The 72,089-nt window shown below is 39.9% G+C and overlaps 1 protein-coding gene across 1 annotated transcript; it reads right to left on the minus strand.

Annotated features, from left to right (window-relative positions):
• Positions 1–656: 656 nt before the first annotated feature.
• On the minus strand, positions 657–15,257 carry LOC127433002 (drebrin-like protein B). The gene is made up of 20 exons (XM_051684580.1): positions 14,921–15,257; positions 14,504–14,559; positions 14,169–14,281; positions 13,862–13,936; positions 13,599–13,745; positions 10,799–10,876; positions 9,493–9,644; positions 9,017–9,071; positions 8,827–8,901; positions 7,379–7,525; positions 6,581–6,658; positions 5,400–5,551; positions 4,616–4,670; positions 4,426–4,500; positions 3,967–4,075; positions 3,685–3,849; positions 2,478–2,540; positions 2,279–2,391; positions 1,247–1,331; positions 657–959 (listed from the first exon to the last, which is right to left on the minus strand). The coding sequence occupies exons 1-20, from the start codon at positions 15,001–15,003 to the stop codon at positions 823–825; spliced, it is 2,013 nt and encodes a 670-aa protein (XP_051540540.1). The 5' UTR covers positions 15,004–15,257; the 3' UTR covers positions 657–822.
• Between the last annotated feature and the right edge of the window lie 56,832 nt (positions 15,258–72,089).

Genomic DNA, 72,089 nt, shown 5'->3' on the forward strand with positions numbered 1-72,089 from the left:
TTTGGAGCTTCAACAGAGCTGAGATTTTTTTTCAAAAATCTTTGTGTTCTGTAGAAGAAAGTAAATCATACATATCTGTGATGGCATGAGTGTGAGTAAATGATGAAAGAATTTTCATTTTTGGGTGAACTTTATAACCACCTTTAATACCACCTCCACCTTTAATACTGAGGTGGAGAACGTCCGGCCTCAGAGCCGTATAGGCCTGCAAGACCATTTTACCCGGCCTGTGAGGTCATTTGAGAAATAACTTGAAAAGCAAAAAATGGCCTTGATTCCATTAACTTAAAAAAAAATAAAAATAATAATAATAAACTATTTTAAATAATAACAATGCAAAATATTGTATAATAGAAAGACCTTTTTAACATATTTTTCTTGGTGCGTGAGCACGTAACAGAATGCATGTTAATTTCAACACACGAGAAATGGCAAGCAATTGTATGGCCTACAAATAATTTTAGTAAATACTCGAATAGCCCTTAATAGAATAAAAGGTTCCCAACCCCTGCTTTAATAGCAAGAGGAACATTTTTTTTTTTTTTTGTAGTCTGGTCAGTCATTTTGAGGTGACAGTGTTTCTTCAGGAATCTGAGTATGAGAATATTTCAAATCATATTCATATTTATACAAAATCAAAAGGGTATTTTCTCTGCTTTGTTTAGTGGTTTATTTGAGACAAGATTAAAAAAACATCAGCAAGGTCACACAACTTTATTGGACGTTACAAAAGATTCTCAAAACGCCTGGTGACTCCAAGCTGAAACGTCATGTTATGACCAGCCTGTCACTTGGTATAGCGTCTGATTTGTTAGTGCAGGTTTAAAGGAGCTCAACATAGTTAGCAGGAAACATTCCGTAGTGACCGTCAGGACTGTAACCCCTCCACCAGCCCTCATCTATCATCTCTATGCCTGTGATGATATCATCTGGGTCAAACGTGATCTCTGTGTCATCCGCTGTAGAGAAGACAAAAAGGAAATAAAAATCACATATTGATATGTTTTCAAAAGCATATCTCTATTCATTAAAATGAACAGAACATACTTAAGTTTATTTATTTTTTCCTACATTAACAAACATTTTCAAACACTGCAGTTTGGAAAACTTGTAATTTGTACTAATTTGGGCTAGCTTTCCTCTCAATTTGAATCAGAATTTCCTTTCTGAAGCATTATCATAGATATTACAGTGTACAATATATTGCATTAAGATTTTGGTAATACTGTAAAATTAGACCACTCACATGCTTGGTAGTCATACAGTGCTCTTGCGCAGATGTCCTGGTTATCGCCTGTTTCCTCACCTTCAGCAGTGGGGGTTTCAAAATCCTTCAAATTGAGAGGAAAAACATAAATCAGCATGAGTTAGCCTGATACTTGCCATGATCATTTGAAGCAGCCTATTCTGTATGGCAATTATGTGATGCACAAATAGTATATTATATAAGGTACAGTGTAGAGTCAGCTGGTAATTATCATTAAAATAAACAGTACCCCATTGCAAAGCGGAATGATCATGTTTCTGCCTAAAGGGGTATATTTTGCAATAATGACCTACTGACTGTACATTATTCCACTTTTTACAAAAAAAATTTTGCTGCTTTGCAAAAAAAAAAAAAAAAATAGGCTTGAAATGTTGATTTGAGATATTTATGTGAATAAAAAATAAAATGGTTACACTTTACAATAATGTTCCGTTTGTTAACATTAGTTAACAACATTCGTTAACATGAACTAACAATGAACAATACTTATTAAGCATTTATTAATCTTAGTTAATGTTAATTTGAACATATACAAATACGTTTTTTAAAACAAAAGTTGTATTTGTGAACATTAGTTAATACACTATGAACTAACAAACTAACAATGAACTATTTTTTTATTAAATAACATTATTAATTAATGCTGTAAAAATATATTAAGTGCTTGTTCATGATACTTAATGCATTAACTAATGTTAACAAATGGAACCTTATTGTAAAGTGTTACCAAAAAAAATAAAAAAAATACTATGACGTGATACAAGAGACATGAACTAGAACAACTGTATGAAATCAGATGGCTGGGACAACAGTCAATTATACTGTTTAACTGTCATTAAATAAAAATATATTATCGCAGAATTCTGCAACTGGCCAATCAGAATCAAGTATTCCAGACAGCTATTTAAAATGTTTTACTTAAGTATTATAGTATTAAACAGTAAATCATTAAAAAGTACCACTAATACGTAATAGAAGCTTGGTTTGGGGGTCACTTGACAAGGTACCAACCTGATGAATGTGATAATGACTTTGTGAAGGGAGATTTGCATAAATGAGGTTTTCATCTTCACTCTGATTAGTTTGGTACACAGTAGCCGGGGATGATCCCTCCTCATCTGAATCTACACCAGGATGCACAGTAATTCAGATTTCAGACACAAATACGACACTGTCTGACATTAGTAATAGTAACAGAGAGAACAAATACCTTCCCATTCGTCTTCTGATCCCTCAGCCTGCTCAGATACAAATGGATCATCACAGGAGGGGTCTGAAAGACAGAAATAACAACTGTTCAACATTCAAGTAATCCTTAAAGAAATAGTTCACCCAAATCTGAAAATTATTTTCCATACAATGAAAGTGAATGGTGACCATGAATGTCAAGCAAGATTTTCAGTGAATAATGACTTGAAAGAATAGTTCACTCAAAGATGAAAATTCTCTCATCATTTACTCTCCCTCAGGCCATCCCAGATGTGCATGACTTTCTTTCTTCTGCTGAACACAAAGATTTTTAGAAAAATTTCTCAGCTCTGTAGGTCCAAACAATGCAAGTGAATGGTGGCCAGAACTTTAAAGGTCTAAAAAAGGCAGCATAAAATAATGCATACGACCCCAGTGGTTTAATCCATGTCTACTGAAGCGATATGAGAGCTGTGGGTGAGAAACTTCAATATTTAAGTCCTTTTTACAACATATGTCACATTCTTCTTCTTTTGTTTTTTTGCGATTTGCATTCTTCGTGCATATCACCATCTACTGGGCAGGGAGGAGAATTTCTAGTAAAAAAGAATATAAATACTGATCCGTTTCTCATCCACACCTATTATATCACTTCTGAAGATTAGGTTTAACCACTGGAGTTGTATGGATTACTTTTATGCTGCCTTTATGTACTTTCTGGAGCTTCAAAGTTCTGGCCACCATTCACTTGCATTAAATGGACCAACAGAGCTGAAATATTCTTCTAAAAATCTTCATTTGTGTTCTGCTGAAGAAGAAAGTCATACACATCTGGGATAGCATTAAGTAAATGTTTAGAGAATTTAAATTTTTAGGTGACCTACAGTATTCCTTTAAATTTCTGTATATTTCTCATCTAAAGAACAAATCATATGGCTTCAGAAGATTTTGAAAATAGCGCACAAGTCCTATGGACTACTATTATGGTGCTTTTTTGTCCTTTTTGGAGCTTGAGAGCCCCTGGTCCCCATCCACTTTCAGTGTATGAAAGAAAGGAGCTCATACATCCTGCTAAACTTTTCTTTTGGTGTTCCACAGAAGAAAGTACGTCATATGAGTTTGGAACGATACGAGGGTGAGTAAATGATGACAGAATTTTCATTTTTGTGTTAACTATCCCTTTAAATTCCATAACCAAAGAAACAAGAGGGATTGTTGTCTTTATTCACCTGGATTTTTCACTGAGAAGCCAGGAGCTTCATGCTCAGAGGAGATCGGTGCTGGAACATGTGACACTGAGGCGGACGCCATAGGGTGTATTGGAGATAAGGGCTCACTGGGAGGGTTTCCCACATTTGCTGCTTGCTGGGATAAAAATGGGCTTCTTAGCTGACCTGAGGGAACAGACATGAGTAATCCGAATTTTGGGATAAAAGGCTTTAGACTGCACATGTTTTTACATGAGGTTTTGTCAGAAGTTCTGATGGATTTTGGACAAGAGTTCTCTATACCTGGTCGGGTTGCAGAGGATGGCTTTCCACTGTTGACCAAGGTCCTCTCCCTCTCCTTGAACAGCTCCCTGGGATTTATGGAACACTGAGAGATGATTGATGCAGCTTCCTGAAAAAACTAAGTATGTAAGTATGCAGGGTACAGTATGCTTTCTTACTTTCTCTTTATTACAGGAACAGTTAAAGTAAAAATGAAAATTCTGTCACTAATTACTCACCCTCATGTTGTTCCAAACCCATATGACTTTCTTTCTACGTTAGAACACAAAAGGAGATTCTCTTTCATTGAATCTTTTTCCACACAATGAAAGTGAATGGTGACTGAGGCTGACATTCTGTCTAGCATTGTGTTCCATGGAAGTAAGAACGTCATGAGGGTAAGTAAATAATTAAAAAACTATAATTTTTGGGTAAACTATCCCTTTAACACCTGTTTAGACTCAGAAAAAGTGAACTCACATTGGCCTTTTGCACAGATTCAGATCGCAATGTCCCTGTTCTTACAGGAGTCTGGCGTTCGTTCTCCTCTTCCTCCTTAATCAACACAAATAAGGCAATCATGAGTGACTAAAATGACACATTTCAATATGATTTTATATTGTTCGGATTCATTCCAGGATATGAGAAGGATAGAAAGCCTTCATTTCACCCATTTTCGTTGTTCCTGTTTTTTATTCCCGGCTTCTTGCTTCTTTTCAAAAACCCTATGAGACAAGTAAATAATCATTTTAGCTGACGCTTTTATCCAATGTGATCGATGATACAATTATTACAGGAACAATCACTCTGGAGCAAAATGGCACATATTGTGGACACAAAGGGGGCTATGGTAAGCACTTATGAGTAAGAATTTAGTACTCTCAGTTCTGTTTAACACATCTGATCGTGTTTGAAACCAATTCTTACAGATCCCTCCCCCCAAATCAGCACAGAAAATGCAAAAAATTCAGCAGATTCTGTCTGGGCATAGTTTTGACTTATAAATTAACATTGTTGTTATAATAGCATATAACATGATCATATTAAAGTATTAAGCTGCAGTGTGAAATTTCTGCGCCACTAGCCTCACCTAACAGAACTGCAAAAATAATCTCTGTTTTCAAACAGATTCCAGAAAATGCCATGCCACTGATCGAGCTAATATTGCTGTGTGGGGCTGGTTGGGTTTCTCAGTCAATCAGAGGAATGTTTTGATAGTTCCACGGATTCACAGAGTTACATTATTACTATTAGGTGAGATCAGTATGCAAATAGCTTACCTATAGTTGATATTTATCCATATAATATCTCTGAGATGCCTTGATATCTCTGCATATCAAGCTGAGATATGAGAAATCATTTTAACACATCAGCTTTAATATCTAAACACACAACAAGCATGTTCAGCTGGTCATTTCTGATGATGTGAATAGGACTGACACATAATCACTCGCCTCTGTTGGTCGATCTGTTTCCCTCTCTCTCTCCGTCGTTGTTCTCGTTCATTTGCCTCTCTCTCATCCTGTTCCCTCCTTTCTTTCTCCAGGCGCTGTCTCTCCTCGTTCGCCCTCCTGCGCTCCTCTTGTCGCCTGTTCTTCTCATCTTTCTGATAAAGAAAATGGGAAAAATCTTATCAAGAAAAGAAAGAGCAGGTACACATAAAAAATAACTCTTTGGCTAAACTTGTTTCAATCATGGACAGTGGTTCCACATGTTTTAAATGAGTTTTCTTAACTTAAAATTACCATGTAATTTCAATTTAAATACTTCAAGTAGAGGGAACTAAACTGAATCAAGTAATTTCGGTACGAAAACAGAAGCAAGCATGGGAAATAAAAATCCCCTGTCTCAGTTTATCATAAAAAAAATTATTAAAGTTGTCCCAACGCATATGGATTAAGTAAAGCTTTTAGTTGAATCAACTGAGTCATTTTATGTTCCCTTGGTTACATTAGTTTTTTGAATAATATGAACATGGGAGGATTGAGTAAAAATGACGATAGTGAAAGTAAATTTTTTTAGCAACCTAGTCTCATAGAATAAACGTAACCATAACTACATTTTTGCTAACTGACTTTCACGTGCTTAATTCTACATTTCGTCGCAGTTTCCCGGTGAAATAAACACTAGAGGCACTATAACAACTGTGCATTTATTTACTTCACATAACCACCACTGCAGCAGCTGATTATGACTTTATAAACACTTATTTAACACTTATGTTTGCTTCAGAAAATCTGCTTTTTTATTTCTCATTCAGTTTTTGGACACTATCAGTTAGGTTTATGCATTGGTTCAGGGTAAGGATGTCTGTTTTGTGTCAACCTCTCATTTGATTTTAGATCACTATTGGTTAGGTTTACAGTAGGTTAATGTTTTAGGATAGGGATGTTTGTTTTACTTATTAAAACCTCCATCTAATTTTCACCTTAAAAACGTTGTTTGATTTCAACACCATTGCACTCGCTTTTGGCGCCCTCCGCTGGAAATTTCACTGGAAAAGGCACGTCATTTGTTTTGCAAAAATTTTGCCATGGTCAAGTAATGTTCATGAGACCAGGCTGTTTTTTTTTAGTTTTTTTTTTTTTAGCACAAAACAGTAAATACATGATGTTTTACCATGCCATTTCCTCACCTCAGCCTGAGCCCAAAAGTTGTCTTTGTTCATACCTTGGATTTCATCAATGGCACTGACTTTCTTATAGACAGAACCCTGTGGGGTAAAAAGACACAAGAGTAATGTACTTACACTTAAACTGTATAAAAAGTATTAAAAATTATGCACATAATTCAAAAGTTTGGAACCAGATTAAAATTATTAACTATTTTGTGCATATTACAAGATGATTTATATTTACTGTAACACTAAGCCAGCATTTCACAACTGTTTTTATTTCAGGACCCAGATTTTACATTGGACATTAAGTGGCAAGCCAACATAACACCAAAATAGTCTATTTATTCTGCTATCCTAATTATGCACAATTATATATTTAGTTGCATTTTATTATTTGCATTTAGCACTGTTTTATCCCCCTGTTGTCCATGACCCCATCAGAACAGACCTGCAACCACTGCACTAAGTGAAACCATTGTTTACTGTAGAAGTAATTATATCTGATATGATATCTGTAAAAATATAAGGGCATTCAGGGGCGGACTGGGAAGAGAAATCGGCCCCATCGGATTTTAAATAAAAACCTGCCCAAAAGTTGTTGAGCGGGGAGGTGGGGTAGTTGTCCAAAAGTTGTTGTTGAGCGGAGGGGATGGTAGGTGCATGTCGCGGCCCCCTTTGGCATATCGCGCCGCCGTTATACGGCCCGTTCGGCCCTGTTCAGCACTGTTACATGGCCGGCCCTCCGGGAAAAGTCCCAGTTGTCCCTATGGCCAGTCTGCCCCTGGCCGCATTCGTTACCGTTACATACCAACTCACCACACGTCCAGGATATTCAGAATTACTGTTCTGCTTTGACTCTTTGTGGATGTTGTAGTTGACACCAGCACCCTTGGCCACCTTCTCCATGATTTCATCAGGTTCAACATCATCATCTGATCGGGCATTGATGGTCATAGGAGCACCCTTTAAGCCAAACACACAGTTCAAAGGGAGAATAATAATAAAAAAAAATATGAACATTTCTAAAAGAACATTAATATTAGTATAGTCCTACATTTTCACACTTTACACTCACCCTCAGAAAATTGCCCATTGAATGAACATGATTGGCACAAACTCCTGTCACATTTATGTGTTTTGGTGCATGTTTTTCATGTCTTTTATTTTCAAGTTTAATTCCTGTTCATGTCATGTGATTTCCTGTTCCCTCATGTGATCTTGTTATGTGTTTCCCCTATTCATGTGTCTTGTTTTCATTGGTTCTTTGTTTGATTACTTTGGTATTAGTCTTGTCTTTTCATTGGTTAAAGTTCATTTAGTATTGTTATCTTGTTTATAGTTTAGTCTTGTGATTGGCTGTCTTGTTTACTTGTTACCCATGTCCTTGTATTTAAGCCCTCATGTTTGCCATTGTCTGGTGTGAGGTATTGTGTATGTAACTCTGCTCTGCTCTGCTCTGATGTCAAATCTAGTTCACGTTTATAGTTAGGGTTTTTTGGGATTCCACATTTGTAAATAAAACTGCACTTGGGTTCATCACATCATCATCTCTTCGTCTGCCTGTTGACAACATTGTTACACTCCCTTCCTTTTTATCTTTTTTTTTTCTCCCCTTTTTCTCCCCAGTTTGGAATGCCCAATGTGCGCTAAGTCCTCGTGGTGGCATAGTGACTTGCCTCAATCCGGGTGACGGAGGACGTATCTCAGTTGCCTCCGCATCTGAGACCGTCAACTCACGCAACTTTTCACGTGGCATCTTATCACGTGGCTTGTTGAGTTGTGTGTGGATGCAGCGGAGGATAGCGTGAAGCCTCCACATGTGCTATGTCTCCGCGGCATCCACACACAACTCACCATGCGCCCCACCAAGAGCGAACCACATTATAGCGACCACGAGGAGGTTACCCCATGTGACTCTACCCTCCTTAGCAACCGAGCCAATTTGGTTGCTTAGGAGACCTGGATGGTCAGCATCTTTACTTGCTGAGCTACCCAGGCCCCACAAACTCCCTTTCTAACATCCTTAACCCCTTCACCAGTCTGAAACATAGACAAAAATGCACAGAAAAAACAACAACAACAGTTTTTTATTGCATCTTTTTCCACACAATGAAAGTGAATGGTGACTGAGGCTGACATTCTGTCTAGCATTGTGTTCCATGGAAGTAAGAACGTCATGAGGGTAAGTAAATAATTAAAGAACAAAAATTTTTGGGTGAACTATCCTTTTAACACCTGTTGAGACTCAGAAGAAGTGAACTCACATTGGCCTTTTGCACAGATTCAGATCGCAATGTCCCTGTTCTTACAGGAGTCTGGCGTTCGTTCTCCTCTTCCTCCTTAATCAACACAAATAAGGCAATCATGAGTGACTAAAATGACACATTTCAATATGATTTTATATTGTTCGGATTCATTCCAGGATATGAGAAGGATAGAAAGCCTTCATTTCACCCATTTTCGTTGTTCCTGTTTTTTATTCCCGGCTTCTTGCTTCTTTTCAAAAACCCTATGAGACAAGTAAATAAACATTTTAGCTGACGCTTTTATCCAATGTGATCGATGATACAATTATTACAGGAACAATCACTCTGGAGCAAAATGGCACATATAGTGGACACAAAAGGGGCTATGGTAAGCACTTATGAGTAAGAATTTAGTACTCTCAGTTCTGTTTAACACATCTGATCGTGTTTGAAACCAATTTTTACAGATCCCCCCCCCCCCCAGGTGAGATCAGCATGCAAATAGCTTACCTATAGTTGATATTTATCCATATAATATCTCTGAGATGCCTTGATATCTCTGCATATCAAGCTGAGATATGAGAAATCATTTTAACACATCAGCTTTAATATCTAAACACACAACAAGCATGTTCAGCTGGTCATTTCTGATGATGTGAATAGGACTGACACATAATCACTCGCCTCTGTTGGTCGATCTGTTTCCCTCTCTCTCTCTGTCGTTGTTCTCGTTCATTTGCCTCTCTCTCATCCTGTTCCCTCCTTTCTTTCTCCAGGCGCTGTCTCTCCTCATTCGCCCTCCTGCGCTCCTCTTGTCGCCTGTTCTTCTCATCTTTCTGATAAAGAAAATGGGAAAAATCTTATCAAGAAAAGAAAGAGCAGGTACACATAAAAAATAACTCTTTGGCTAAACTTGTTTCAATCATGGACAGTGGTTCCACATGTTTTAAATGAGTTTTCTTAACTTAAAATTACCATGTAATTTCAACTTAAATACTTCAAGTAGAGGGAACTAAACTGAATCAAGTAATTTCGGTACAAAAAACAGAAATTCTTCTAAATCTCAAAATAACGAAACATTAAACATTAATAAGTCTCCCCTTTATATTCATCTTGCACAAAGACACAAAATAATACTTAATTTTAACATTTACTCTCCCTGTCTAGTCCCAAGGAGAGCAAGCAGGGGAAATAAAAATCCTCTGTTTCAGTTTATCATAAACAAAAATTATTAAAGTTGTCCCAACGCATATGGATTAAGTAAAGCTTTTAGTTGAATCAACTGAGTCATTTTATGTTCCCTTGGTTACATTCGTTTTTTGAGTAATATGAACATGGGAGGATTGAGTAAAACTGACGATAGTGAAAGTGAATTTTTTAGCAACCTAGTCTCATAGAATAAACGTAACCATAACTACATTTTTGCTAACTGACTTTCACGTGCTAAATTCTACATTTCGTCACAATTTCCTGGTGAAATAAACACTAGAGGCACTATAACAACTGTGCATTTATTTACTTCACATAACCACCACTGCAGCAGCTGATTATGACTTTATAAACACTTATTTAACACTTATGTTTGCTTCAGAAAATCTGCTTTTTTATTTCTCATTCAGTTTTTGGACACTATCAGTTAGGTTTATGCATTGGTTCAGGGTAAGGATGTCTGTTTTGTGTCAACCTCTCATTTGATTTTAGATCACTATTGGTTAGGTTTACAGTAGGTTAATGTTTTAGGATAGGGATGTTTGTTTTACTTATTAAAACCTCCATCTAATTTTCACCTTAAAAACGTTGTTTGATTTCAACACCATTTCATTCGCTTTCGGCGCCCTCCGCTGGAAATTTCACTGGAAAAGGCACGTCATTTGTTTTGCAAAAATGTTGCCACGGTCAAGTAATGTTCATGAGACCAGGCTGTTTTTTTTTGTTGTTTTTTTAGCACAAAATGATAAATACATGATGTTTTACCATGCCATTTCCTCACCTCAGCCTGAGCCCAAAAGTTGTCTTTGTTCGTACCTTGGATTTCATCAATGGCACTGACTTTCTTATAGACAGAACCCTGTGGGGTAAAAAGACACAAGAGTAATGTACTTACACTTAAACTGTATAAAAAGTATTAAAAATTATGCACATAATTCAAAAGTTTGGAAACAGATTAAAATTATTAACTATTTTGTGCATATTACAAGATGATTTATTTTTACTGTAACACTAAGCCAGCATTTCACAACTGTTTTTTTCTTCAGGACCCAGATTTTACATTGGACATTAAGTGGCAAGCCAACATAATACCAAAATTGTTTAATGCATACGTAAAAAATAAATAAATAAATAAAAAATTCCTTAAAACTAACATTGAAATATATTATTATTACCAACAACATACAAAATATTTAAATAGTCTATTTATTCTGCTATCCTAACTATGCACAATTATATATTTGCATTTTATTATTTGCATTCAGCACTGTTTTTCCCCCCTGTTGTCCATGACCCCATCAGAACAGACCTGCAACCACTGCACTAAGTGAAACCATTGTTTACTGTAGAAGTAATTATATCTGATATGATACCTGTAAAAAAACATAAGGGCACGAGAGGGCGCATTCAGGGGCGGACTGGGAAGAGAAATCAGCCCTGTATTTTAAATAAAAACCTGCCCAAAAGTTGATGAGAAGGGAGGGGGGTAGTTGCCCAAAAGTTGTTGAGCGATTGGTGTGTTGGGGGATGGGGGGGGTAGGTGCATGTCGCGGCGCTGTTCTGCGGCCCGTTCGGCACCGTTAAGGCCTTTTCACACGTGACGCGGCAAGCGGTGGAATCGCCGCTTTCTCTAGTAGAGGAAGTGTTTTGTGCAGTCAAGTCAGTGCTAGTGGCTGTGTCTCGTTTGGAAGGCTGTGTCCTCTGGAGGTCGCATTTGTCAGCCGCATATGTCATTGAGGCTGTCTCATTTCAGAAAAGCGAGTAGGACACTTTGAATGTAGCCTTCGAATGCGACCTTCTTTCACGGGAATTCAGAGGATGCATGAGGTGTATCCTTCATGGGCACTCACAACCCACAATTCTTTGCTTCAACGGAAATGTCTAAAAAAAAATAACGTTAATTTGCCCGTAAATATGATGTTCAAACGCAAGTAATGTTAATTCCCAAGTTAAAGTACCTAAGTAGATGGGTGCAGAGTATATAATATGTATAATTATATTAATATATAATTAAAATAATGTATTAGACTAAAAGTACAACTGTAAAATCTATTTTCTTTTCGCTCTACATCATTATAACTCTCCTAAAATGTCCCTCATGCATTCCCTTCCAAAGAGACTTTGTTCCCTTCTCACTCAAAGCGCTCGCACTTGTTAAAGAGTGGCGTGCTGTCATAGCAACCATGTTACGTTCCATTTCCATTCTTCCTACGAAGGCCGTCTCGTTTAAACAAAACTTGTTTAAAGGAGGACACTCAGTATACTGCAGCCTTCAAAGGACGCGACCTCCGGAGGACGCATCCTTCCAAACGAGACACAGCCAGTGTCGTGATTTCAGGGGCAGCTGTTGCCATATTTACAATCAACAAGAACTCGTGAAGTCACCTACACACACACCAACAGCAGCAGCAGACTTGCAATGTATTTGAGAGAAATATTCTGCACCTATTTTATCTCACCTGATTGAAAAGTGTCCTGGCAACACTCAATTGTAAAATTTAGATGTAGTTGGACAAAACAGATTTTAAACTGGGCTCACATTGTTTTTTTAACTGTGTATATAGTTCATATAGTTGTTATATCAAATCATTAGTTGTTCAGTTAAAATTTTGTATGATTGGCTGTGAATAAAGCATTCACTTAGGGTGTGTTCACACTTGGCAGGTTTGGTTTGATTAAAATGAACTCTGGTGCGATTGCTCTGTTAGTGCAGTTCATTTGAACAAGTGTGAACGCTGCCATCTGAACCTTGGCGCGCACCAAACAAGCAGACTTAGACCGCCTGAGTAGTGGGTCTCGGTCTGCTTCCAAACGAACTCTGGTGCAGTTCAAAAACAGGAAGTAATTAGCCTAATACTGACCTCAAGCATACCTGGTTCTTCTCATCATAGGAGCTATGTTGCCCATTATAGTTCGGTTCAGGCGTCAGAACCGCCATCAGCGGTCCTTGCAGCATATCTTCACTTGTGTGTGTAATGGAGGAATTCCTGGCGCTGTTTTGACTCCTTTCACATTTAATACCACCATATATACATATATAAATCTAACGAGCGCATTTCGCCCAGCAGCCAGCATTGTTTTGGATGTTCGGCAAGTTCCATCGCAAAATATACGTCATAAAAGCTGTCCAATCAGATTGTGACTTTTTCCTGAGGCCTTTTGTTTCGTATCTTTAGGTTCGGTGTTAAAAATGCCAGTGTGAACACTAAGCGAACCAGGACTAAATGTATAATTTTCTTTTTTGGTCCGGACGAAAAGGACCAAGAGAACCAAACTACAAGTGTGAACACACCCTTATTGGCTAAGCCAGACGTGGCTGCCACAGCTGCTCAGAAAGAGATAAAATATTTTTATCTCTCGTGGCGCCTGCCGCGAAGAGCCATGCATGTGAAAGCGGCAGGATTTTGGGTGTATGAGCACCGCTTTACGCGTGCCTCTCATCGAAAATGAACTAGACACTTGCACTTGCCGCGGCCCGTGTGAAACGGCCTTTACGTGACCGGCCCACCGGGAAAAGTCCCAGTTGTCCCTATGGCCAGTCTGCCCCTGGCCGCATTTGTTACCGTTACATACCGACTCACCACACTTCTAGGAGGTTCATAATTACTGTTCTGGTTTGACTCTTTGTGGATGTTGTAGTTGACACCAGCACCCTTGGCCACCTTCTCCATGATGGCAGCAGGTTCAACATCATCGTCTGATCGGGCATTGATGGTCACATGAGCACCCTTTAAGCCAAACACACAGTTCAAAGGAATAATAAAAAAAAAAAAATGAAATTATAAACATTTCTAATAGAACATTAATATTAGTACAGTACTACATTTTCACACTTTACACTCACCCTCAGAAAATTGCCCATTGAATGAACATGATTGGCACAAACTCCCTTTCTAACATCCTTAACCCCTTCACCAGTCTGAAACATACAAAAACGCACAGACAAACAAAACAAAAAAAATTTAAGCAGGCATAAAAAAACAGGATAATTTAGTATATAATGGAAGATGATACATTTTCATAAACTTATGTGAAACGTTCATTTTCATTAAACAGTTATAAAAAGTAGGCCTACAGCATAACAAAAGATGTTTCCTTAGGACATTAGGTTTTTGCTCAACTTTTCTGGTCCATTTTTGTTTTGTTCATACCCAGTTGATGAGCACAAACTTGGGGACTCCAGAGCTGGGGTCGATTACTCGACAGAAGGCGTACATTATTTTACCACTGTTCAGTTCATCCACCATCTCTCCAAGCCCACCATCTATTACAGCCACACACACACACACACACACACACACACACACAATTTTTTTTTTAATTTTTTTTTTACTTATATTATTCACAGATTTAAAAAAATAAAATAAAAATAGTTTTCACTGCTGACTTCAAATAAGTATTAGACCCAAGAAGAATGACATCAGTCTCTTGGCATGTTCATCTGCATTCCTTAAGATTATATTTGAACCGACCCCCATTCACTCACCTCCTTTCCCTGCAACCCGGATGTCATTGCTGTTTCCCTCATAGGTGAACAAGACCCTATAATAAGCAAACATGCCGAATTAATTGGATTCAGGGTTGTCCATTACCAAAATTACATAACCACTATGCTATAAATTCGGAGACATCAATCATATCTAATGTGCAAAAATAACCCAAATTACACAGTTGTTTATTTATTCCCTTTTGACACAGAATTTCCAATATAATACTTTGCAAGTCTTAAAAAGGTATTTGCATATTACTGTTCCTTTTTTAAAAGGAAGGCACCTTTTTTTTTTTTTTACTTCAGTACACTACAATAAACATGATGCCCTATTAATACGAGGAAAAAGCCATCCATTCATCCATTTTATATAGTCAGTTTTATTAGGATGATTTGAAGCAAAGCCTTTCTTACCAGTTTGTGTCAGTTTTCCCGTTCACCACATCAGCATATGCTTCTGTAAGCGCAGGTCCGTTTTTACTTAAATTAACCGCCATAATGTGTCATCAGACGTGTAATAACGTGTGGAAAACTTTTAATGGAGATATAATCATGACCTTGTGGTTCTTCTCTCTTCCTCTTTCAGTGGACCGTCCTTTGTCGGTTTTTAAAACGCACCTGTCCCGTGAGATCTGGTCTTTCAAGTTTTTTGAGAACTGAAACAAGGAAGAGAACGAGCTTGAGTTTTTCCAACAGTCCATAAAAAATTTAAGGAAACACAAATCTAAAATATCAGGGTTTATTCAACTAAACAAATGTCCGAGAGAAATGGTTACATTAGAACTTGTCTTTCTGTCGATCGACGTGTTAAAATTGGGAAGTTCGATTTTGGCGAATCGGTTCAGTCGAGTGGTTCAATAGGGAACCGGTTAAAAACGATTCACCAATTCTTTCGAGTCATCGTTATACCACAATGTTCCTAGAACCTTCCGCGAGCCGTTGAATGTTTCATTTCTACAGGTGCATCTCAATAAATTAGAATGTCGTGGAAAAGTTCATTTATTTCAGTAATTCAACTCAAATTGTGAAACTCGTGTATTAAATAAATTCAATCCACACAGACTGAAGTAGTTTAAGTCTTTGGTTCTTTTAATTGTGATGATTTTGGCTCACGTTTAAAAAAAACCCACCAATTCACTATCTCAAAAAATTAGAATATGGTGACATGCCAATCAGCTAATCAACCCAAAACACCTGCAAAGGTTTCCTGAGCCTTCAAAATGGTCTCTCAGTTTGGTTCACTAGGCTACACAATCATGGGGAAGACTGCTGATCTGACAGTTGTCCAGAAGACAATCATTGACACCCTTCACGAGGAGGGTAAGCCACAAACATTCATTGCCAAAGAAGCTGGCTGTTCACAGAGTGCTGTATCCAAGCATGTTAACAGAAAGTTGAGTGGAAGGAAAAAGTGTGGAACAAAAAGATGCACAACCAACCGAGAGAACCGCAGCCTTATGAGTATTGTCAAGCAAAATCGATTCAAGAATTTGGGTGAACTTCACAAGGAATGGACTGAGGCTGGGGTCAAGGCATCAAGAGCCACCACACACAGACGTGTCAAGGAATTTGGCTACAGTTGTCGTATTCCTCTTGTTAAGCCACTCCTGAACCACAGACAATGTCAGAGGCGTCTTACCTTGGCTAAGGAAAAGAACTGGACTTTTGCCCAGTGGTCCAAAGTCCTCTTTTCAGATGAGAGCAACTTTTGTATTTCATTTGGAAACCAAAGTCCTACAGTCTGGAGGAAGGGTGGACATCTGCTGGTGTTGGTCCATTGTGTTTTTTGAAAACCAAAGTCACTGCACCCGTTTACCAAGAAATTTTGGAGCACTTCATGCTTCCTTCTGCTGACCAACTTTTTAAAGATGCTGATTTCATTTTCCAGCAGGATTTGGCACCTGCCCACACTGCCAAAAGCACCAAAAGTTGGTTAAATGACCATGGTGTTGGTGTGCTTGACTGGCCAGCAAACTCACCAGACCTGAACCCCATAGAGAATCTATGGGGTATTGTCAAGAGGAAAATGAGAAACAAGAGACCAAAAAATGCAGATGAGCTGAAGGCCACTGTCAAAGAAACCTGGGCTTCCATACCACCACAGCAGTGCCACAAACTGATCACCTCCATGCCACGCCGAATTGAGGCAGTAATTAAAGCAAAAGGAGCCCCTGCCAAGTATTGAGTACATATACAGTAAATGAACATACTTTCCAGAAGGCCAACAATTCACTAAAAATGTTTTTTTTATTGGTCTTATGATGTATTCTAATTTTTTGAGATAGTGAATTGGTGGGTTTTTGTTAAATGTGAGCCAAAATCATCACAATTAAAAGAACCAAAGACTTAAACTACTTCAGTCTGTGTGCACTGAATTTATTTAATACACGAGTTTCACAATTTGAGTTGAAATACTGAAATAAATGAACTTTTCCACGACATTCTAATTTATTGAGATGCACCTGTAGGTGTAAATTTGCTGTGCAGGACTGTTTATGACTAGTTTATAGGCCTATATTGTGTCAAATGTTATTGTTCATTAGCAAACTGTTAACAACAAAAATATGCTAATATTAATTGCATTGAGTTATATGAATATGAACAATTCCCAGTTTTGTTAACAATAATATTCACATCTATAGTTTTACTCCTAAACAAAGGAATCACGTGCAGTCGAGAGTGATTTAACGCTTTGAATCGGTTCTAGTGAATCATTATAAGAATGTTCGCGAATCGGTTATCAATACAATCGATGCAAAGGCGTTTCACGAGGTGACGCATGGTACTAGTTAGACTTGTAAAATAAAATTTTTGCAATCGTTACGGTATACGCTAAACAAATAGTATGCAATGCTTCAGCTTTTGCATTAGAGTTTGAAAAGTCTGAATTACAGCGCAGGAGAAACTGGAAGATAAACTCACGAAAATATTATACATATATATATATATATATATATATAGGTATCCGTCAAAGCTGTCTCTCTGAAATACCAATGTCATATGGTAAATATCTACGCAATTCACGTAGGCTAAAAGTGTGCAAGAAACTGTAGCTTAGTGCTCAATGCAGCAAATGGGAGTTATGCTGAATTATGCTGTATTAGTGGAATTATAAATATTGACAGTTCCATTTTACAGATCTCCAATCTCCCATGCAAAAGTCCAAAGCTAGATTTTTTTAAGCTTTTCCAATTAATTCATGCAGGGCACCAGAAAACCAGCTATTGTAAATTACAGCAGCAAATTCTTTTGTAAATCATATTATTATAACTTTTTGGTTTGTTTCAAGAACATTCTATTGTATTGTATTGTATTCTATTCTATTGATTAAAGCGCCAGTTATTTATTTGACCGCACGATGTCGCTATTGACACGCCGCCAACACAATAAGCCTGAAGACTAGCAAGTGACAAGTCACGGTTACAACACAAAGAATTTGGCGAAAAAAAAAGAAAAAAAAAATTAGGAGAGAAACCTTTTTAATCGTACACGGACCCCCCTCTTATTTTGGATGTGGTCTCTCAATGTAGATTATTTTACACTACATTTGTAACAAATGAACTAGGTTATTTGGAACTGCAGTGTGAAATCACTGTTTGCCTCACAATTTCGCCCACATTTATAATCTGCCAAAGAAAATCATGTGTGTGCAATTAAATTTCCCTCTTTTTGTATGTGTGACCACATTGGTATGTACTTTGAGCCAAGATCATCCTTGAATGAATTAATCACAGATTCTACTCTTATATGCCAATTTGAACTCAGATGATTGGTTGCGCTGAGTTTATGAAGTATGTCATGAAGCATTTGATTTGCTACAATGAAAGGGAAACTGCACTGCTCAGTAACATTAGCGCAGAGACCACCTTAGGCAAAAGTTTCAATAACAGATTCCCATGTCCCTTGGTTTGAGAGATCTGAGTAATACACAGGCTTTTGCAGAGAGTGGTCACGGGTATCAATATGACCCCTCCCAGCATTCCAGTGTTTGTGATATGGCACTGCCAATGCCTTTTGGGCAGATTTCAACTCCCGCTGTCAGCCCCAACGTCTTTGTCTCTGGCTAAGATGACCCAGTTCTCCCTCGGTATCATGTTGCATGCCCCGGCTGAGCCAGCGTGTGAGTGTGTGTGTCTATGTGCACGCAGGTCTGTGCTAAGCGCGCCTGTTGACAGGTATGATATAGAGTGCATCTGCCCCTAGAGCCCTCTCACACACAGCAGACAATTGAGTCCAAGATCGTAATGGGAGCGGGGCCCCTTGGGGCCGGCCGTGTGGCTGGGAGGGCCACAGCTCCTGTGTCATGGCTAGGCTGGTGTCAGTGTTTGAGTTTACGAGCAACCCCCCCCCACCCCATTTTCTATGCACACACACACACACACACACACACACACACACACACACACACACACACACACACACACACTCAGCATTACTAAGCCATGTGCCTAACAGATCTCTGAAACTTTTCCCTAGAGGCCAATCCATCATTATCGAAATTAATTGCCTGTCGTTGGAACTATAATCAGGTTTCACTTTCTTTCTTTTTCACTTTTGACCTCAACATTTAAAAAAAGGCTCAAATATCTACTGTGTATTTTCTTTATTGGAGTGTCTATTTACACTATGTGCAAATAGCCCATCTTGTTGGCAGAGGCTATTTACACTAACTCCGCCCACCTCTGCTCAGACCAAACTCAAGACAGCCAGGACAGATTTATTTGGGGTCAACTGCTGATCAAATGAAGGCGGGCATATGTGAATTTTTCGTGATGGGCCAGAGACATTAAACTGGTTATCAGGTTAGACATTTAGTTGATTAAGAGATTGGATAACTAAGTGACTATTTGCACTCAAATAGTCTGGTGGAAACACAGGATTTTACAACAAATGTGCATGTGCAGCTGTAGTAGCTCTGGGTGTAACGACAGTATGTGAATGTGTTGTCACGCTGGAGATTCGAATCTTACCCCTTGACATACTATTTCCCATGCCTCTACTTACAATATTTCCTATAATACTACTTATAGTAATATATAAAAGAGATTCCTCGCAGTGATTTTGTCACAGTGAAGGTTAGGGAGTTGAGAGAAGGATTTAATTCGGATAAAATTAACCATGGTTTTACTGTAGTAATATTGTAGTAACTGTGTTTTGGTGGACACTATATAGTTCTGATGTATTAACCATGGTGTTACTACAGTAACATGCTGATAGTAGTTAATAGTAACCATGTTTAATCTTGTGGTTACTATGATTTTACTAGAAAACTACCATGGTGATACTATGGTTACTGTAGTAAAACCATGGTTAATTTTTGTAAGGTAGGGGTAGGAGTTAGTGTAGGGTGTCTGTGGGACTACAAATAAACAATAAAAATGCTGAAGTGATGCCACTATACTGTATGTTAGTATTTAAACAGGGGTGTAAGAGTATCTACCACTATTTGTACTTAGTGCAAATATCCTCTGCCTTTGTTTATTTGTCAGTAATGTAACTATAATCTATAAAGTACTCACCATAAAATATTGTATGATAGTAATTTCTAAAAAGTTTCAGTATTGAGGACATTTCTAAATTATTACAGTAATGCAAATCTAATGAAAATCACTTATGATAATTTTTGGTTGAAATGTGCTGAATTGAATGCAAATAAATACATCTCAATTTAATGCAATATATCAATAAATTTTATTTTATTTTATTTTATTTTGGCTGAAATATGACCTGGAAATGTGTTTGTAAAATTCACTTGAATATATTTTGTAAAAATAATGCTATTTTATCATATTTTTAAGAGTCCAAATATCACACTATGTTGCATGATACATTTATTTTAATTGTGATAAATGCTAATGGTTTCAATATTTCTTTTTCAGTTGTCCAGGTTTGATTAGATTTTCTTTAATTCTCTGCCTCCTGTTGAGATGATTTTTGCCCTTATAACCCTTTTGGATTTTCTAAATTAGGAGTTGCATTATTTTCAGTGCAAACACAGCTTTGTGCTCCTTTTCTTCCAGACTGGGTTAAGATTGTCTGTCAACATTAGCAGTCAACTGGTGGATCGTATAGCATACAACTGAGGGAAAAAAAAGCCTGCATTTCAAGGTTTTAAAAAATGACCCTTAAATGTTTAAATTTGTGTTATTGGTAAAGGTTTGCCTTTGGTTGCATGTTAAGTTGCATGACTTCTGATTGGATATTTTATATTTCAATCAAATGTGAACATACATGTGGCTGAGGTGCTTTGTGTGTTATATTTCAGTCTGGTTGTGCTTGTTTCTTAATTAAATGTTTAGAATAAATAATTACCCACCCCCTCTCATTGCTTACTTCTCCCATGGACACACAGGTCTATTAGCATTTGATTTGATATTCATCATGTTAGTAAATGACTGGCAAATATGTTACTATTTATATTTATCCAACATATCCTCATCTGCCGTTACATTCCCTTGCACTATCTGTATATAACAGATTTATATTTGTACATACGTATATATATATGTAGTTGAAGTCAGAAATTTTCATACACTTATGTTGAAGTCATTAAAACTCATTTTTTAACCACTCCACAGATTTAATATTAGCAAACTATAGTTTTGGCAAGTCATTTAGGACATTTACTTTGTGCATGACACAAGTAATTTTTCCAACAATTGTTTACAGACATATTGTTTCACTTTTAATTGACTATATCACTAATATATTCTGGAATATATAATTCCAGTGGGTCAGAAGTTTACATACACTAAGTTAACTGTGCCTTTAAGCAGCTTGGAAAATTACAAAGAATTAAGTCAAGCCTTTAGACAATTAGCCAATTAGCTTCTGTTAGGAGTTGTTCTGAATTGGAGGTGTACCTGTGGATGTATTTTAAGGCCTATTTTCAAACTTAGTGCCTCTTTGCTTGACATCATGGGAAGATCAAAAGAAATCAGCCAAGACCTCAGAAAAAAAATTGTGGACCTCCACAAGTCTGGTTCATTCTTGGGAGCAATTTCCAAATGCCTGAAGGTACCCCGTTCATCTGCACAAACAATAATGCGCAAGTATAAACACCATGGGACCACGCTGCCATCATACCACTCAGGAAGGAGACACATTCTGTCTCCTAGAGATGAACATAGTTTGGTGCGAAAAGTGCAAATCAATCCCAGAACAGCAGCAAATGACCTTGTTAAGATGCTGGAGGAAACTGGTAGACAAGTATCTATATCCACAGTAAAATGAGTCCTATATATTGACATAACCTGAAAGGCTGCTCAGCAAGGAAGAAGCCACTGCTCCAAAATCATCATAAAAAATCCAGACTACAGTTTGCAAGTGCACTTGGGGACAAAGATTTTACTTTTTGGAGAAATGTCCTCTGGTCTAATGAAACAAAAATTGAACTGTTTGGCCAAAAATACCATCGTTATGTTTGGAGGAAAAAGGGTGAGGCTTGCAAGCCGAAGAACACCATCCTAACCGTGAAGCATGGGAGTGGCAGCATCATGTTGTGGGGATGCTTTGCTGCAGGAGGGACTGGTGCACTTCACAAAATAGATGGCATCATGAGGAAGGAAAATTATGTGGATATTTTGAAGCAGCATCTCAAGACATCAGCCAGGAAGTTAAAGCTCGGTCTTCCAAATGGAAAATGACCCCAAGCATACCTCCAAAGTTGTGGCAAAATGGCTTAAGGACAACAAAGTTAAGGTGTTGGAATGGCCATCACAAAGCCCTGACCTCAATCCGATAGAAAATTTGTGGGCAGAACTGAAAAAGCATGTGCGAGCAAGGAGGCCTACAAACCTGACTCAGTTACACCAGTTCTGTCTGGAGGAATGGGACAAAATTCCAGCAAATTATTGTGAGAAGCTTGTGGAAGGCTACCCAAAACGTTTGACCCAATTTGTCTAATTGTGTATTTCTATATATACTTATATTTTCTATTCGCTTTTTATTTTTATTTTTTATCTCTTGTTGTTGTATTGTTTGTGCACTGGAAGCTTCTGTCACCAAGACAAATTCCTTGTATGTGTATGTATATACTTATTTGGCAATAAAGCTCATTCTGATTCTTAAACTAGTGAGTCCCCCCTGCCAGGCCAATCGATTAAACGTTCCTCAGGTGCAAACACCCCTCCAGGGCCGGTAAACAGACCCCTGTAAATCAATGTGGACTCTCCATACCTCCTTATCAGAGCCATCCTTAATTAAAAGCCATTAACATTCCTTCTCACACTTTCCTTTCAGTCGGCTGGCTCTGCGGGTTCCAGACCCCTTGCTGTCAGGCTTGAATGAGCAATGCTCACATTTATTCATTGGCTGGAGTGCAGCATGCTGGCCCTGAGCCGAATGTTGCCAGACCCCAAGCCCACCTGCACATGCAGCCAAGAGGGGCAACAGAGTAAGAGAGTAGCTTTATTAAAGAAATAGTTCAGCCGAAAATGAAATTTAATTGTATTCACCCTAATGTCGTTCCAAACCTGTGTGGATTTCTTTCTTCTCTGGAACACAAAAGGTGAATTTCTGAAGAATATTCTGGCCAATCTTTCCATATAAGGAGAGCTAGGGCAGATGTCAAGTTTTTTAGTGAATAACAACTTAAATTTCAGTCTGTTTCTCACAAACCTGCTTTCCTATGGCCTCAAAGGATTGTAAGGACCACTTTATTGTGTTTTTTTTATAATTTTTGTTCTTGACAGCGCCAGTCCTCATTCTCTTAATTATATTAAGAGAAAAAAGGCCAAAATTCACCTTTTGTGTTCCACGAAACAATGAAAGTCATACAGGTTTGGAATGACATGTTTTGGCCATGTAAATCTTATCTGTAAGATTATGTAAATCTGATTATCATGCCAGTGAAGTCTGTTGGAATATTGAATTTGGACAGATGAAGAACTGAAAGAGAGGCAGAGAATGCCCCAATAATGAGTCAGTGGCCATTGCTCGGGGACAGCTGTTAGCAGTTCTCAGCAGCACAATACAGCTGGACAGCTCTAATTACCCCGGACATGCATGAGCTTTTAGTCCTGGTCATCTGAGAAAAATGTTAACCATTCAGAAGAAAACATTGAAACAGGGTTGTGAGAGAGTTATTGATAATGTGGCATGTAACATATCATCTGGTGTACATACACAGAAAGTCATGGATGTACATCTGCACTCAAGTACAAATGATACGATTGCATTGACCATATAGCATAGCCTTAAAATTGTTATTATAATTATTATCGTTAATAATGGCAAGACAGACAATGTTTGAGGCAAAAAAATAAATAAATTATATTTTTTTTTTTCATATATTGCATAAAGATCTTTGGACCACAAAGACGAATATTATTTTCATGACAGTTTAGCACATTTTAACCTGTAATTCTCATTACTTTAACATGAAAAAATGCCAATAGGGTTTTCAAACTTTTTGATGACAAGGACCCCCAAATATGATGATCACCTTGCCAGGAAACCCCTTCCCATTTTATATATATATATACATTGTTATGTAAAAAGCCCCATTAACACTGTGTGAGAAAAAATAGTAAGCATGATACTATAGACATGATGTTTGCAGAATTAAATAATTGGCTTTTAAATTGTCACTGTAGTAAACCCAAAATAAATTATTAAAATATTATAAAGAAAAAAATATTTCAATAATTATTGTTAGAAGTTGACAATGTAACTTTTCTCTACCCACCATTTCAGCTCTGTTAGATGTACCCGAAGAGAAGTTCCAAAACAGCTTTACAGACCACCAACTGTGAGGACAAAACCCCAGTCAACAGTACAAAAATATCAACCTGGTCTCATAATGAAAATGTGACTCTATATACATTTTTGCAAAACTTGTTATGCGTGTCTCCAGGTAAAATTCCCTGCAGTTTCCAGGTGAAATGAACACTAGGGGCGCTACAACAACTGCGTTTTATTCACTTTCACTCAACTTTAATGGCTGATTATGACTTTATAAATATTTATTTTTCTCTCTATTACTCAGACCCTGCTATTTTATGATATCGACACACTTACTCAAACACATCTTTTGAAAAACAATACATTTTAAAGCTTGTATTACAGACTCACCTATATATATATATATATATATATATATATATATATATATATATATATATATATATATATATATATATATATATATATACTTATTCCAACATGAATAGTTTACGCAGTAGCTCATCTGATAGGTCGTTTGAATCAGCAATGAACTCAAGCTGACACATAATGCAGAGTTATAGAAGCGGCACGAAATGAGGTAGTAGCTTCAGAAAATGTGCTTTTTCATTTCGCTTCTGCATTTTAAAACACTAATGCTTAGATTTAGGTATTGATAAGGTAAGGATGTCTTTTTTAAGTTCTCATGTATATTTTAAACACTCATGGTTAAGTTTAGGCATTGATTTGGTAAGGATGTCTTTTTTAAATGTCTCATATATATTTTAAAACACTATTGGTTAGGTTCAGGCAAAAGTTTTAGGTTAAGGAGATATGTTTTAAAAAAAATATCTAAAATTCACCTTGAAACCACGTCTGAATACGACACCATTTTACTTGCTTTTGGCGCCCCCAGCTGGAAATTTCAATGGAAAACTGCAGCAAATAGTGTTATACAGCATGTAAATTTTGATTAGCAAAAATGTTGTCATGCTTTAAAGAATATTCCAGGTTCAATACAAGTTAAGCTCAACAGACCTTTTTCACAGACCGTGATGACGCATTTCCACCTTATTTAGCAGTCTAAACCTAGCAAACTTTTTTATATGATAATTTTTTTTTTTAAATATTGAGTGTACATTTATAACATTATGCTTTGTGTTATATTACCCTATAATTAGTTTTAAAAAATGAATTACTACAGCTGAGAGGGTGTTTGATTACAGCTGCTGAGAGAGTGACAATAAATTTGGCATCTTCTCACATCTGACTTAATCCACCGTTCTCTATTTTTTTAATCTTCTGGAAAGTCATTCAAATGTAATATTGGACTTTTTCTTTTGCTCTTGGAGCAAATGGGTAAGTGAAAATAATATCTGCTGTGGTCTCCCATTCACTCCCATTCACCACTGTCGAAGTTTACCCTGCAATCATTTACTTCTGCATTCCAAAACCCAGAGTGTGAAAAAGGTCTATTTACAGCATTTGTGGCATAATGTTGATTATCACAAAAATGTATTTCGACTCGTTCCTCCTTTTCTTTAAAAAAAGAAAAAATAGAGGTTACAGTGAGGCACTTATAATGGAAGTGAATGGGGCCAATTTCTGAACGTTAAAATACTCACTGTTTCAAAAGTATAGCCACAAGACATAAAGGATATGCATGTTAACATAATTTTAGTGTGATAAAATCGCATACTACACTTTTCTGTGTAAAGTTATGACCAATTTTACACCTTCATTCCCATGACAATGTAATGTCATCAAACCCTAAAACACTAAAATGACTGTAAAAAGGAACATTTAAACAACTTTACAGCTCAAATAATACATGAGTTTTAACAGAAGTGTTAATCTAAGTGCATTTATAAAATTATTATATTCAAATTTCTGTGTTTAAACCATCCAAACATTGGCCACATTCACTTTTATTGTAAGTGCCTCACTGTAACCTCCATTTTTGTTTTGTTTATTAAGAAAAGGAGGAAGGAGTTGAAATGAATTTTTCTAGTAATCAAAATTATGTCATAAATTATGTCACTTGAGCTTAACTTGTATTGAACCCGGAACATTCCTTTAATTTTCTTCCTGCAAAATATAATTTATTTTTTGATTTTGAGGTGACTCTGACATGAATAAAATACAATCAAATAGATTTTTTCTTATCCTTTTGTGCATACTTAATATAATTTAAAATAATGTAATTATTAATACTGTATAATAATAATTTAATACACTGCAAAAAGCCATATTCTTAATCACTATCTTTGTCTTGTTTTCCAGTAAAAATATCCAAATATCTTTAAAATAAGTTAAATTGCATACGATATTCATTAGAAATAGACTTGTTTTCTGAAAATGTATCTTGAAAATGTGTAATTTGTCCTGTTTATTTTGTAACTTGTTTTAAGCATAAACCCAATTAAAGGTATTACATCTGACATTTTACTGTCATTTTTTTGCATTGTAATATGTTTTAACTTCTCCTTATGATTTTTCTATAGTAAGACTGACAGTGTGAGGTCATTTGGGAAGGCCTTTAACTGTGACTGAATTACATAGTCTTCATGCACTCCTGGGGCGTAACTGTATCTCAGTTTGGTCTGACACATTTCACAGGGGACTTTTACAGCCTATGGGTTGTGGTGGCCTAAACGACATTGTTTGCTTTGACTGTGGTTAGTGCAGTCCCCACAGCGTTTAATGGTCTGTTTGGTGTGCTGAGAAGAGGCTTTATTTGATGGAATGGCTGTTTTTTACGGTAGGTGTTTGTGTCTTTATAGTGCCCCATTTTCTCTCCACACGACACTGACTAAAACAGAAGCAAACTGATGACACGTGAACACAAACCCCTCAGATAACACCTCTGCTGTCCACATGACACTCATTGCATTAGATGATTGTTAATGTAACAAATGTATGTGATGCAATGTAATGCTGGAAAAATGCTTAAAGAAAACTTATACATCCCATACAGAAATCTGATATATGGCCATATACTGTTTGAAAATACTGTATAGATAAAATGATCATTCATATACTTAAGCATACTTGTAAATATTAAAATTCCACTTGTATTTAGAAAAATATATATTACATAAATGACAACTGATATTTCTGTTGTATTTTGAAATATATGTTCCATATATGTATAAGTATGTGACTTTTTATATCAGTGAAAACCACATATTTTATATATATGTTTTATACAGTATTGTCATATATCAGATTTCTGTATGTTTTTTGTTTTTGTTTTTTTCACTTTGGAAAAAGAATGCAAAAATGCTACAAACTTGATAATTGCTTAGTTGTTAGTTATCTTAAAACATTGTTTAAAGCATGTTTTTGCAAACAAAAAATAAAATACTGTAAATAAAAGTGGAAAAACAATTAGTCGCCACATAACACCAAGTTTCATTGGATTTTATTGAACTAATTGTGTTTCTTATTTTTGTTATAATTTATTTTGGAGTATTTTTTATACTACATGAAATGTCAAATTCGAAAGGATTCAACAAATCTCTCGAATAGTTACTTTTGGTTCTTTATAATACCACAGTAAGAAGGTACATAATTACACAATCATATTTTAAATTCAAGTCTGACTTAGAGAAGAAAAGATCTGACTTATGAATTATAGCGTGATATTGTTCCAGTTGGTGATTATTGTCCAGTGGGACATTCTGTCTGGTCTCAGAGGGCATAATCTAATGTGGGATAAATCAAATCAAGCCTGAAGTGTGTTGGTGGTCAGACCTCTTGTCCATTGTTGGACTGACCCATTGATTCCCTGGGGAGCTCAGCATGGTGGCAATTAGTCTAAACCCTTCCACTCCCATCCATTAGTCAGTCCAAACACCGGCCAGCACACCAGGGCTCATCCTGTACTCTTAATCATTAGCCTCTGTTTCAAAAGAAATCAAAGTCCTGATCTTACACTTTCACTGGACAGCGTTGTAATAAAAAAAACTGAGAAGTGTTTCTTCATCTAAATACATCTTTTTCTGAAGCTGTATTTAAAATAGTGTAGCTTTTCAAGTAGCCTAACAAGCTACTTTTTACAATAAGTAGTGGTGTAGCGTGACTAAGTGTTTTTATTTAATGTGTGTTTCAGTCACTTTGTATTGTACATGCAGATTTATAGCCACACGAGAAGGCAATAATCAAAGTGCGCTCTCTTAGATTGTCCCTTTCTCTCATTTGTAGCATCAGAGAATCCGATTCATTTTAGTGAGGGCAGGTTTGGGATGGCCGATACCACTTGTTTTCTTTTTGATCCGATACCAGGTACTATCAAGACCAATACCGATACCAAAGCCTCTATTAAATACCAATACCTGTGGATTTAGTTTTTTTTTTTTAGATAAAATGGGTTGTTTTAAACATTATTTTTAAAAGCCATATTTTTATAGGCCTAAATGGAAAATTGTTAGACTTCTATTTTTTTTCTCTTACGAAAATTAACCATGGTTTTACTGCTGTAACCATAGTTCACCATGGTATTTGCAGTAAAACCATAGTAATCACAAAACTAACCATGTTTTCTAAAATATTACTATAATAAAATTGCCAAAACTTAAAAAAATAAAACATGGGTATTACAGTCATGGTCATTACAATATTAGCCTACTATACTAAAAACCAGTCTAGTCTCATAGAATGATTGTTAGTATAACTACATTTTTGCAAACTGAGTTTTACGTGCCACGTACTGCATTTCGCCACCGTTTTCTGCTGAAATGAACACTAGAACACTACAACAACTGTGTGTTTTATTCACTTTCACACAAATCATGACTACAACAGCTGATTATGACTTACGATTTTGAATTACACACTGCTATGTTATGATATCGAAACACTTTTACTAGAATGCATCATTTGAGAAACGATACATTTTAATGCTTTTATTACAGACTCACCAACATTCATACACTTATTCCAAAATGACTAGCTTGTGAGGTAACTCACCTGAGAAATTGTTGGTCTTAGGACTTGGAGGTCTACGGTTGAAGCCAAACACGAAGGTTAAAACATGAAACAAAAATACCGTAGAAGTGCCATGAAATGACATGGTTGCCTCGTAAAATGTGCTTTTCATTTTGTACTCTATTAGTTAGGTTTAGGGTAAGAATGTCTGTTTTGTTCACCTCTTATTTGATTTTAGATCACTATTGTTTTTCTCCCCTTTTTCTCCCCAATTTGGGATGCCTAATTCTCAGTGCGCTCTAGGTCCTCGTGGTGGTTGCCTCCGCGTCTGAGACCGTCAATCCGCGCATCTTATCATGTAGCTTGTTGAGTGTGTTACCGCAGAGACATAGTGCGTGTGGAGGCTTCACGCTATTCTCCACGGCATCCACACACAACTCACCATGCACTCCACCGAGAGCGAACCACATTATAGCGACCATGAGGAGGTTATCCCATGTGACTTTACCCTCCCTAGCCACCGGGCCAATTTGGTTGCTTAGGAGACCTGACTGGAGTCACTCAGCACGCCCTGGATTCGAACTCGTGACTCCAGGGGTGGTAGTCAGTGTCTTTACTTGCTGAGCTACCCAGGCCCCCCCAAAAATTTTTAGATCACTATTATTTAGGTTTAGGTTAAGGAGGTATGTTTTAGTCATTAAAATCTCCATGTAATATTCACCTTTAAAACCTTGTCTGATTACGACACCATTTTACTCGCTTTTGGCACCACCCGCTGGACATTTCACTGGGAAACTACAGTGTAATAAAGCACGTAATTTCATTTTGCAAATATGCTGCCACTGCCACGTAATGTTCATGAGATCAGGCTGACTAAAACCATGGTTAAGTTTTGTAAGGGTGTCATTTATTAACAACAATTGCAGAACATTATCAATGTTTAATGACTTATAATTTAAATTAACTTGTAAGAAATGTCACACAACCCATTACAATAAATTACGTTTAGATTTGTCGTTATTTAGTGAACATTAACTCCAGATGCTGTTTGTCTATTTTTCTGTCATTACCTCAGCCAACACTGCTCTCACAGCACTGAATGAGCACTATGATTGAGTGGCGTTAATGCTGTCTTTCAGCATTTTGCGTGTTAAGATGAACGGTAGAAGAAATAGTTACCATCCTACTCTATTTGTTAATATAATATTTTTTTTTACTTCGAAGCTTATGATATGCAGTAATTTTCATAGTTACTAAATAATAATATCAATAGTTAACAAGAAAGACTTTAGTAGCAATATTTTTGTGAGAATCATTATTCTCGATACAACAACAATATCGGAAGTATCAGTTGATCCGCCTATCCCTATTACACTGAAGTCCCAGTGTGGAATCCCAGCGAGGAATGCTTTTCATTACTATGTTTTCAACTCAGTTATTTTCTAGTTTTCTTTAGTTGTATTTAGAGTAAATTTGATCTGTATTTATCTGCCATATGTAGGCCTAAACGTAAAGCCTATATAAAATTATAGTTCATACTGTATGTACACAATCAAATTCCACTAGTAGCCATTTGGGAAAATAAATGTTACATATATGAAAATATATGAAGATTTTTATGATAAATTAAAAACCTCATTGTTTTTAAGACTCATAAATAATGGTTGGATTAAATTATAAATCACATAATCTGTTTATATATTTTCTAATTTGAAAATAAATTGACGCATTAAGCAGCTTCAAAGTAGTTAGCAACTTTTTGTTAGCAGCTTAGCTGACTTCTTTTTCAAAAAGGTTGCTTGACTGTAATTTAACTATATTATATTATATACAGTTTCAAATTGGCTTTTCGAACATTGCTTTAGTCTTTGTAGAGTGCATTTGTTTCTTTTGTGACATCATGAGGAACCTACACTTGATTTGTTGGTTTATTCAGAAGATCTGACACAACAAGTGGTCAACGCTATCCAAACAGGTTTATCAAACAGCGGCTTCAGCAGCACTCTCCAGCTGTTTGAAATACTGTGACACATCCTTCCGCCTCAACCGTTCTCTGGGTTTCCTTGAGGAACAAAAGAGGGATTTCCTTTTTGACTGATTTATGGCGTGGCTGGACGAGTAGGAGTAAAATAGCGAGAGCTGAAGCAACTAATGTTACTAGAGATAGATTGTCTGTACCCCTGTGCGCCTGTTTCATCACATTATTGTACTGACTGCTAATAGAGAAAAAAGGGAAAAGGGCTCTGTACCAAAACCTAGTGAGCTGCCTTGTTGTCTACTGTCTACATAGATAGCTGCCTGCCTGCAGTATTGTAAGCTAGATGAAACCTCAAATGTGACCGATTTAGAAGGTTATTGCCATGTTTCCATGTTATTGATGGAGATTTACTTCCATTTTTATCCCTATTTACCTATCTCCATCCTAATAAGATAAGATCATCTAGTTCGTAATCTAACTGACATGATTCAATCTCATATCCTCAAAGCCTAGACGAATAAATGGCTTTGTGACTGATTTAGTCATGCCTTGTTCAGCGCAGGTCTGAAAGCCCAATAGAAAAAAATTATTACATAGACAAAGAGGCCATGAAACCATGAAGTATGGGGCCTCACGGTTCCATCCTCCCCCTGCACCCAGCGTCCATCCATACCAACTGCTCCCAGTCATTACACAAGCAAACTGAGCCTACAGTCCATTTAATTCCATTCCAGTTCTCACTTCCTGTAGGTGAGGGTGGTCATTGCACAGACACTTTCTCTAAAAGGCTCTTAAACATTGACATGGGAAGTTTTTGGTGTTAATTTTCTACCTCTTTTAGGACAAATGCCATTTATTTGTCAGTTTAATAGACTAACCTCCCTAACTAATAGAATACAACAAGATTTTTAAATTTCCTGAAGAAAATATGAATTGTGCAAAACTTGCTGCCACAATGACTTTGTGTTGTGAGTGGCTGCCCTGGCAATGCAACTTATAATAAATGACAGTAAAATTAATAGTTTCAGAATAATTTGAATAAGTTTGTTTCATGTATGGCACACTTACTATAATAATGAATAATGAATATTTTTGCTTTTAAAACAGATTTAGACCACTTTGATAAGACCACTTTGGTGTAGACTAGGGGGTGCAACGGTTTGAATTTTTTACGGTTCTGTTTGTATCATGGTTTTAGGGTCAAGGTTTCAGTACGGTTCGGTATTTGCTTTGTTAAAAAAAAAGAATTACTGCCAAATCCAAAGAATTGTCAGAAACTCGGGGGTGACGCAAGGTCGAGGGAACTGAGCACAGGGAAAACGGACCCAGGTGCAAAGAACACAGGAAGTCGGGGATAGAAATAAAATAAAGTTTTAATCCAAACGAAAACTCAGTATAGATTCCAAAAAGTTCATCAGCAGTGAAAAATCCAAAGGTTTCCAAAAAACATAAATCCAAGGAACAAAAGTATTTAAAGAAATTAAATCCAAAGAACAGAATGTAATCCAACAATGGCGGCAGTAATCCACAGAGACACGAGAGACACAGAGAACAAGACTAGTGAATTCGCATCCAAAAACTGAGCAAAAAAAAAAAAAAAAAAACAGCAACTTATATACAACTCTGAAATGAGGCACAGGTGAAATGAATAATGACAAACAAGCATGGGAAACACAGAACACAATGGTGACACCTAGTGAACAAAGACAAGACCAAAACATTGACAGGACCTCCCCTTTAATGGGCGGCTCCTGACGCCCAAAAATAGATGGAGGCAGAGCGGTGACCACAAAGCAGAAACAGGGCCAGGAGGCCTGGGAAGTGGCCACAGAGCAGGGACAGAGTCAGGAGGCCTGGGAGGCAGCCACAGAGCAGGGACAGGGCCAGGAGGCGGTCACAGGGCAGGAACAGGGCCAGGAGGCCTGAGGGGTGCCCACAGGGCAGGAACAGGGTCAGGAGGCGGCCACAGGGCCAGGACTAGAGTTCTCCAGAGCGGGTGGAGTCACGGAGAAATCAGGAAGTGAAGTTCCCAGAGGGGGAGTCTCAGGAGGGGCGGGCGGAGCCACTGAAGACTCTGAGGGCGGAGCCGTGGGAGGCTCACAGGGTGAAGCCAAGGGAGGTGGAGCCGTGAGAGGCTCGAGAGGCAGAGCTGGAGAAGTCAGAGCCGTGAGAGGCTCGAGGGGCGGAACTGGGGAACTTAGTGTCTGGAGAGTAGCTGAAGGCTCGAAGGGCCAGGGTGAAGCCAGAGGCTCGGAGGGCCAAGGGAGCGACAAAGGCTCGGAAGGCCAAGGTGGAGCTGGGGGACTGGAAAACAGAGGTGGAGCTGGAGAGACCAAGGTAGAGCCATAGGGAAAGAGGTCCCCGGAGGAGCCGAAGGATCGGAGAGGTAAGGCAGAACCAGGTGACCAACTGACCAAGGCGGAGCTGGAGGGACGAGGGAACCCGGAGAAGCTGATTGGCTGAGGGACCACGGTGGAGCTGAAGGGATAAAGAGCCAAGGCAGAACCGAAGGGTCGGAGGGCCAAGGCGGAGTCCAGGGCTCGGAGGGTCTAGGCGGAGTCGGAGGATCAGAAGTTCCTCTTGACTGCAGTTTCAAAGGAGGCAAATGTCGAACCAGTGACTCGGGAGGAACAGGCTGACTGGAGCAGGAGCACAAAGGGTGGGGATATGGGTGGGCAAGAACTCAGGGTCAAAGGGCACAGCAGAAGCTGGCTCTGGGGCAGACGAGGCTTGCAACGCTGGCTCTAGGGTCATAGCAGGCGTTGGCTCAGAAGGCTCGAGAGGCGAGGGAGCAGTGGGAGGCTTGGGTGTTGCCATGGAAGGTTCGAGAAGCAAAGGACCGGCTATGACACGGCATAAAGGGGAACTATGAGCAGTGGAAAACTGGGAACTAAAAGCTGTGGGAAACTGAGAACTAGGAGCTGCAGGAGGCTTGAAACTGAGAGCCGCAGGAGACTGGGAACAAAGAGCAGTGGGGTCTCCGGAGAAGTGCTGAGGAGGAGGAAGGCGAGATTCAGCTGCTGGACTGAGACAGGGTTGCCTGTCTGGGTGCTCGGAAACTGAGTATGGGTTAGGTGGTTGAGGAGTCGTAGAACAATTTCCTTGAAAATAGACCTAAACTCAGCCAATAGTCCATCATGTCTAGCCATCAGGGTCTTATGTTGTGCTAGAGCGGCCTCCTATCGAGCTACGGCACCGACCAGTTCCTGAGCAATGGGGTTCTTTGCTGGGTCCATGGAATGGCTCAGTTTTTCTATCAGAAACTCGGGGATGACGCAAGGTCGAGGGAACTGAGCACATGGGAAATGGGGAATATGGACCCAGGTGCAAAGAACACAGGAAGTCAGGGATAAAAATAAAATAAGTCTTTAATAATAAGTTCATCAGCAGTGAAAAATCCAAAGGTTTCCAAAAAATATAAATCCAAGGAACAAAAGTATTTCAAGAAATTAAATCCAAAGAACAGAAAGTAATCCAACAATGGCGTCAGTAATCCACAGAGACACGAGAGACACACAGAACAAGACTAGTGTACTCACATCCAAAAACTGAGCAAAAAACAAACAAAAAAATACAACTTTGAAAAAAGAGGCACAGGTGAAATGAATAATAACATACAAGCATGGGAAACACAGGGAGAACACAATGGCGACACCTAGTGTACAAAGTCAAACATGACAAGACCAAAACACTGACAAGAATAATCTATTTGGTAAACGCTTCAACAGGTTTGCCCTTGAATAACAATCACTGTTATACAACAGTAACCATAGTTTAACCATGGCATTTGTAGTAAAATCATAGTAACCACAATATAAACATGGTTACTGTCATGGTTACAATATATAGTAAAATCATGGTAACTATACAGAAACTACAGTATTAATGTTATAAAACCATGGTTAATTGTATCAAAACCATGATTTCTGTTCACAAAACCATGGTGACATCAGTCATGGTTACTAAATTATTACTATAGTAAAACCATGATTAATTTTCTTCAGGGTCCATAACTAAAAAAAAAAAAAATTCTCTAATTACTAAATCAACATTTTAACTTAATACCTGCACTAATACGCTACATGCATCAACATAAACTGCACTTCAAACTCATCTCAACATATATTCAATATTCGGAAGCTGTACATCACTATAGAAGGAATAGCCTTGCTATTAAAATGCATACGAGAAGGGATGTTGTGATAATGCTGCTCAAGTATTTTAATCATACGTGGAAATCCCACATAAACACCCCAAGTGCTTTAAGGGTGTGTTCACACTTGGCAGGTTTGGTTTGATTAAAATGAACTCTGGTGCAATTGCTCTGTTAGTTCGGTTCATTTGAACAATTGTGAAAGCTGCCACCTGAACCTTGGTGCGCACCAAACAAGCGGACTTAAACCACCTGAGTAGTGGGTCTCGGTCCGCTTCCAAACGAACTCTGGTGCAGTTTGATTGATATATGAATGCAACATGGACCAAAGACATCTAAACGGACCAAAAACAGGAAGTAATTTGCCTAATTCTGACCTCAAGCATACCTGGTTCTTCTCATCATAGGATCTATGTTGCCCATTACAGTTCGGTACAGGCATCGGAACCACCGTCAGCCGTCCTTGCAGCATATCACATATCTGTGTGCAATGGAGGAATTCCTGGCGCTGTTTTGACTCCTTTCACATTTATTAGCTCTTCGTTTGTTCTCAGCTTGTAAAAATTCCGCCATATATACATATATAAATATAACGAGTGCATTTCGCCCAGCAGCCAGCATTGTTTTGGATGTTCGGCAAGTTCCGTCGCAAAATATACATCATAAAAGCTGTCCAATCAGTTTGTGACTTTTTCCTGATGCCTTTTGTTTTGTTTCGTTAGGTTCAGTGTTAAAAATGCCAGTGTGAACGTTAAACGAACCAGGACTAAATGTATCATTTTCTATTTTGGTTCAGACCAAGAGGACCAAGAGAACCAAACTACAAATGTGAACACACCCTTAGGGTGCATTCACATTAACACTTTTGGTGTGCACCCGAGTTCGAATGACGTAAAATTTCGGTTCATTTGGGTGATGTGAACGCTGTTTTCCGAACTCGGGTCCGCACCTGCAAACTGCACCCGTGTCCACTTGAAAAGGTGGTCTGGGGTACGGTTCATGTGAACTCTGGTGCGGTTCGTTGCTAATACGAATGCAATCGTACCAAATCGCGGAAGTGAACCCTTATGGATGGCGTATAATTCGCGTCTTTGCAGGCTCCTGATCGCAATTATTATGGTATAATGATTTTCTCATACCAGCTTGTGTCCAAATAAATCACCTTCAGAGAGCAGCTCTCATACTTCACTCTTGCAATGCATCCGCTGGCTTGCAGCAGACAAACGCTAATATCCTTTACATCATTGCACATTCAATGCATCCATGGCAGACAAACATAATTGTCATTTTGTGCTTGTAAAGTTTTGGTGGTAAATCCAAAGAGATGAATATTTCAATAACACTGTGAAGCTGATGTCTTCTTGAGTTGTTGCCTATTTACAGTAGTAAACAGCTGCCGCTTGTACTCAAGTTGATGACGTTATCGGACCGCTGTTCGGACTCAAAAAATATGATGTGAACAGAGACCAGTGGGGGCAGGGGGAGGGGGGAGGGGGGGTGGAAACGAACTCGGGTTTGGTCTAAGCAATCGATCCAAGTGTGAAAGCACCCTTAGCAGGGGTGGACTGGGAAGAGAAATCGGCCCAGGATTTTACATAGGAATTGGCCCAAAAGTTGTTGAGCAGGGGGGGTTCGCTGTCCTTCGGCATATCGTGGCACCATTTTGTGGCCCGTTCTGCATAATGTGGCAGTTCATTTCAGCTTATCGCGGCCCATTCGATCCATTTCGCGGCCGGACCCGTTCTCCCGATGGCCAGTCCACCCAAAGTGCGTCGGGCCCACCGGAAAATGCCCGGTATGCCAGATTACCAATCCAGCCCTGACCCTTAGTTATTGTTTCATGTCTGTCCGAATTAGCACTGAAAGGGAGTGTGTGCAGTTTCGGCTCACCTGTGGCACTTTCCCTGGGTGATGTCAGCATAAAAGATTAATCATGTATCTATGTATTACTATAACGGCATCTTAATGCCATTAATCAAAGCTCATTATTGATGCTCGTGATAGATTACAGCCACACGAGAAAATAGGAAGAATTTGCGTGCGCGTTTTAAATAAACCCTCACGTGCATTATTGACATGTATTACCAGTATACAGCACTTGCACCGAGCAATGTCTAAATACCGTGCCTGTTTTAAAAATGTATTTTGACCATCGCTGTTGTAACTGACTGCAAAAAGAAAATGTTCCCAGAAAGGAGAAACGCATGGGGCTTCTCTATCAGCGGCTCATTTTCGCCACTTGCTATTTTCAACTACACACAATGCTTACAGAACAGTAATGTCATCAATTTGACCCACGTGAAACACAGGCGGAGTGTATCCATCTACAGATCCATTCAGGTGCATCAGCAGAGGTTGTAACTGTGCCTGTCTGTTTGATGCTTTGTTTTCTTGACCAAAACTTGTGCTCCAGATGCATCATTATACTTGAGGTGAACCGATCATGGTACCAATGCTTCCTGAACCGTGGGTGGTGAACCGTAGGATTCTGTTTTTTACCGAGAACCATTACACTCCTAGTGTAGACTGGTTTATGCTGGTTAGTGCTGGGTTGGGGCTGGTCTAGGCTTGTTAATACTGTTTTGGTGCTGCTCTAGGCTGGTTAATGCTGGTTTGCTGCTGGTCTAGGCTGGTTAGTACTGGTTTGGTGTCAGTCTAGGCTGCTTGATGCTGGTTAGTGCTGGTTAATGCTGGTTTGGTGCTGGTCTAGGCTGGTCATTGCTAGTTTGGTGCTGGTCTAGCCTGGTTAGTGCTGGTTTGGTGTTGGTCAAGGCTGGTTGATGTTGGTTAGTGCTAGTTTAGGCTGGTTAGAGCTGGTTAGGCTGGTTTGGTGCTGTTCCATGCTGGTTAGTGCTGGTTTAGTGCAGGTCTAGATTGGATGATGCTGGTTAATGCTGGTTTGATTCGGATCTAGGCTGGTTTGGTGCTGGTCTAGGCTGGTAAATGCTGGTTTGGTGCTGGTCAAGGCTGGTAATGCTGGCTTGGTGCTGGACTGGTGCTGGTCTAGGCTGGTAAATCCGGGTTTAGTGCTGGTCTAGGCTGGTTAATGCTGGTTTGGGGCAGTCTAGGCTGGCTGACGCTGGTTAGTGCTGGTTAGGCTGGTTAATGCTGGTTTTGTGCAGGTCTAGGCTGGTAAATACTGGCTTGGTGCTGTTCCATGCTGGTTAGTGCTGGTTTAGTGGAGGTCTAGGCTGGGTGATGCTGGTTAATGCTGGTTTCATGCAGATCTAGGCTGGTTTGGTGCTGGCTTAGGCTGGTTAGTGCTGTTTTGGTGCCATTCTAGGATGGTTGATGCTGGTTAGTGCTAGTCTATGCTTGGTAATGCTGGTTTGGTGCTGGTCTAGGCTGGTAAATACTGGTTTGGTGCTGTCTATGCTGGTTAGTGCTGGTTTAGTGCAGGTCTAGGCTGGTTGATGCTGGTTAATGCTTGTTTGATGCTGATTTAGGCTGGTTTGTTGCTGGTCTAGGCTGGTAAATGCTGGTTTGGTGCTGATTAAGGCTGGTTAGTGCTGTTTTGGTGCCATTCTAGGATGGTTGATGCTGGTTAGTGCTAGTCTGTGCTGTGTGATGCTAGTTTGCTGCTGGTCTAGGCTGAAAAATGATGGTTTGATGCTGTTTTAGGCTGGTTAATGCTGGTTTGGTGCTGGTCAGGGCTAGCAAATGCTGATCTGGTGCTGGTTTAGACTGATAATTGCTGGTTTGGTGCTGGTCTAAGCTGGTAAATGCTAGTAGACTAACATATTAGCTATGCTGTTCACCAGCAAACCTTTGATGGTAAAGCTGGTTGACCAGTATTGTTTTTTCTGGTAATGCTGCTTAACCAAGGAACTCATGCTGGTTAAGCTAGTCAAAGAGCCTTTCTGTAACACCAGAGTACCATGTTATGGAATTTTTTTTTTCTTCTTTTTTTTAGCAGGGAAACATAAAAGTGAAGTTTGTTTGTGTCATCTCTCTGCTCGTGCACAAACTCAGTTCACTGGAACGTAAGGTCAGCATATGGAGAGGAAGTGATATGACTATGACCTCCACTGGGATAAACTGGAAACAGAGGGTTTGTATTTATATACAATGGGCACTCAGCAGCCATTGCACGCTGGGACCCAGAGCTTTCACCATGACGTAAGGTGAAAGGTTAATAGACTCTTGGAGTTACATGTATAGAGCAGGGTTGAGAGGTCATAATAGGGAGATGAAGACAAACAGGCCCAAAGTATCGGTAAACTCTTAGCCTCTTTCTTAAAATGCTTGTTTATTTAATTATTTATTTATTTATTTTTCACATTGAAAGGAGTAACCTGTGGATTAATGTGCTTGCGTTTTAAAGCAAGTTGTCAATTCAGGCACTGTGTTTTACATTGCTCTGCCCAAAAGTTGAAGACATTAAGTCAACATGAAATTTAAATGGACACTATTTACTTTATTTCATTTTCGTCATCGTATTTTGCATGATGCATCAGTCATCATCTTATTTTGCATGATGCATCAGTGCATGTAATTTCAAGATTTGTATTATTTTTTGTCATCTTTCATCAAAATTTCTCCTCATCTAAAATGACTTTCCTTTTTGGCAGACATCACCGATACATTTAAGTTTCAATTACTGTGTGCCTGCGGTCTTTCTGGAGGGGAGTAGTCCTCCATAATGCTAACTGCTAACTCATATTGAGCTCCATTCTGGTATGAAAAGTCCACTTTCAATCTGAAACCAAAATTGGTTTTATCAATTTCTGATAAAACCAATTCGCGCCCTGCATTTTTTTTTCTTGTTGAATATACTGTTTCACTAGGAAATAAGTCACATTACTGAAGTAAAAAGGGTTGTGAACACCATTTCATGTTGACTTTAAACATCCTTGAATGTAATACAGCAGATGTATCATTTGATCACAGTTATGCAAAATGTAAACTTACATACTCCAGCTACAACTCCATTTGTAACTTTTGGATTAAGTATATGCCTAAGGCAAGATGTTATGTCTTTACTATTATGTCTTCTCAGCATGATATCAATTAAAATTTAATTTCCTGAAATCCTGAAAGCTTCTGCATTAAATAACCTGCAAAAGTAGTTCTGCTTTGATTAGGCTCAGTTGTAATGGCGTCAATGCGTAGGCTGATCTTAAAATAAGAGTTGTTCATTCTGATTTTATTAGTCAATGAAGTCATTAGTGAAGATCAGCTGTGTACAGGCTATATAAAACAGCTTATTTTAGATTAATTGAATGTAATGGTCAAATATATTAAATCCATTGAAAACTGGGCTGTGCCGAGCTAATTATTCAACCTACGGTAATTGCAGCAATGCCATGTCAACAAATAAGTTGGTCTTTGCACTACACCCTTCCCCACTCAAATTTAAAGATAGCTATCAGTGCCTGCCATAATCACCACCTTCCCATTTGTGGATAATGAACATGGGGTAGCTTATGAGACTAGCCAAGATAAAGCCTTTGTCTTATATTCACTTTAAGGAACCCAAAATATTTTGCCCAAATGTGCTCTTCCTTATGCTTTTAGCCATCAAGGAGTGAAATCACAATGATTTAATAGCTTAAAAATATTCAATCTATCTTCGTCTATAGTGGTTGGCTTAGAGTCGGGGTTACTGTCACAGCCTGTATGGTATGTGTTTATCCTCCCTATTTGGATGCACTTTTTGCAACAGCAAGCAAATTACTCAATGTAACATTCCAGATGTGACTTTTGTCAAAATTCCCATCTGCCTGTATGCCCTCAGTGCATAAAACTCACAAAAATGTGACACTTGGCTCTTAAGATGTACGACCGCAGAGAAATTAGCACAACAGACACAGTAGAAAACAATTAATCATCTCTGCCAAACTGCATGATGCCTTTAAAAGATTTGAACAGCAAAAATGTAAAATTTTAGTATGAACATTGAATGATTCTGAAATGGTTCTGAGATTTCTGTGTTGTTGCCTGGGGAGATTTAGTGTTGCACCCTTAATCTGACCTGTAACTACTCACCCCCCAGCCCTTGAAAATGAATATGACATGACTCTGTGGGTAAAATATATATTGCAAAATAAACAATACTTTTTCCAACATGTAATCAGCTCCTGCAGAACTATGCAAAAAGCTCATGAAATGCTCATAATTCACAAAGTTGTACACATTCCTAGCCCCTTGCATTTTCATTTCTTAAATATTTTCCTATATTTTAAGACCTCATGAAATCCAAATTGGTGTTTTGTGGCTTTTAGGGTCATTTGTGTTAGCTCTGAGGGTATCTCTATGCTAGCATACCCCTAAAAGTTGACAAAATGTACTTTTGGCAGATATACACATTTTAATTTAAGAGTGTGTAGCAAATCCCTTTGTTCCAGGGAATGAGACGCCATTCTCCTTTCAGACGGGACAAACAATATTCGCTTTACAGCGAAACACTAAAAAAAACATACACACAAAGGCGTTTGAAGCGCTTCTCTCTCTCTCTCTCTCTCTTCTGCCACCGTCTCCTCCCCATTTATCTCTGCCACAGCTCACTGAAAACACAAACAGCTGTTAGCACAGGTGTAAATCCTTAACCACTCAGCTTTCCTGGCCTCACTCTCCACAGATCGGCGCTCGATCACACCCCCGCCTCCACATACCCCACCGCCCGACTCAGGCCAGGGAGCTGTCTGGCCTGCCACTGACTCCCCCCATTCCGAGAGAGGAAATCGGCCACAGCCATCTGCGCCCCCGGCCTGTGGACCACCTTAAACTTAAAGGGCTGAAGTGCCAGATACCAGTGAGTGAACCGCGCATTGTTATCCTTCATGCGGTGGAGCCATTGGAGTGGGGCGTGGTCCGAACAGAGGGTGAAGACCCGCCCAAGCAGGTAGTACCGGAGGGTGAGGACCACCCATTTGATGGCCAGACACTTCTCTATCATGCTGTACTTCGTCTCTCGCACCGAGAGCTTCCAACTTATGTACAGCACAGGACACTCCTCCCCCTCCAACACCTGGGATAATACGGCCCCCAATCCCCTGTCTGATGTGTCTGTCTGTAACACACAAGGGAGAGAGAAGTCAGTTGAATGCAAGAGTGGCCAGCCACAGAGTGAAGCTTTCACTTGTGTAAATGCCTGTTGGCACAGCTCCGTCCACTGGACCGGATCTGGTGTTCCCTTTTTAGTGAGATCAGGACTGGTGATATCAGAATAGTTAAGTACAAACCTGCGATAATAGCCAGCCAGCCCCAGGAACTGTCTCACCTCCTTTTTGGTCTTGGATCTCGGACAAGCCGCAATGGCTGATGTCTTACAAATTTGGAGACGGACTTGTCCATGACCCAAGTGGAAACCCAGATACCGTACTTCCACCCATCCAATTGCACACTTCCTCGGATTCGCTGTGAGTCCAACGATCTCAGGACGGCCCTCAGATGCTGGATATGCCACTGCCAATAATTACCATGACGCCATGCGAGAAGCAGACGTGTGAGTGACTGGCTCTGCACACTTTGCTAGTTTTTAATTATTTTCATGTTTAATCCGGTGAGATTCGATACATATTTGTTACATATTTGCTCTTTGAGGTAAACATGGCAAAGAAGTCAAAATCCTCAGACTCTGGAGACATTAAAAGACACTTACGTGTTCAAGCTGAGGCCTCTGGCGGTCCTGCGAACCGGGGACTCGATTTGGAATGCACATTGGGAGAAGAAATCCAGCGTCAACTGTCCAACATCTCGGTGATGCTGATGAAGGTTGTTGACTTGGAGGATCTCTCTGTAATACATCTATCGATTATGGTGATAATCATAATCTCTGAGTTGGTCACAAGAGTGGCAGAAGTTGAAAGATGGATCGATTATCTTGAGACATCGGAAAGGGAATTATCCGCTAATCCGCCCACATCCAAAACAGACTTGGAATACGTTTTGGAAAAATTGGAAGATCTTGAAAATAGGAATCGAAGGAACAATATTCGAATTGTTGGAATTCCTGAGCATGAAGAGGGCAGAGACATGGTGAAATTCCTGGACGAGCTCTTCCTGAGTCTGCTCGACATAACAGGCCATAAACTGGAAATTGAGCGAGCTCACAGAGTTCTGGCTCTCAGATCTGCTGAGGGAGACAGGCCCCGATCAATTCTGGCCAAATTTCTGAGATCATCCGATAAAGATCTCGTGTTGTGCCAGGCGAGGAGCAAAGGAAAGCTTTCTTGGAAGAATCACAATATTTTCTTGTTCCTGGACTTTGCGAATGCGACAAGAGAGAAACGCGATTGGTTCAAGGAATGCAAAAAACTCTTACATCAATGGAAGATCGCTTTTGCACTGATGTTTCCAGCCAAACTGAGAATAGAAACGAAGGATGGTCGCAGGGTATTTACGTGTCCAAAGCAAGCAATGTCTTTTAGAGAAACAATGAGTGAGTAAGCCATTTGGGGTTTTTCATGTAGCTCCAGAGTGGATTAAATTGCTGTACTTACTCTGGCTGTCTAAGGAAGCTGGGCGACATTTTTGTTTCTTTTTGCGCTGGCTCCGCCTAGCGGCTGGAGTTTGTTTTGTGGCATGACTCCTTCAAGAAACCTTTACATGGATGGAAGATCGCTTTTACACTGAAGTTCCCGACCAGATTGAGAATAGATACTAAGAATGACTGCAAAATATCTACATGCCTACACAAAGGATGTCTTTTATAAAGTTGATGGACTGAGTAAGTCATGGTGTATTTTGTTTATGCGGCTTCTGGGTGATTAATACACACTTGACCATTCGAGAAACCGGGACGCCTGTTTTTTTTGTTTTTTTTTTTGTCGTATATACGATATGTCGTCAGATGGCCTCAGAGAATTGACTCGATTGAAATACAGATATGCTATTTTGTCGCAGAAAGTGGAGTTTTGGTTATTCAGGGCAAGACAGTCATATTTTGAGTCGGGGGACAAAGCAGGGAAGCTTTTGGCCAGATATATAAATCAGAGAGAGTCAGATTTCCTCAGTGAAATCTGCTGGTGGTGAAATATTTACCTCAGCCATTGATATTAATAATGCTTTTAAAGAATTCTATCTTGATCTCTATAGTTCCACGTCTTCATCTACCGATGAGGATATTAGAGACTTTGTGGAACCATTAAAACTCCCTAAACTGATGACGGAGCAAAAAATTCTCTTGATTCTGAGATAACCTTGGAGGAGCTTGACAAGGTAATTAAGGCCTTGCCTACAGGCAAAGCTCCGGGGCCAGACGGTTTTGCCGCTGAATTTTTTAGGTCTTATTCCTCAGTACTGGCTCCACTTTTGTTAGAAGTTTATACAGAATCATTAAAGAATGGAAAAATTCCTCCAACCATGACGCAAGCCCGGATCAGTCTGATTCTTAAAAAGGACAAAGATCCAAGCGAATGTAAGAGTTACCGTCCAATTTCCAGCTAGATGTAAAAATGTTGTCAAAAATTTTGGCTAACCAATTAAGTAAAGTTATGACATCTCTTATACATATAGATCAGGTGGGGTTTATTCGGGGCCGTAGCTCTTCTGATAACATTAGGCATTTCATCAATATCATGTGGTCAGTGGCAAATGATCAGACTCCGGTCACTGCCATCTCACTTGATGCCGAAAAGACATTTGATATGGTAGAATGAGATTATCTTTTTAAGATTTTGGAAATGTATGGGTTTGGGAATACTTTTATTGGATGGATTAAGCTACTTTATAGACACTCGGTAGCGGCGGTACAAACAAATGGATTAATTTCAGATCATTTTACTCTGAATAGGGGCACTCGGCAGGGTTGCCCTCTTTCCCCATTATTGTTCTGTCTTGCCCTGGAACCATTAGCAGCCGCGATAAGAAAGGAGGATGATTTTCCAGGGGTGATGGCGGGAGGTGTGGCGCATAAGCTTCTGCTTTACACGGATGATATTTTATTATTCGTCTCTTACCCTACTAGATCTATGCCCTGCCTCTACAGAATTATTAATTCCTTTTCCAAGTTCTCAGGATACAAAGTCAATTGGTCTAAATCTGAGGCTTTGGCTCTGACAGTGTACTGTCCAGTGAAGGCCTTTCAGCCGGGCACCTTCCAGTGGCCCAAACAGGGCATTAAGTATTTGGGTATTTTATTCCCAGCAAATTTGTCTGATTTAGTTAATTTTGACCCTTTAATAAAAAGTTTTTCGAGCGACGTGGACAGGTGGGCTTCATTATATTTATCGATGATAGGGAAGGTTAATGTTATTAAAATGAATTGTATTCCAAAATTCAACTACCTGTTACAATCTCTCCCTATAGATGTTCCCCTCTCTTATTTCAAGCAATTTGATAGCATAGCCAAGTCCTTCATTTGGAATGGTAAGCGTCCCAAATTACATTTCAATAAGTTACATAGGCTGATTGACAAAGGTGGGCTAGGCCTACCCAAGATTTTATTTTATTATTATGCTTTCGGTCTCAGACATTTGACTCTTTAGTCGCTTCCACCTGAGAGAGCCCCTCCCTGGTTCTGTATAGAACAGGAAGTTCTTGTCCCTATTTCGCCATTGCAGAGCCTCTCTATCAAATTAATCGGAGAAGCTAAGTTACATCCCGTTATCTTGCACTTGAACTCGGTATGGACAAAAGTGTCCAGACTGTTTAATTTGGACTTTTTTTTAAATGTTGCCTCAAGCATATGGCTGGACCCCAAATTATGCATCAACAAATCCCCTTTTTGCTGGAGTGGATTGGGAGGGGGGTTACTACACTCGGTGACCTATATGAGAATGGAGTGTTGAGATCCTTTCAAAATTTGGTTCAACTTTTTGGGATTCCTAGATCTCAGTTCTATAAGTATTTACAGCTGCACAACATGCTCTGTACTGTTTTTGGGAGTGGTTTACACCCCCCTAAAGCAGCAGATACTCTGGAAGTGGTGATTACTGCTTTTGGAAAAGGTTATGAGGCATCAGTGTATTACTCCCTGTTAATTCAGAGTCTAGGGGACAGAACTTCAACTTCTCTTAAGAGATTATGGGAGAAAGATCTAAACTTGGCATTAGAGGAGGGAGTGTGGGCTAGGATTCTAAAAAAACGTCAAATCTGCATCTAGAGATGCAAGGGTTCACCATATGCAATTTAAGATTTATATAGAGTCTGTTGGACCCCCTCTAGATTGCATAGGCTTGGTCTTAAAGACACACCCACCTGCTGGCGATGTCAATCAGAAGATGGAGACACAACCTATGTCTTTTGGGGATGTGTTAAAATTCAAGAATTTTGGTTGAGGGTTCAGAGTTTTATGGGCAATGTATTAGGTACTCACATTTCATTTTGCCCCAGACTCTGTATTTTAGGTGATTGGGCGTTCATTGATATAGGGGATAAGTACATGAAGAATTGGATCCTGGCTGGTGTTATGATAGGCAGACAGGTTATCCTTAGAGGACAGAAGTCAGCTGCAGCCCCCTCATTTCGTGAGTGGTACGAGGAGATGGGCAGGGTAGCGGCTTTGGAAGAGTTGTCATATAGAAGGCTACGCAACATGGATATGTTCATCAAGAGATGGGGTGGCTTTTTGGCCTTTTTGGAGGGCTCTCGGGGAGGGGCAGTGGAAGGAGATGTGTTGTTTTAAATGTGTGTGTTGTAGCCTTTTTGTTTTTGAATGTATACTTTCCATTATGTATTTCTAAATATTTTCTACTGTTTTATTGTCTTTTTGTGTGTCTTTGTCAATTACGTTTGACCACTGGGGTATCTGTTCATGTTGGGTGGGCGGTTAATGTTTGGGAGGAAGGGTTGTAAATAATATAATGTGATTCTAAATATTTTGTTATTTTTTATTATTATTATTTTTATATATGTAATATGGAATCAATAAAACTGTTAATAATTATAATTACTATAAATAATAATACCGTCCAGATATGCAGCAGCATATGCGGCGTGCGGGCAGAGAATTTTGTCCATGAGTTGCTGAAACGTAGCCAGGGCCCCAAACAAACCGCAAAGGAAGGGAAACAAATTGGTGTAATCCAAACAGAGTGGAAAAGGCTGTTTTTTTCTTGAGAGATGGGAGTCAAGGGGATCTGCCAATATCCCTTCGTTAAATACAGTGTTGAATAAAAGCGAGCCACACCTAACCAATCGAGCAGTTCATTAATGCAAGGCAAATTTTGACACCATGTTAACTTTTCTATAGTCCACACAAAACCGGACCGACCCCTCGGCCTTAGGGACCAAGACCACTGTGCTGGACCAGTCACTGTGGGACTCCTCGATTACCCCCATATCGAGCATGGCCACGAGTTCTTCCCAGATCACTTTTTTCTTGTGTTCCGGTACCCAATAGGGGTGGGAAAATACCACCACTCCAGGGGTTATCTCAATGTGATGTGAGATGTGAAAACACGTTGGAAAACTCCATTTGCAACCTGGCAATCTCATTGACTTGGGACGGTGAGAGGTGGTCTCCACAGGGGACCGGGGTGGTTCAATGGGCAATTTTTAAGTCCTTGCTCCACCCTCTCTGGAATGACCATCGCCAAAGCCATGGGTAACACCCCTCTCCACGGTTTTAAGAGATTCAGGTGGTAAATTTGCCATGCTCTGCCTCTAACCATTCGTTTTACCTCATAGTAGACTTCCCCAACTCGCCGTGTGACTTCAAAGGGCCCTTGCCACTTGGCTAACAATTTAGAGCTCGATGTGGGTAATAACATGAGGACCTGTGAGAATTTTCATGGCTGAGTGCCCCTGTTATACAGCCAGAATTGCCATTCCTGGGCTTAGAGCAAATTCTCCTGTTAGTTGCCCCAATATGTGGAGTTTTGCTATCAGGTCCAGAATGTATTGAATTTCATTCTTATTCTCTGAAGGTCCCACCTCCCAATTTTCCCTCAGAACACCTAAGACCCCCCGAGGTTTACGGCCATAGAGTACTTCAAAGGGGGAAAACCCTGTGGAGGCTTGCGGGACCTCTCGTACTGCAAATAACAGGGGTTCTAGCCACTTAACACAATTTTACACGTCTTTGTGTACGAACTTCCGAACCATGTTTTTAAGGGTCCGATTAAATCGTTCAACCAGGCCGTCCGTCTGAAGATGGTAAACACCGGTGTGGATCGACTTAATCCCCAATAGTTCATAAAGTACGTGGAGTGTACGTGACATAAACGAGATACCTTGATCAGTTAGGATCTCTTTTGGGATCCCAACTTGGGAGATCATTTTGAAGAGTGCCTCTGCAACACTGCATGCTGAAATGTTGCGCAGGGGCACTGCTTCAGGGCATCGCATTGCATAATCCACCAAGAATAATACAAAGCGATGCCCCGTGCCGTCTGTTCTAATGGCCCAATGAGGTCCATGCCAATGCTTTAGAAGGGAACCTCGATTAACGGAAGAGGGCGCAATGGCGCTTTTGGGGTGGCAGGGGGATTCACCAACTGACATTCGCGACATGTCGCACACCACCTGCGTACATCCCCGTGAATTCCTGACCAATAGAAGTGGTCCATGAGATGGTTCAGTGTCTTATCCTGCCCTAAGTGTCCTGCCATCAGATTATAATGAGCTGCCTGGAAGACCATTTCCCGGCAGCTTTTTGGAATTAACAACTGTGTTGTATATTCTTTTGTTTGGGCATCCTGTGTCACCCAATACAACTTGTCTTTAATAATTGAAAAGTAGGGATAGTTGGGGGCCTGGGTAGCTCAGTGGTAAAGACGCTGGCTACCACCCCTGGAGTTCGCTAGTTCGCTAGTTCGAAACCTATGCTGAGTGACTCCAGCCAGGTCTCCTAAGCAACCAAATTGGCCCATTGCTAGGGAGGGTAGAGTCACATGGGGTAACCTCCTCGTGGTTGCTATAATGTGGTTCGTTCTCAGTGGGTGCGTGGTGAGTTGAGCTTGGTTGGCTGAGAGTCTGAGAGTGACATGGAGCTGATGTTGACGGCTCAGGCAACACCTCCCCAGCCCGCACTGCACAAATCCCACACCAAATTCCACTATTGCAGGACCCATCCGCACACATTCCCCTCAATAATGTCTGAAATGCTGGCCAATTCGTCCCCAAAATCAGCGGATGAGTGAGGCGGGGACTAACCGCCACCTCTATTCTATGTTTTGTCCCTAGAATAAACAGTAATGTGCACTAAAGGGTATTCATGTATATCCCCATGCACACACCTTACCTTCACCCAGCGTGCTGTATCCAAAGCCTCACCTTGAACCAAGCATTGGTGAATCGAAGTCTGATTACAACCTGCATCCTCAAAGAGTTCAATGAAAGCTTTGGGGTCGTCCTGGGGCCCCATTTTTGCTAGCGTGATCTGGGGAAGGGTGGGCGTGGTCGGGGTCCCTGCTGGAGTACCCCCCTGTGGCAGCAAGCTCCAGATCACCTGTCGGTCCTCTGGGCTTGCATAAGAGCCTGGAATCATTGCTCCTGTTCTGACCGCAGCTCCAGGAGGGCCTGATGTTGCATTTGGTGGATGCCGGCGAGTGTCTTTACAATTTCGGCAGTGGCAAGTACTCAACGACAGCGATCTCTCTCGTTTCCTGGGTTTTGGCACCACTGTAGCAAATCCCTTTGTTCCAGGGAATGAGGAAGTGGGAGACAGTGTTCTCCTTTCAAATGGGACAGTCTTTATTTACAAACAATATTCACTTTTCAGCGTAACACTCAAAAAAAAAAAAAAACACACACACAGGTGGTTGAAGCGTGCCTCTCTCAACCTCCTGCCCCTGTCTCCTCCCCTTTTATCTCTGCCACAGCTCACTGAAAACACAAACAGCTGTTAGCACAAGTGTAAATCCTTAACCATTCAGCTTTCCCGGCCTCACTCTCCACAGATCGGCGCTCGACCACGCCCCCGCCTCAACAGATTGTCTTGCAGGAATAAAACTGCCCCTTCCCCTAATACCACCTGCCTCTGACTAGCAATAACAAATAGCATGGTTCATGGCAATGATGTATAACCGATAGAATGCAACAGTTTGGTTCCAGAAGTAAAAATCCCATTTCTTTTCTCAACTTATAAAACTTTAAAGACAGACCTACTGTGAGCTCTGTGGTTGTTAATCAATCATATATGCTTCTGATGAAGCCATTAGCCCATTATATTTCAACTATATTTTTTACAAATCGTGTTTAATAGCAGAATTCCTGGTGAAGAACTACAATTCCCATGTTACTGAAGAGAAATGTCCACCAATCAGAGAATCTTGGCAAACAAGTGTGGCAAAAAATCTCAGTGCCACAGTGACCTGCAGTGACTGCACACTTCCATGACTCACTGCGAATGAAATAATCAAGCTGGCCTCCCTACACTCTCTCAAACTGTCTATATACTTGAATGTATCTCAATATTTTGCAATAAAAATTTTATGATCATCAACTTTAAAGGGATAGTTCACCCAAAAATGTAAATTCTCTCATCATTTACCCACCTTCATGCCATCCCAAATGTGTATGACTTTCTTTATTCAGCAGAACACAAACAAAGATTTTTAGAAGAATAGCTCAGCTCTGTAGGTCCATACAATGCAAGTGATTGGTGTTCAGACCTTTGCAGCTCCACAATCACATTAAGGAAACATAGAAGTAACCCATACGACTCCAGTTTTTAAATCCATATCTTCAGAAGCAATATGATAAGTGTGGGTGAGAAACAGATCAAAATGTAAGTCCTTTTTTTACTTTAAATCTACACTTTCACTTTTACATTTGAAAGTCACATGTAGTGCCTGTTTAGTTTCACTTTCACATCTGAAAGTGAAATTTAAATTGGAGAATTAGAGTAAAAAAAGGACATAAAAGGACATACTGTTCTGTTTTTCACCCACATTTATTATATTGCTTCTGAATATATAGATTTAAACACTGGAGTCATATGTATTACTTCTATGATTCCTTTATGTGATAGTTGGAGCTACAAATGTCTTATCACCGTTCACTTGCATGGTATGGACCTACAGAGCTGAGATATTTTTCTAAAAATCTTTGTGTATGTTCTACTGAAGAAAGAAATTCATACACATCTGGGATGGCATGAGGTTGAGTAAATGATGAGAGAATTTCACTTATGGGTGAACTATCCCTTTAAATATATAGTTAGATTTTTATTCAGTTATGCCATTTGCTATGCTTAATGGGAGTGTAGTTCATTCCCTCATGAAAGATGTTAAGCACGCAGTACCTTAGTAACCAATTTTCAAATAATTTTTGCTTCAAATCAAAGTTTGTAAGGTTGTGATTCCCCTCAGAGCTGGTTTGCTTCATTGCTGTTTTCTGAAGGATTTTATAAAATCCCTATGGAAACAATTTATAGGAAAAACACTTCTGGAACCAAGATGCCTGAAAAAGTGGATAGGTACTGTTGCGCTCTATTGTTTTTTTGTTTTGTTTTTTTGTGTTTTTTTGTACGATATGATGACATGTTCCATCCCAACTTTTGGTTTCAGTAGGAAATACATCAACAAAGGAAATAAGACTGCATTTCATGGTGTCTTTAAATTCATTCAGATGTTCTCCCAAAATTAGTTAAGAAATGCAAAAAGTAAAGTCTGGGCCAGTTTCGTTAAAACCAGCACAATGTCAAAGATTTCATGCAAGATGTTCCTGTTTCAGATTCAATGGAAAACAAAACAAAGTATGAAAATCTCATGTCAAGGGAAATGGACATCAGGATACTGTATGAATTAAAGACCACATGTTTTTCCATCTTCTCTCATAGGGTGCAGAGAGATTGCGTGGAGGAAAATACCCTGAAGGATTAACATTCTCTTCTCACAGTGTTCTTAAGCAGCTGCAGAACTGCAGCTGCACTGTAAAGAACTGCACTTGGATCCTATATATTAGATCAGAAAAAATCTATAGTCCAAGTATTATTACAGTAAAAAGAAATTGCACAGTTTATAAGGAAGTAGCCCATAAGCATATCAGTTTCTTTAAACTCCTTAAAGTCTCTTTCTCAGATGTTTCTCCTGAGAAAGAGACCCCAGTAATCTCACGTGTGTCTTCTCTAAAGTTTTGGAAGAGATTACAGTACAACAATGTTTCAAATTGTGGTCAGATTTGCCAAGATGCCAAAGTCTGCAATCAAAAGTCAAAGATGTCATTATGAAACATTTAATCAAATTCTTCCAAGATCAAATCATCTGAGCTATGCTGTTCATACTGATTTTAAAACTTTACTCTGTTTGTCAGCAGTTGTCTCATGTGTCTCTTTATCTCTTCTAATGAATTTCAGAAGAACCATCTGAGACAAAGTTAGTAAATAAAACATTACTGAGATCTCCATGAAATCTCCTAAATTTTAAAAGAACAGCATACTGTATGAGCAATTGGTTTGGCTTGCATACTTTAATGGCTCCTAAAACACACAGATCCATATATTTGATAAGATATAACTGGACTTTTAACGCCCAGCTGAAATGTGTGTGTTAGGGAACCACACAGTATGAGGGAAGGAGGTCACTGGGACAGGAAGGTTCAGGTCTCAGCTGAGCTTTTAATCACAAACGTAGGGGTATCACAGTCGCAACTGGCACAGTAACTTCTTCAGCTTCACAGGCTCCTAGTCACAGCCTCTTAATCATCACAAAGTCTCTATCACAACTCTATAGCATCACCGTGAGACTCTCGTGCCAGCCTCTCCTCTCTTCTGGCGGTGGCGTGGCTGTTTATATGCCGCTCTCACCCAGCTCACTGGAATTAGAGACAGGTGTTAGACATAATTTAGCTCAGGTGTAAGCGCGCTTACCGCTTTCTCTCTCTCCGGACGGGCGCTCAACCATGCCCCCCGCTGCCACAGTGTGATAAGTAATCAGCAACATCATACAACCACCACTGTTGTCTGTTGAACAGGAAAAGCGTGTTTGCAAACACGTTTGATTAGGTGTAGTTAATGATTCTCGGCCCAGGCTTGATCTGTTATAACAATCAATGCCCTATATTTGTCCGACATAAGGACTCCATATGTAGCGCTGATGCAATATCTGCACAATGTTGTGGAAACTTGTAGATGCATGAAGAGCATTACTTGAATGTCAAGTGTCGGTTGTATGCTGCAAATCCGTCTACAAGAGATGTGTCTCTTGCTAGGGAACCTACTGTTTTTATTCAAGTAGGGCACATACTATGGCCACCAAACAGTCTATACGCCATCCACTATGCTTTAGCAATCAATATTTGATTCATTCAGTGCTTATACATTTGTGCTATGTTGGGATTGCAAATGACAAGCATTTGAGACAAAAAAAAAAAAAAACTTTTCTATATATATTATACTGTATATTTACAGTATATATGGTATATATACAGTATATTTTATAGTCCTATGGGTATTTTTATGAAATTAAGAACATACAAAGTTACTTAACATCTTAGAGAATGTCTAATTTTCTGGTTCATGTAAACAATTGGCCCTTTTCAATTTCAACCAGAGAAGAATATTTCAAAATTTATGTCACATTTTTATATGTGCAACACCCTAATGTTCAACAGCTAAATATAAAACAGAAGGATAGAGTCATATTATGCTGACTGTTTGTTCTCCTTCTCATTAGAGTTTTTACTGGTGCTGGTGAAGAAAAGCTGAAATAATGTTCATGTCTCCTTTACACCCAGAAATGTGCTGTGATGTGCTTTTCAGAGAAGCTTGATGTAGATTTTTTCAAAATGTTATGTTTCTTGCCTTTTCTGAAAATAATACAGGATAAAAATAACCTGGATAATGATTCTCAACATTCTCAATGCATTTCTATACACACTGAGTCAACACATGAAATGAGTACAGAATGAAAATAACCTGGATTGTAAAATTAGTTTTTGAGATACATTCATTTAGAATCATACCTCGAGTTTGAAATAAATTGGGTTGACAATACTGTTTGTCTCAGAGACTTGTGCACACTGTGCCAACACAGTAAAATTTAGCAGGATAAGAAATAACTTGGATTATAAGATACATTTTTGAGACATTAATTGCGACACATACTTCGAGTTTGGAAATGCAAAATTGTGTCGACAACTACGCACTTACAATGGAAGTCTATAGGCAAGAGTACAATGATTGCCCCATATACTGTACTTCTATTGTAAGTGCATTTTATGTTCACACAATACAAAATTCCTTTCTGTGGTAATTGACAGCTTAACTTAAAAGTGGACCATGTCATTTCTCGGTCTCTAGCCAAATAGAACTGCAAAAATAATCATTGTTTTCAAAATATCCAGAATTACCCCGTCTGCAATGTCTCTGCAAATCAAGCTTGTATATGAGAAATTATTTTAACATTAAAAAAATTTAACATTTTACCTCAAAAACATACAAAAGTAGAAAGAACTGCGAGATTTCATCATTTCAATTCCAAAAATCACGGTTATACTAAACAGACCACCATGGATATCTTAAAAAAAGCCATATCACAGAACTGGTCATGGTAATGGAAATTTAAGGCAAAGATGTCTGTTGAATCAGGGTACCTACAACGCTTCCTTCTTTGCTGGAAAATGTTTGTGTCTAAGGCCCAGATGAGGAAATAGTCCAAGCCACAACATGACATCCATCTCAGGATCTTTAATGAGGATGTCTACTGCTGGAGACGCTGGATTCATGTGAGGCCCACATCATCAGTGAGGACAAAGGGGGAATTCTTCCCTGGCAGAGCACGGCTAGAGGAAGTAGTGCAGATGCCAGTGGAGATAACAGAGTGTGGGTTTGAATTTCCACCAGCTGGTGGCACATACTTTTGCTGTGCACAGGATTCACGTTTGGGAACAGACCATGTGCTTGTGTGTGTGTGTGTGTGTGTGTGTGTGTGATTGAGAGTGGAGTGTGTGAACCAAATAGTGATATTATGTGAATATATGTGACCTGCTCCATCATTTTGTGTCACTTTGACCCAGAAACACATTTTGCATTTTATAAATAAAATTGCATAAAAAAATAAAATTAAAACTCAATGCATAAAACTCGAAATATGTTTCTAGGTCAAAGTGACTCGAAGTGATGGAGCAGATCACATATTTCTTTATTGCAAAGAGCTTTCAAGTCATAAAAGTGAGAAAATCGTAAATATCGGTCAAATGATCGAGTCTTGTCAAATATAAATTTTTACATTTTTGTTTTCCTAATGTGAAGGGAATTTTAATCGACAACAATGTAGCATACTACTAACTGAAAAGATTATTGGTGCATTCTGTTTCACATACTGTTTTTTAATACTAGGCAGTATTACGTGTATACTGCGCATTATGCAGAAAGCTAGTATTGCATTCTGAACATAGCCACACTCTCGTACACGCATAAGGTCACAATAACCTCATAAAACAACTCTATAGCAACAACTACCCTGCATTCTGGATTGTTCTTCACAGATAACCTAGTTCCTCTGAAAGGAATGGTTTTAATCTACTTTCAGTAAGCAATATGGACTTTGCCCACCCGCGATCACGTCAATTAAGGCAATGCAACTGAAGTGCACTTCAAGTTTATTGCAGTATATGCTGACCAATATGCACGCAAGATTATGTACTGTAATTTCCCTGCTGCAAAGTCCAGCGTATATTGTGTGTTTGGATGCTGGTGTGATGGTTTAGATGCAAGACAGTTCTTTGGTCAACCAACTTTACCAAAAAGACCATACTGGTCAACCAGTTTCTAGTTTTGCTAGCAAAAAGCATGGCTATAGTGAGCAACAAGCTAGACCAGCACCAAACCAGCAATAACCAGCATAAACCAGCCTGGCCCAACATGAAAATTCAAGCTTCTTATGAGTGAATTTTAGTAGTAGTTTTTATGGATATTTAGTGTGTTGTCCTCACTTGGCTGACACCAGAGGCGGTTATAAAGGTACAACATGGTACATGGGATTAGCAAAAAGCGCTCAAGTGTAAAATAATCTGATATCATGACTAATTGTTGTAATAAGGCTTAGCATTCCATAAAACATTTTAATCCAACGCAAAGTAGAGCACATGAGAAATAAACGACTGTAAAATTCTGGATATTTCCAATCAATGGTGCCTTTGAACTTTTGTGCTTTAATCCATGTTCTCAGAAAAAGTCTGTTAAATCCAAGTGTTTTCTTTTTAAAGCATGATTGTCTGTAAAATTGTGTCCTAACCTGACAGTTCAATAAAGCAATCTTTTCCATGTCAAAGTTATAGTTCACCCAAAAATGAAAATTCTCTAATCATTTACTCGCCCTCCTGGCATCCCAGATGTGTATGACTTTCTTTCTTCTGCAGAACACAAACAAAGATTTTCAGAAGAATATCTCAGCTCTGTAGGTCCTCACAATGCAAGTGAATGGGTGCCAAACTTTTGAAGCTCCAAAATCCATATAAAGAGAAAATAAAAGTAATCCATATGACTCCAGTGGTTAAATCAATGTGTTAAGACACGATATCATATGTGTGGGGCCAGTGCCCAGGGGCTCTTGACTACCAGGGGCCTGGGGGTCCCTGGGCTGCAAGGTCTCATGGCCCATCAACTTTGAAAACAAATGTTTATATATGCTTAAATATGTGGGCCCCACAGCTTATTCAAGGTCCCCTCAAAAGTGCCCTGTGACTATGAGGGCCCCCAGCCCTCTTATAGGACGCTTTTGCCTTCCTGTTTGTAATTACATTTTTTTAGCACTCTTTTAATACTATTGTGCCGCACATATCTTATTTGATACATGACTTTCTAGTCTTTACAAATTGGCCTCGGGGCCCTTGCTAGTTATAATCCGCCCCTGGTGGGTGAGAAACAGACAATTATTTAAGTAATTTTTTTGTCATATATTCTCCTCCCTGCCCAGTAGGGGGCAATATGCACAAAGACTGTGAATCACCAAAAACAGAAGGAGAAAGTGAAAGTGAAGGAAAAAGGACTTAAAGGAGCAATATGTAATAAATTTACTGTACTAAAGCATAAAATTATCATAATATGTTATCAGAGATTTAGGAAACATGCTAAGTTGAAATACTGGCTTCTCCGAAAACAATGCTACAGCCAGTATATTCTACTTTGAAATGTCCGTTCTGGGCCGGAATTTCTGTTTGTGTTTTGGCCTGTGTGATCCCGCCCACTGCCCATTTCCCAATAGTATTAGGACACCCCAGGTTGCCAGATTTGAAACAAGTTAGTGGGCAAACACAGCACGCTGCAGCCATGGAAGCCAGTAATACATCTAGCTAACATTGACAGAGTTCACATGAGCTGGTTTATAATTTGCAAACAATAAAAATATAGCAAACGTATTCATTAGCTGATCAACTTACAGTGTAAGGCTCATCGCTTGCCATTGTCAGTTTGCTCATTCCTGATGAGTGTCCTCAACCTGGTAACTCACGTGAGCTTCAAGTCTGGGGAGGAGGGGGCGGGAGAGACAACTCTCTCCAATATTTTGAATTTGGACTGCAGTACCCATTTTAAATGCTTGATGTCAATGTTACATATTGCTCCTTTCAATATTGACCTGTTTCTTACCCACTCCTATCACATTGCTTCAGAAGATATGGATTAAACCACCAGAGTCATCTGGAGTACTTTCATGTTGCCCTTATGTGGATTTTGGAGCTTAAAATTTTGGCACCCATTCACTTGTATTGTATGGACCTACAGAGGGGAGATATTCTTCTAAAAATCTTCATTTGAGTTCAGCAGATGAAAGAAAGTCATACACATCTGAGATGGCATGAGGGTGAGTATATGATGAGATAATTGTAATTTTGGGTGAACCCTTTAAATCCAAGTTTCTGTCATAAACAGCCACAACAGCGATGAGCGGCTAGACATTTTGCTGATCACTTGGTTTATAGTGCAACAGTTGGTTTCTGGAAGTAAAATTCCCATAAATTTTTCCATAGGGGAATTGATTATTAACGATAACTTATCTCTGAGGTTAATCAATGGTGTTAACTTCTGCTGAAGCATCAGTCTGTGTTATTTCAACCTAATTTAAAAAAAAATTGTGTTAAACAGTGTAATACTTGGTGAAGGACTACACTACTTGTGAATCCAGAAAGGAACTGCTCCACCAATCAGAGTCTCAGCAAACAAACTTCAGCACATGAGCCCAGCAGCGACCAGCACCCACCCCCATGAAGCACTTTGAATGACACAATGGAATCGGTCTCGCTACAATCTCAAACTGCTTAAATTTTTGTTTACATTGGAATATTTTGCACTAAAATGTAAGTATATACTTATCAACCATTTTGAAACCAATAGTTTTATATTTTTCCATTTTTAATTTGATAACATAATTTGCAATGCTTCATGGGATTCTCTCATGAAAAGATGTTAAGTACGGAGTCTTGTACCTTAAACGTTGTTATTCACGGAGCTAGCTGATTATGTTCATGGTTTCCGGAACATACAGTAGATGCCTGAAAAAGTGGGTGGGAACTGTAAAGCCCCACCCACTGTGAAGACTCATTGGTCCAAAATTCTGTTCCACATAACGGTTCATTAGACATCAGATATGTTCTGATTGGCTGTGATTGTGTCACTTCGTGCAGCAGTTTCACATTCTGTGTGAACAGACAAATTGCTTATCGCTGAAAATTTGTCGCACTGCGTCTAGTTAGGATACAGTGTAAAATGTTAACTTAAAGGTTAAAAGTTGGAAAATCTAATCTAGTTGTTGGCAAACTTGTCTTTAAACTGACAAGACTGGACAGTCATTCACTGCCTCTGAACGTCTCAAAATAGTCTTCTGAAAATGCTTTTGCTCTATCATCAGCCAAACACCCACATCTTCCCAACAAAACTCCTAACCACTAAATATAATGCTCAACATACACAGATGGTATGAATATAATTCCCCTTTGCATCCTGGCTGTTTTTGTGTTTTACAACTTTGGCTTTTTACATCCCGTCCAGGTGAAACTTTATTATTTGTGGCTCGTATAAAAATGGGCCTATTCCCACGTGCTGTTGAAAGTTTTATTGTGTTAATTATACATTGGGCCTGAAATTTGGAGGCCTCACTCTCCTTAAAAAGTTAAGGTAATTATGTCAATAGGGAGGTTCATGGCTGCTGAAACACGTGCGCCAACGTTGACCACCCCTTTTAAGTATATGCCTAGAGTCTTTGCATAATTTTCCGATGTCTAACTGTTATGGACTGGGCATGACACAACATGTCTTGTGGTTAGCGGTCCTCTAGTATTGATGGCTGGCTTGTGACTACAAGAAGTCTTAGTTTAACTATTGATCTACCTGTACTTTGGATAGTGGTGATCAATGATTTTAAATGGCAACACTTAGCAGAAAACTAAACAAGAATGTTTAACAATCATTAAAAGATATTCAGAGTCGGAGAGGGAATGTGTGAATAATGCACAAGTACAATATATTGATATGTGGTTCGAATGTGGCCTACAAACAAGTTTTGTGATATGCAGTCAATCTGGGGTTGACTGACATTAATCAAACTATGGATTTGTGAGATGAGAACTGAGAACCTTTATGTGATACAAAGCGCCTGGCATGAGATTTGCATGCATATCACTGATGTCTAAGTGTGAGAAAGCTTCACTAGGGTCGGTTTTTGGTTTTTAGTGGTGCTTGCTAAGGCAAGCATCACTATTATTTTTACTGAGATTTAGAGATTTAAATAAACATATTAAAGTTTGCGTGTAGTCCTACATTGTTTGTCCTAAAATGATAAATGATAACTCAAATTATGAGACTTGTTAATACTTTTCTAAGTGATCAAGATGTATTTTTTTCCTGGTAGATGGTAAAACAGGCAAAAATATCACTTACATTGATTACTTAAATGACTTACATTGATAAATGGACCCAACTCAAGCCATGTCTTGGGAGTAGGACTAAAAGATCATAGAGACCATCAATTAATACACTAGCAACCACCAGTGTTGGGTAAGTTACTCTAAAAAAGTAATTAATTACTAACTACTAATTACATTTTATATAGTGTAATTAGATTACTGTACTAATTACTCTGTCTGAAAAGTAATTGCATTACTTATTACTAATTACTTTCTAAAACCCTTATTAACCTCAACCAGATGAAAATACAAGGATAGACATGAAACTGTTCTTTTAATTCTTTCAAATAAATCATATAAAATCAAATAAATTATTCATGAACTGGCCAAAGAATTTAAGGGGGCAGTGTTAAATTAGAAAACATATTTTTTAACATTAGACGTTAATTTTCTATTTGAGATTCACTGTTGTTTTATTTAGAATTGTTCTATATTCTATACAGTATTTAACACAATTACATCAGAGCTAACTGTAATTAAATTACTTAAAAATTAAGAGTAATCCCTTACTTTACTTTTTTCTGTGAAAAAGTAATTTAATTACAGTAATTAATTACTTAGTAATGCATTACACCCAACAATGGCAACCACATAGCAAAATGCTTAAAACTACTCTGAACAACTCAGTAACAACATAGTGGTGACCTGGTTCATCTTACAATTTTGATTAAATATATTAGGCCTATACAATAAGTTTGAATGTTAAACAAATCTTTTAAAAATAATTATACTCAGTTTTGTACATATATTTTACCAATGTTACATTTTTTTATTCTTTACAAAAAAAATTAAATGAAATAGAAATTGAAAAGCGAAATACACAAGGGGGACCTACACAATATTTGGCAGGTGGTTTTAATATTGTGGCTGATTGGTGTATATAAATATATATATACACTGGCAGCCAAAATTTTGGAATAATGTACAGATTTTGCTGTTTCGGAAGGAAATTGATACTTCAGTTCATCTAAGTGGTATTCAACTGATAACAAAGTATAGTCCGGACATTACTGAAGTAAAAAACAGCACCATCACTATTTGAAAAAAGTTTTTTTTTATTTTGTTTTTATTTATTTTTCTGAGTTGCCACAGTATACAATAGACTAGCATGTCTTAAGGTCAATATTAGGTCAAAAATGGCAAAAAAGAAACAGCTTTCTCTAGAAACTCATCAGTCAATCACTGTTTTGAGGAATGAAGACTATACAATGCTTGAAATTGCCAAAAAACTAAAGATTTCATACAAAGGTGTACACTACAGTCTTCAAAGACAAAGGACAACTGGCTCTAACAAGGACAGAAAGAGATATGGAAGGCCAGATGTTCAACTCAACAAGAGGATAAGTACATCAGAGTCTCTAGTTTGAGAAATAGTCGCCTCACATGTCCTCAGTTGACAGCTTCATTGAATTCTACCCACTCAACACCAGTTTCATGTACAACAGTAAACAGAAGACTCAGGGGTGCAGGCCTTATGGGAAGAATTGCAAAGAAAAAGCCACTTTTGAAACAGAAAAACAAAAAGAAAAGGTTAGAGTGGGCAAAGAAACACAAACATTGGACAACAGATAATTGGAAAAGAGTGTTATGGATCTTGACCCCATTGAGCTTTTGTGGGATCAGCTAGACTGTAAGGTGCGTGAGAAGTGCCCGACAAGACAGCCACATCTATGGCAAGTGCTACAGGAAGTGTGGGGTGAAATGTCACCTGAGTATCAGGACAAACTGACAGCTAGAATACCAAGGATCTGTGGAGAATTTTTGGATGAGAACTCTTTGAAGTAGTTTAAGAAGTTCTGAAATTTATTTTCAAATTGTAATAGTAATTTTTCACGCTATTAATGTCCTGACTATACATTGTGATCAGTTGAATGCAACTTTGGTGGATAAAAGTACCAATTTCTTTCCATAAGAGATAAATCTGTACATTATTCCAAACTTTTGGCCACCAGTGTATATGTTTGTATGTATGTATATATATATATATATATATATATATATATATATATATATATATATATATATATATACACAGTACATACTGTAGGCTACACATATATATCATAAACTTTTCATGATATAATCCTGTGAAATTCGATACACCCAGTTACACATTTGCTGTTTGAGGTAAACATGGCAAAGAAGTCAAAATCCTCGGGCTCTGGAGACATTTAAAGACACTTACAGGTTCAAGATGAAAGCCCAGACAGGCCTGTGGACCGGGGACTCGATTTAGATGGCGCGGTGGGAGAAGGAATCCAGCGTCAACTGTCCAACATGTCGGTGATGTTGACGAAGGTACTTGCGGACTTGGAGGATCTCACTGTAATACATTGATCGATTACGGCGATGGAAAAAAAATTCTCTGAGTTAGTCACAAGAGTGACAGATGTTGAGAGACGAGTCGATTATTTTGAGTCATCAGAGAGGGAATTAGCCGCTAATCTGCCAGCGACCAAAGTTGATTTGGAACGTGTTCTTGAAAAGCTTGAGGATCTTGAGAATAGAAGCCGCAGGAATAACACTTGAATTGTTGGAATTCCTGAGCATGAGGAGGGCAGAGTTATGGTGAAATTCCTAGATGAGCTTTTCCTGAGTCTGCTCGACATAACAGGCCACAAGCTGGAAATCGAGCGAGCTCACAGAGTCCCAGCTCACAGATCTGCTGAGGGAGAAGGGCCCCAATCAATTCTGGCCAAATTTTTGAGATCATCCGATAAAGATCTCGTGTTGTGCCAGGCGAGGCGCAAAGGAAAGCTTTCTTGGAAGAATTACAATATTTTCTTGTTCCCGGACTTTGCGAAATTTCGACAAGAGAGAAACGCGATCGGTTTAAGGAATGCAAGAAACTCTTACATCAGCGGAAGATCACTTTTGCTTTGATGTTTCCGGCCAGACTGAGAATAAACACCAAGGATGGCAGCAAAGTATTTACATGTCCCAATCAGGCAATGTCTCATATTGAAACAATGGATGAGTAACCATTGAGTTTTTCTTGTGAGTGGATGGACTCACTGCACATACTCTGGCTTTTGGAGGAAGCTGGGCACCATTTTTGTTACTTTTTGCGTTGGCTCCACCGAGCGGCTGGAGTTTGTTTTGTTTTGTGGATTAACACTTTTCCTTAAAGAAACTTTTGAGAATAGACACTACGGATGACCGCAAAATATCTACATGCCCACACAAAGGATGTCTTTTATGAAGTTGGCGGACTCATGGGATATACTTTTATGCGGCCTCCGAGTGAATTGAATCTTGACCATCCGAGGAACCGAAATGTGTGTTTCGTTTCCTTTTGTGCTGGTTCCACCTAGCCGTTGGAGCTTGTTTTGTTAAATAACACTTCTTCGGGACAGTTATGGATGAATCTGTCAGTTCCTTGTGCTTATGCCTCCTGTTGGCTGGAGCATGATTTGTGGAGTATTCTCGTGGGACATTGGAATGATTATGTCATCTGCTGCACTCATCAGCTGGCTCACTGAAGATTCGTTTGTCTGTCCGAGGAAAATGAATGGCTTTATATCGGCTGGAATTTGTTTTGTGAAGGAACACACCTTCGAGACAGTTCTGTGAATGAGTCTACATATTCATTTGTCATGTGTATTTTGTTGATTCATGTCTTTTATTTTGAAATGTTTAGTTCCTGTTTCCCTTGTCATGTGATTTCTGTTTTCCCTCCATGTTCATGTGTCATGTTTTCATTGGTTTATTGTTTAATTAGCTTGTTATGAGTTCTGTTTGTTCATTGGTTTATGTTCTCCCATGTCTTGTATTTAAGCCCTCATGTTTGCATTGTCTAGTTGTCAAGTATTGAATGTGAAAGGGTGTGTGCAAAGTCTAGTCTAGTCAAGTCTAGTCCATGTCCATGTTCATGTTTTGTTTTGTAGTTAGGGTTTTGGATTTCACGTTTATTTAATAAACTGCACTTGGGTTCTTCATCTCATCATCGTCTTCGTCATTGCCATCATTGCCAGTTCCAGCATACGTTGCATCATTGTGTTTATTCTGCCTATTGGCTGGGGTTTGTTTTACAAAATATTTGATATTATGTATTTTTCCTTACAAAATTGTGAGGCACAATTGAGCAATCCGATGGCAAAGTTGTTGCAGGGGCTCTCGTAGGCGTACATGGACTCTTTGAGTTTAAAGGGATTGATGCCGGTTGGCGCTTTCATGCGCGGGGTTAATTCGCACGTTTTTCTTTTTTCTGTTTGTTTTGTTCAGGGGGAAGTTCGGGGTTTTATTGTTGCATTAATGTTGAAATGTGGTCTTCATAATTTTGTTCTTGGCACACAATTTATTTTTTCTATTATATCAAAATGTCAAATGTTAATATGAGTGTACTATCTCTCTCCACATGGAATGTGAATGGGTTGGGGCACCCCATAAAAAGAAGGAAGGTTATTTCTTTTCTTAAACGTAAGAAATATGTGTGGCAGCGGGGGCGTGGTCAAGCATCTCTCCGGAGAGAGAGAAAGCGGTAAGGGCGCTTACACCTGGGCTAAATTATGTCTAACACCTGTCTCTAATTTCAGTGAGCACAGGGAGAGCGGCATAAATAGACACACCGCAAATAGAAGGGAGAGAGAGACTGGGCACGACAGACCCGAACCAGAGCAAAGATTTTTTATTACAAGTAATGAGACTTTATTTTGTGAAGAGGTGTGTGATAGTGGTTTAACTTAGTGCATAACGGAAGACTGTTAATTGTGCTGCAAAGAGAGAAAATAAATCCTTACCTAAACAAGGAAAGCTGCTTCTCGCCTCCTCTTTTACACTGGTGCCGAAACCGGGATTGAAGTTTGGGTCGAAGATGGATGGAAGTCGTCCCGTAGAGTCCTCCCAGTTTGCGGAGATCCTCCAAGCCCTCGCCAGCCTACATCAGAGCCACCGACAGACACTGCTTGAGCTCCAACAAGAACAAGACCGCCGGTTTGTTGAGCTCCTGCACGCTCAAGCCGAGGACCGGCAGGCGATCTGGAGCCTCCTCAGCCAGGAGGCGTCCTCAGCCACGACCCCAGGCACTCCCACGCCGTTACCCCCGCCAGCTTTACAGAAAATGGGGGCGGCGGACGACCCTGAGGCCTTCCTGGATTTGTTTGAGCAGACCGCCGAGATCTGGGGCTGGCCGCTCGGCCAATTGGCGGCCCGACTGATCCCACTATTGTCCGGGGAAGCCCAGCTCACGGCTCAACAACTGCCAGCGACGAGCCTCCTGGTCTACGGAGATTTAAAAAGAGCCATCTTGCAAAGGGTTGGTCGCGCTCCAGAGGAAAGTCGTCAACTCTTCCGGAGCTTGAAGTTGGAGAGCTCCGACCGCCCGTTTGCCTTTGCCCAGCGGCTCCGTGACGCCTGCCGAAGATGGCTGCTAGCGGGGGACCGCGACGTCAATGGAGTTATCGACCTGGTGGTACTGGAACAATTCACAGATCGACTGCCAAAAGGGACGGCGGAGTGGGTCCAGTGCCACCACCCGGCGTTGTTGGAGGAAGCTGTCCGACTTGCAGAGGACCACATGGCGGTGATCCCGAGGGCAGAAGAGCCCTCCTACATCTTCTCTCCTCCCTCTGTTTCTTCCCCCTCCCCTCTCTCCTCTCGATCTGCTCTCTCTCCAGGTCCCGTTCCTGCCCCACGCAGATGAGGAGGACTTCAGCCCCTGAGACCAGTTCCCCGGGTGTGGGAGGCGACACCTTCCCCTACTCCAATGCCCTGCCGCTCTTCCCCTCGGGGGGGGGGGGCGCTCGCCGACACAAGTGCGGGCGTAGCGCCTGGGCCGGCCTGCTGGAGGTGCAGAGACCTGAGCCACTTCTGAGATCAGTGCCCTCTAATGGAGCTGGGGACGGTGGTGCGGGTCTCTGACCTCCCACAGGCTGCCCCCGACCGGGCCGGAGCATACTGGATACCGGTAAGTGTCAAGGGGGGTACTCACCAAGCGTTGGTGGACACCGGTTGTAATCAAACCACTATCCACCAACGCCTGGTTCAACCCGAGGCATTGGTCACAAATAAAACGGTGAAGGTGAAATGTGTACAAGGGGATATTCACAAGTATCCGGAGAGATGCTTGACCAAGCCCCCGCTGCCACAATATGATATAGTGTTTCTTCAAGAAAAGCATCTTTCCCCGCAGGAAGCTGAATAATTTGGGAAGATATGGGGTGGACATGTTTTCTTAGTGTTGCCTCAAGTAAGAGCAAGGGAGACATTATATTGGTAAATAAACATTTACAATTCAAATGTCTCAAACAAATTAAAGATAAATTAGGGAGAGTCATTATTGTTTTAGCAGAAATTCAGGGGCAAAGTCTGATTTTGGCTAATATTTACGCACCTAACGCTGATGATCAGGGCTTTTTTATAGATCTTGAAGAGATGTTGCAAGTCTCTGGCACCCCTCATGATATAATTTTGGAAGGAGACTTTAATCTTTTGATGGACTCAATCCTTGATCATAGTGAAGCAAAAGTGTGTAAGCCCCCTAGAGCAACATTGACGCTTCACAGGATGTGTAAAAATCTTGGTCTTACAGATATTTGGAGACTTTTGAACCCATCTGGTAGAGACTATACATTTTTTACATCAGTCCATAAGATTTATTCTAGAATAGATTTTTGTATTATATTCAAATCCCTCATTTCATCTGTTGTTGATTGCTCAATTGGAAACATTTTAGTCTCGGATCACGCCCTGATGAGTTTAGTTGCCACATATAGAGAAAAATAAATCATATAGTTGGTGCCTTAATGTATCCCTTTTGCAAAATCCTGATTTCCAACAAATGTTAAAGACTGAAATCAGTGTTTATATGGAGACCAACTGGTCCTTGGTATCTTCTGTGAGCGTGGCTTGGGAGGCACTTAAGGTGGTTCTTAGGGGTCGGATCATACAGTATGCCTCATTCATCAAAAAATCCAAAGCACGAGAACTCGTGGAGTTGGAAGGAAATATTAAAAGTGCAGAGGCAGAGCTGAAGCACCGTATGTCATCTGATGGCCTCAGAGAATTGACCCGATTGAAATATAGATATAATACTATTTTGTCGCAGAAAGTGGAGTTTTGGTTATTCAGGGCAAGACAGTCATACTTTGAGTCGGGGGACAAAGCAGGGAAGCTTTTGGCTAGATATATAAAGCAGAGAGAGTCTCTTTCTATCATTCCCTCAGTGAAATCTGCTGGTGGTGAAATTTTTACCTATTGATATTAATAATGCCTTTAAAGAGTTCTATCTTGATCTTCATAGTTCCACGTCTTCGTCTACTGATGAAGATATTAGAAACTTTGTGAAACCATTAGATCTTCCTAAACTGAAGACTGAGCAAAAAAACTCTCTTGATTCTGAGATAACCTTGGAGGAGCTTGACGAGGTAATTAAGTCCCTACTACTGGCAAGGCTCTGAGGCCAGATGGTTGTGACACAGAATTTTTTAGATCCTATGCTACAGAACTGGCTCCATGTTTGTTAGAAGTTTATACTGAATCATTAAAGAATGGAAAGCTTCCTCCAACCATGACACAAGCCCGGATCAGTCTGATTCTTAAAAAGGACAAAGATCCAAGTGTGTGTAAAAGTTACCGTCCAATCTCCCTGATCCAACTAGATGTAAAAATGTTGTCACTAATTTTGGTTAACCGATTAAGTAAGGTTATGACATCTCTTATACATATAGATCAGGTGGGGTTTATTCGGGGCTGCAGTTCTTCTGATAACATCAGGCGTCTCATCTTTATCATGTGGTCAGTAGCGAATGATCAGTCTCCGGTCGCTGCCATCTTACTTGATGCCAAAAAAAGGCGTTTGATATGGTAGAATGGGATTATCTTTTTAAGATTTTGGAAATGTATGGGTTCAGGAGTCCATTTATTGGTTAGATTAAGTTACTTTATAGACACCCTGTAGCAGCAGTACAAACAAATGGATTCATTCAGATTATTTTACTCTGCATAGGGGCACTCGGCAGGGTTGCCCTCTTTCCCCATTATTGTTCTGTCTTGCCCTGGAACCATTAGCAGCCACGATAAGAAAGGAGGATGATTTTCCAGGGGTGGTTGCGGAGGTGTGGCGCATAAGCTTCTGCTTTACTCTGATGATATTTTATTATTTGTCTCTGAACATACTAGATCTATGCCTTGCCTCCACAGAATTATTAATTCCTTTTCCAAGTTCTCAGGATACAAAGTCAATTGGTCTAAATCTGAAGCTTTGGCTCTGACAGCGTACTGTCCAGTAACGGCTTTCCAGCCGGGCACCTTCCAGTGGCCCAAACAGGGTATTAAGTATTTGGGGATTTTATTCCCAGCAAATTTGTCTGATTTAGTTCGTTAATTTTGACCCTTTAATAAAAAGGTTTTCGAGTGATGTGGGCAGGTAGGCTTCATTACATTTATCGATGATTGGGAAGGTTAATGTTATTAAAATGAATTGTATTCCAAAATTTAACTACCTGCTACAATCTCTCCCTGTAGATGTCCCCCTCTCTTATTTCAAGCAATTTGATAGCATAGCGAAGTCCTTCATTTGGAATGGTAAATGTCCCAGATTACATTTTAATAACTTACTTAGGCCAATAGACAAAGGTGGGCTAGGCCTACCCAAGATTTTGTTTTATTACTATGCGTTCAGTCTCAGACATATGGCTCATTGGTCACTTCCACCTGAGAGAGCCCCTCCCTAGTTAGTTATTGAACAGGCAGTTCTTGCCCCTATTTCACCATTACAAAGCAACTCTATCAAACTAATCGGAAAAGTTAAGCTACACCCCGTTATTTCGCATTTACACTCAGTATGGACTAAAGTGTCCAGATTGTTTAAATTGGACACTTATTTAAATGTTGCGTCGAGCATATGGCAGAACCCAAGATTGTGTATTGGCAAGCCCCCTTTCTGCTGGCCGGAATGGATTGTGAGGGGGGTTGCTACACTCTGTGTCCTATATGAAAGTGGAGTGTTGAGATCGTTTGAAAACTTGGTCCAGCATTTTGGGATCCCCAAACCTCAGTTTTATAGGTATTTACAACTGCGCCACCTGCTTTGTACTATTTTTGGGAGTAGCACACCCCCCCCCTAAGGAGGCAGATACTTTGGGAGAGGTGATTGCGGCTTTTGGAAAACGTCATGAGGCATCAGTGTACTACTCCCTGTTAATTCAGAGTCTGGGGGACGGAGATTTAACTTCTCTCAAGAGAGTATGGGAGAAAGTTTTCAACTTGGCATTGGAGGAAGGAGTGTGGGCTTTAAGAATTTAAGATTCTTAAAAATGTTAAGTCTGCATCTAGAGATGCAAGGGTGCGTCTTATACAATTCAAAATTTTGCATAGATTTTATTGGACCCCCTCTAGACTGTATAGGCTTGGTCTTAAAGACACACCCACCTGCTGGAGATGCCAATCAGAGGATGGAGTCATGGCCCATGTATTTTGGTGGTGTGTTGAGATCCAGAAATTCTGGTCGAAGGTTCAGAATTTTGTGTGCGACGTGGTGGGCACTCAGGTTTCGTTTTGCCCCAGACTTTGTGCTCTCTTTCAGCAGGATACTGCACCCTGCCACACTGCAAAAATTGTTCAGGAATCGTTTGAAGAACATGACAAAGAGTTCAAGGTGTTGACTTGCCCTCCAAATTCCCCAGATCTCAATCTGATTAAGCATCAATGGGATGTGCTGGACCAACAAGTCCGATCCATTGGTGCGCTTTTCTTTACTCGATTTGATTTTATATTATCCTACCGTCTGGGCTCCAAAAACACCAAGCTTGATGCTCTATCCCGATGTTTTGAAGTCGGGACCTCCACCACCCCACCGGAAACTATCCTCCCTACCTCCCGGGTGGTGGGCATGGTGTCCTGGGACATGGAGTCTAAAGTCCGTTCTGCGCTGCGTAACACCACCTCACCCGCCAGATGACCAACGTGTCTGTTATTCGTTCCGTGGTCAGTCCGGACGCACATTCTCTGGTGGGGCCACTTGTCCAACATCTCCTGTCATCCAGGGGCTGCTCTTACTCAGGCGCTCATTAGGTGCTAGCGCAGGATGTTCACCGTTACATGTCTGCTTGCACTGTCTGTGCCGCTAACAAGACTTCCTGTCAGCCTCCAGCCGGGCTCCTCCAACCACTGTCAGTCCCTTCGAGACCCTGGTCTCACATTGCCATGGACTTTGTTACCGGTCTCCCCCCTTCCCATGGCAACACGGTTGTCATGACTACGGTGAACCATTTTTTGAAGGCGGCTCATTTTATTCCCCTCTCCAAATTACCTTCAGCGAGGGAGACAGCGGTTGAAGTCATTAATCACATCTTCTGCATTCATGGCCTCCCGGTCGATGATGTTTCTGACAGTGGACCCTTAGTTTGTGTCACGTTTTTGGACAGAATTCTGCCGACAGCTGGGGGCTACTGTAAGTCTGTCCTCTGGGTTCCATCCCCAGACTAATGGGCAGGCGGAGCGGGCTAATCAAGAGCTTGAAAAGGCGCTGAGTTTTGTCACTTCCCGTAATCCATCTTTTTGGAGCTTTCATTTGGCCTGGGTCTAGTATGCCCACAATTCCTCTCCATCGTCATCTACGGGGCTATTGCCTTTCCAGTGTTTTGCTTAGGTTACCAGCCCCCTCTGTTCCCTGCCCAAGAACCCGATGCTCAGGTTCCGTCCGCACATGCCTTTATCCAACAGTGCTGTCGCACCTGGCGAATAGCCAGAGAAGCCCTCCTCCAGACTGGTGCCCATATTAAAAAGTTGGCAGATCGCCACCAGTCTAAACCTCCAGCTTACGTCTGCGGGCAGAAAGTCTGGTTGTCTATTAAAGACATTCCTCTCTGACTCCCCTCTTGAAAGCTGGGGCCCAGCTTCATCGGGCCTTTTCCCATCACTAAGGTCATTAGCCCGGTGGCAGTCTGTCTCAAATTGCCCCCTTTCCTTAGTTGTGTCCACCCCGTGTTCCGTGTTAAACCCATTGTCCGATCTAGTCTTCACCCTTCCGTACCCGTCCCGCCCCTGCCTCATCTGGTGGAGGGTGCCCCGGCTTATTTCGTCAAACAGTTACTCGACGTCAGATGCAGGGGCAGAGGGGTTCAGTACCTGGTAGACTGGGAGAGTTATGGTCCTGAGGAGAGATGCAGGGTCCCGGCTTGGGACATTCTGGACCATGCCCTCATCGATCGGTTCCATCTTCATCATGGTAACTCTTCTGGGTACGCCAAGAGGTGTCCCTGGGGGGGGGGGGGTACTGTCATGGTCTCGGTGAGTCTGCTGGTTTGTTCTAGTTTGTTCTCTCTGTTTGGTTCAGGTGTCGCTGTCTCGCGCAATCAGCGTTGCCATGGAAGACTTGATTGTTTCCATGGTAACGCTGAACATTCCAGCTTGCTGTGGGCGAGCAGCACCTGATCGCCATTAGTTCCCTGGCTATAATCTACCCCACTCTGTTTTGTGTTCATCGCTCGATTGTTTGTTTGAGTCCTGTTTCTTACCACTCTCTCCCTCTGCCCTAGTATCATATTCTATTTATTGGTTACCAGTCTGCGCTGTGTGCACCGGGATTTACCATCCTGCCTGTTGCTTCGCATCCTTTGACGCTTCTCCTGAGTTTCTCCTCAGCGATACTTCACTGCATCGGAACTGCTCTGCACACGACCACTACGCACACAAGCCTACGAACATACTACTCTCTCTGGATTCCTCAAGGATCTACACCACACGACCACTATGCACACAAGCCTATGAACACACCATCCTTCTCCATGCTGCAGTCTGTGCCAGGGTTCCCTCATCGAAGCTTTACCAGCATTGCTCTGTTTGTTAAATAAATATCATATCATTGTCTCCGCACTTGGATCTTTTGTCTCATCCTTCCTGACAAAGATAGCAGGTAATGCAATATTCATGTGCATGAGGAAGATATCCCTTTAGTTCTCATGATTAGAGGGGAGATCTTTGCCATCCTGTCTTCTGAGTGCTTAGGGAAAGAGGATGGCTCCATTAATGGCAAGCTGTAATTAAATATTTTGTTGTACTTTCAGAGGAGAGAGAAGATGTGGCTTAATCAAGGGGATGCACTTCTCCTTTCTCTGCTCTTTGATGTTGTGAAAAGACGTCCACGGTTAACCCTGAGTGTGCAGCAGTTGTGTATTCCTCTTTCAACTCAA

This window comes from Myxocyprinus asiaticus, chromosome 42, assembly GCF_019703515.2.
Source record: "Myxocyprinus asiaticus isolate MX2 ecotype Aquarium Trade chromosome 42, UBuf_Myxa_2, whole genome shotgun sequence".
Taxonomy (NCBI): Eukaryota; Metazoa; Chordata; class Actinopteri; order Cypriniformes; family Catostomidae; genus Myxocyprinus; species Myxocyprinus asiaticus.

Excerpts from the sequence above, each read along its gene's own strand:
- LOC127433002 (XM_051684580.1), bottom strand. The coding sequence starts at position 15,003 with ATGGCGGTTAATTTAAGTAAAAACGGACCTGCGCTTACAGAAGCATAT. Across the intron at positions 6,659-7,378 it reads CTGAATATCCTGGACGTGTG|GGTTCTGTCTATAAGAAAGT; the intron begins GTGAGTTGGTAT and ends TTTACCCCACAG. Across the intron at positions 4,076-4,425 it reads AATCTGTGCAAAAGGCCAAT|GAAGCTGCATCAATCATCTC; the intron begins GTGAGTTCACTT and ends TAGTTTTTTCAG.